This window comes from Nelumbo lutea, chromosome 1 (assembly GCF_056320005.1).
Source record: "Nelumbo lutea isolate HS-2025 chromosome 1, American lotus-T2T, whole genome shotgun sequence".
Classification (NCBI taxonomy): domain Eukaryota; kingdom Viridiplantae; phylum Streptophyta; class Magnoliopsida; order Proteales; family Nelumbonaceae; genus Nelumbo; species Nelumbo lutea.
Window position 1 is genome coordinate 185,270,275 of NC_142684.1, and position 72,089 is coordinate 185,342,363.

General features: G+C 37.4%; 5 protein-coding genes across 7 annotated transcripts in view; 2 read left to right on the top strand and 3 right to left on the bottom strand.

The window, feature by feature from the left end:
* The window catches only part of LOC148879780 (putative WRKY transcription factor 43), a 6,363-nt gene extending 4,064 nt beyond the window's left edge, over nt 1-2,299 (bottom strand). Inside the window, exon 1 of the mRNA XM_088966480.1 lies at nt 1,778-2,299. Within this exon, the coding sequence (XP_088822606.1) occupies nt 1,778-2,196 (419 nt within the window). The 5' untranslated portion in view covers nt 2,197-2,299. The remainder of the gene's footprint in view (nt 1-1,777) is intronic.
* A 4,966-nt stretch (nt 2,300-7,265) lies between these two features.
* LOC148879781 (pentatricopeptide repeat-containing protein At2g27610-like) lies at nt 7,266-12,163 on the bottom strand. 2 transcript variants are annotated; one of them, XM_088961436.1, is made up of 3 exons: nt 12,023-12,163; nt 10,541-10,707; nt 7,266-10,360 (listed from the first exon to the last, which is right to left on the bottom strand). In XM_088961436.1, exons 2-3 carry the CDS (start codon nt 10,622-10,624, stop codon nt 8,135-8,137), a joined length of 2,310 nt encoding a protein of 769 aa, XP_088817562.1. In that variant the 5' UTR covers nt 10,625-10,707; nt 12,023-12,163; the 3' UTR covers nt 7,266-8,134. The 2 variants fall into 2 exon arrangements, with proteins under 2 accessions (XP_088817562.1, XP_088817563.1); XM_088961437.1 differs by lacking the exon at nt 12,023-12,163 and adding an exon at nt 10,893-10,997.
* On the bottom strand, nt 11,779-24,766 carry LOC148879782 (alpha/beta-Hydrolases superfamily protein). 2 transcript variants are annotated; one of them, XM_088961439.1, is made up of 10 exons: nt 24,089-24,766; nt 20,578-20,714; nt 20,308-20,481; nt 19,708-19,944; nt 19,525-19,625; nt 19,339-19,411; nt 18,150-18,224; nt 17,900-18,007; nt 12,409-12,534; nt 11,779-12,267 (listed from the first exon to the last, which is right to left on the bottom strand). In XM_088961439.1, exons 1-10 carry the CDS (start codon nt 24,453-24,455, stop codon nt 12,073-12,075), a joined length of 1,593 nt encoding a protein of 530 aa, XP_088817565.1. In that variant the 5' UTR covers nt 24,456-24,766; the 3' UTR covers nt 11,779-12,072. The 2 variants fall into 2 exon arrangements, with proteins under 2 accessions (XP_088817565.1, XP_088817566.1); XM_088961440.1 differs by lacking the exon at nt 12,409-12,534 and having other exon boundaries at nt 24,089-24,762.
* A 10,686-nt stretch (nt 24,767-35,452) lies between these two features.
* LOC148879783 (3-methyl-2-oxobutanoate hydroxymethyltransferase 1, mitochondrial-like) lies at nt 35,453-50,598 on the top strand. Its single transcript, XM_088961442.1, has 5 exons — nt 35,453-36,207; nt 36,360-36,566; nt 36,653-36,799; nt 49,978-50,031; nt 50,122-50,598. The coding sequence occupies exons 1-5, from the start codon at nt 35,776-35,778 to the stop codon at nt 50,380-50,382; spliced, it is 1,101 nt and encodes a 366-aa protein (XP_088817568.1). The 5' UTR covers nt 35,453-35,775; the 3' UTR covers nt 50,383-50,598.
* Nucleotides 50,599-54,370: 3,772 nt separating this feature from the next.
* LOC148879784 (Pentatricopeptide repeat (PPR) superfamily protein) lies at nt 54,371-57,986 on the top strand. The gene has a single exon (XM_088961443.1). It carries the CDS (start codon nt 55,432-55,434, stop codon nt 57,829-57,831), a length of 2,400 nt encoding a protein of 799 aa, XP_088817569.1. The 5' UTR covers nt 54,371-55,431; the 3' UTR covers nt 57,832-57,986.
* Nucleotides 57,987-72,089: the final 14,103 nt, after the last annotated feature.

A 72,089-nucleotide genomic window follows, 5' to 3' on the forward strand; every position in this document is an offset into this window, starting at 1 on the left:
TTAAGGGTAGGGTGGGTTGGGTTTATAATAATCTAATTTCTCATTATTTCTTGTTATATATAAGTAATAAATAAATAAACAAATAATAAGTTTTTTAACTATTTAATTAACACAAAAAACACAAAGTACCAATTATCATTCACATAAAACTCAAAATATTATTAAATTCAACACCAAATACATAAATTTAATTTATATGCTTTCTAACCATATGCGGATTTAAGAGGGTCGTACTAGAATCCCAAAACCTGCCCCCGCCCCAAAACCCGCTCTTCAAGCAAAGAAAAAAGAAACACTCCATCAGGACAGGTAGGTATAGGGTAGAAATGATCTCCCCAAATTCTACATTGATAGTGGGCTAATCAATGTGATACAATCACGTATTACTGTAGAAGATTTGGAGTCGAAACAAGTAAGGTTGTCCGGGAATGAGTGTAAATGACCTGATCAAGGTCGTAAAACTCAATGAGTCAGTTGAAAACTCGTCCGACTATTGACTCAGATGGCTAGGAACCGTAGCTTGAGTCAAATATTCCGTTGGGAAGCTTCAGCAGTTCAGCTTTGGATTGAGCTCTTACCCACTTTTGAATAAGTTACTAGAACCCAACTTTATCAGAAAGTCAATTTATTGGTTGAGTGCCTTTTGGCTTTGGGAGAGCTTTTACGCAGAAGCTTCCAACGTTGCAAGATAAAGCTCCACAGGGAAAAACATGAAACCATATCTAAATAAAAACCCAAAAGTTTGCATAAATTGAAAATTTGACTTTCTGCAAAGTTATGTTTGGTAACTTCTCCGAATCAGATCAGTCAAGGCAGCTCAATTCGACACTCCCAAATTTTACCTTCCACGTATTGCTAGGTTCCACCTTAACGTTACTCATCCAAGACTAAAAGTCTAAAACCAACATGGCATAGCGGATTTTTCTTCGAACTTTTGCTGTTTCTAATTATTTTTCTGAATTTATGATCCGGTTGGACTAGATGGTCGGACCTCAAACCGGAATTACAACTTCAATTCTAAGAAATGTTGATTTGGTTAAATTTATCCCGATTATGTGTTAATAAGTGTCGTATCCTTTTATATATTCATTGTTTCCGACTTATTTAGACCTTTTCTTTTTTATATTTTATATGGGTTTTGTGGATTTATTTTGCGATCCATATCAAACAAATGGTAATGTTTATGAGGGAATTCTAAGGCGACGTGTAAATAATTAGTAGGGATGGCAAGGAGACTGTTTTAGCCAGGGATGAGGATTAATCAGATGCCTAATCAAGGACAGAAACAAGCACAGGGAGTGAAAAACAAGCACACCACCGTTTGCAATTAATTCAACACATTATCAGTTGATTTTTTATTTCAAACGGTGGCGTGTTTACAATTCACTGGGAGTCGTTGAATTGTTCTGCGAGGCTGCGACCAGGTAAAGGTTTATTCACCCTAGCATGAGCATTGATTTCTCAGTTCAGGGCATTTTAACACACGGAAGGAATTCCACACAGAACAGAGCAGGGTTCCTGAAGAAACCTCTCTAGAATGCATGGTTCCTGAAGAAACAGCTTTTATTCCACCAACAAGCTAATGAATCGAAGAATATATTAATGTAATGAGGAGATGAGTTACCTCCTCATGTTTAGAGACTGATCAGAATTATATCTTAAGCCATGATTTAATATGTTGCATTAATAGAGAGGATGATGGTGCAACAGAAGCCAGCAGTAGTAGGTCGTAAGAAACTAGCTAAAGGAATATATGCATGATATCATATGGACACACCTGGGAAAGTTACTGTTCTTCACAGCTTTCTGCCCGTATTTCCTCCAGCGGTAACCATCATCGAGAATATCTTCTGTGCTCCGCGTCTGGAACGCAAACCTCGGCCGACTTGCCTTCTTCATCCTGCTCGATTTTGCCTTATCTTTACCACTCTTTTCATCTTCGGCTTTATTTCCAGTTCTAGTTGTCACATCTGCATTCGACAAGAGTGGCTTCTGCAGATCGCCAAATCCAAATGGCGAAGAGAGGAGGCTAACCCAGTCGATGTCTGGTAGGATATTGAAACCTTGCAGCAGGTTATTAGGTTGATAAAGAGGAGGAGGGTGCAATGACGTGGATGCAAGTGAGGGTGTCAAGATGTAAAATGGGTTATTGTGGGACGACAATGGTGGCAGTAGTGGTGGGGCTTCTCCTTCCATGGACAGGGCTCCACCGTGAAAAGATGCACAAAGAGTTCTGGTCGTGAAGAAGTACTGAAGGATCCCTTAAGCTCTGAATTGGTGAAGGTTAGAGGAGGTTGGACAGACCCTAAAGAGATGAGTCGAGAGAGAGAGAGAGAGAGAGATTCTGTCATCTCTCTTATCACAACACCCCTAGCCAACTAAATACTACCTACTGTACGTTTATTTTTTCTGTTCAACTGTCTCTCAGACCGATGAACCAAATTGTTGTAGGACTACAGTTATAAAAATAAGAATATAAAATAAGAACTTAGCACTCCACCGCTCCATTCCATGCCTTCGAGTGACTTCTCTCGTGCACTCGTGCCCAAAGGCCAAAACGAATGTTCTAGCTATAAAAATTTGGTTGACCAACCCGTTGGGTCACCATCTTTTGACTAGTCACTGCTGGTCGATGCATGCAATCCTTCAAATATCAAATTATCTATTAATGAATTAGATTTTAGTTGGTTTTTTTCTGCTTGATTGCGTGGTTTTCTTTCCTTTCGTTTCCTTTTCTTCTGGTTAAACACAAAATACGATCAGCTATACCTCTTCCCTCAATCTCTACGTTTCCCAGCGATCTGGCAACAGCATGACGGCCCGGCAATCGAATTTTCATCTTCTTTTTTCCCCTAAACTGTGTCCTTGTTATAATCACTCAAAAGTCGAGAGATTTTTCGGGCCGATTATGCCATCTCTGCAGTTCTCCGGCGGTACTCTCGTCAGAGTATTGAAATGAAATGGGGATTTTCGAAGCCCGCATGGATTACGAAACATGATGTTTTTTCCTCTGTTTTTTAGGGTTAGCAAGCATTTTTAATGCTTACAAGTTTAACTGTTTAAGGATGGAAGGGGAGACGTTGCGCGCAGGAAAATCAATGGAAATTAATGAGAGAGAGAGAGAGAGAGAGAGAGAGAGAGAGAGGGTATCAGTCTCATCTGATTCGATTGTTGCTTTGCCTTAATTACTTGCTGCAAAGCAGAATGGACATGAGGGGAGATGGACCATCCCCTGGTTTCCAGTTGGATGGATTAGAATGAATAAAATTAATAATTAAATATTTAAATGCAAAGTACTCAACCGACTTCAGTTTCAGACTTTCAGCCACGGCTATTAGGCGATCGTCTAGCTAGTGAGCCCTAAATATTTATAATTTATTTGCAGCTGTTGGGGGAGGGTGACCTACCTACAAGGAGACCGGATCTGCTCCTCGCACCAACCTCAACCTCAAAGCACGCGCGTTGCAGTCGTACATTGAGAATATCTCATGTACTTCGATGTTGTCATTCGTATTGGGAGATATTCCTAATATCCGATTTGAGATGTGATGTAAGGTTGGTGTAAAAAGTTCTAAGACTCGGTTTGCAAAAAATATAAATACAAATATGTATAACACAAATATATAAAATAATACAAAATGTAAGATTTTGGCATATTTATATTTGAATTCCTTTCAACCTGAACCTAAAGAGGAACAAATCTCGTCTATTGGTCCATAAGGACCATAACCATATGGACTCAACTTATAAAAGGGATGATATCTGTTACACGATCAAGGTTTACCCAAACGATTTTGCTGTTCAGCAGGAATCAATGATAAGGTTAATGTCAGTATTAAATATATAGGGCTTGCATTATTTTTTATGGTGAGCCCATGAATTTATTAGTGGCGTGTAATCTCATCATTGGTTCCATAGCATGTTGAACAGGTAATTCGAATTCCTGCTAGATGTTTATAACAGGATATATAACCCAACTTCAAACTTGTACCCATCATATGTGTTGCATCATTTGGCTGCATTTGGTAAGAATGTAAAATGCATCGACGGAGAAAGTGCTTTATTTGGTTGTGATGGGTGCAAATAAGGGTGGATTCGAGCCAAATCGAGCCGAGCCAAATAGCACGAGGCTCGAGTTTGGTTTGAGTTAGAACCTTGAGCTTGAGCTCGACTCGAGTAAAAAACTCGTAAGTTTGAGCTCGACTTAAGAAAAATGTTTTATAAAAAAATATATATTATTTGATATTTAAAAAATTAAGAACTACAATAATTAGTTTTATTGTATATAAAAATAAAATATTATATATATTATTTTCTAAAGTTGCCAACACATGATGACACGTCGCCTACTCGGCAGTGATGACCCAGTTCCATCTGCTTCAGGAGGAACCAAATGAGGATCATCACAACACCAGTACAACGTGCCCCGAAGATATCTTGAACACGCCACTCGGACCCCAATGTCTATATAAGGAGACGTCCAAACCTTTACAAGGTATGCACAATCTCGTGCAAAACAAGCTCTCACTTTCTTTCTCTATTCTCTATTCTCTTAGCAATCTCATTCAACTCGACTAACTTAAGCATCGGAGTGTCTAGCCCATATCAACCATCCTGGACACTCTGATTGTTTATTATTTCACAGATCCAATCTATTGACCTTATCACTCTCTCCTCCCAGCTACCTTCTAGCAGGGAATGTGGGCAGGATTGTGCTCCAACAGTTTCAACAACATCAACTTCAATCCTACTCGCTACAACCAGTCTATTCAATGATCACTACCGAACTCTATAAGATTGAAACCAGCTTTAATGCTGGGGTAAACACTTTTTTTTCTCTTCTCCACTGTTGATCGGTGTTGACCAGATGCTCCGAACTCTAGGGAGTTCAGACTCTGGCAATTGAGACACATGTTCTAATGAGTTAAACTAAGCACTGATTATCAATGATTTCTGATTGCTTGGCATAGCTCACTAGGGGTGTCAATGGACCGGTTTTGGGTTTAACTCCGTCCAAATCAAAATCCATTTGGATGGATTGGACGAACCAATAAAACATATTGAATTTGGACGACCTGGAGAGACCAATATGACATATTGGATTGGACCTGGTCTGTCCATAATGAATTTATATTGGATTGAGCCAATATCTGGCCAATTGATAGAAGATAAAAACATAGGTGTCAATGGACCAGGTTTGAGACAAAACGAATCTAAATTAACAGGAATTTGAACAGATTGGACAGTCTCTGGTCCAAAATATTCATTGGACTGGATTGGACCAGGTCCATTTGTAATGGAATCACATTAAACTGGACCGGATTGGACCAAATCCAGTCCAATTGACACCTTTAGGCTCACTGTACTGCATCTCCATCTCGTCGGTTCCCTACGTGTTGTTTCAACCATTCCATTATGTGATCAACCCTCTTCACTGCTATTAATTCCACCTACCCTACCCAGTGGGGAGTTTGCAGTCTATTAGCGAGCTTCACAGTTGGATGGTTGAGCCCATCTTCCCAATGTAACTTGCTGCCTTTCGAAGTTCTGGATCGAGTGGGTGTCTCACAGTGGACCTTGCATTGTGATCCTCTCTATGTTTGTGGTCATAGAAACCGACTCCGTCATTGGTTATTTGGTTTTGTACTTTTGTATTGAAGAAGAACATATAGTTGCAACTTGCAACTATTGATGAAAGTGGGTCACCCAGTTGACTCAGTTTAGACAGGTCAAACCGATTTAACTCAATTTGCTCTTCAAATTCGGCCCACTGAAGCCCATTTCATTATAATTTCAGTCGATAATGGCTAATGATGTCTCTCACTCTCAAGACTTGGTTGTGGCCATTTCAGCAAAAGAGAAAAAGAAGAAAGAAGAAGAAAGAAAAGAAAAGCCCATTGAGACACTATTATTTTGGCCCATAGAGGCCTTGCCTACGAGGCATTTTAGCTTGACCCAATGAGGTCCCTAGGCCTATTTTGGCCTATGTTAAGTCTGGCCTCTGGCCCATGTTGGCCTGTTGTTGAATCGGCTCTAGAAGCCAGCCAATAATGGCATTTTTGTTGATCCAATGTGGCCCTTTGTTGGCTCATTGTGTTGTGGCCCACTTCGGTTAACCTATAATGGTTAAATTTTAATTACAATACGAGCCTATGTAGGCTCCTTTGTCTTTAAGTAGCAGCAGGGCTACTTACCACATCATCACCACCATAGGTTTAGAGATTTTCAGTCATCATCAAATTGCTATGTCATCTCAATAGACTACCACATCATCATCCCAACAGGCATGGAACTATCTGCACGGTGGACTAGACTAATATTTGCCACATATCATCATCTTTTGGCCACTTCAGGATTGTAAGTTTCGGGGACGTCATCACATTTTTTTACATGAGGGATATCATCATATTGCAACATATTTGTGAAAGATTATTATGATAAGATAAGCCTAGGAGAATAGTGATTAAATGATAGAGTCACTTGAGTGATTTGATCTTTTTTCTTTAATTTAATATTTGAATGTGTATAATAAGTAATGTAGAAGGTTATATTTACAAATATTAGGATGGTAGCTTGATAAATTTTGAACCATAAATTAATATATTATTGATAATATATAAATTAAATTAATTAATTTAATCAATAAAGGTGATATAAGTTTTAAACATTATTATTATTATTATTATTATTACTATTATTATTATTGAAAATCAGATTTTTAAAGAGCATGTTCCATTTTTTAGGGGGGGGGGTAAACAAAGAAACAGGTTCAACAATTAGATTCTAGAAGCACCAAGGACACAACCAACCCTAGAACTGATCTAGACAGGATAGGTCCTGCTTCCATAAACCTACCTTGGAACTAATCTGAACTAATATGGTATTGGTATCCTGTATCTGTGGTGAACCATAGTTGCAATTTATATTCTTCTTCCGGAAATTTCGCATTTCTCTTGAATTCATCATGCCTTTTGAAAATCTCTACAGAGCCCCCTATCAATGAGTTTTATTGTCCAAAAGGACCAAAACTCACTTTCCGTTAGATCATTGTTAGTGATCATTAATGGAAATTGTTCATATAAGCTTTGAAGTATTTTACATGACCAAATTACCCTGAATGGCCAGTCATCCCTATTAAATATTTTTATGATAAAATTACCCCTAATCTTTAAATGCTTATGTGATGATTAATAATCATCACTGGTGGTTCACTGAAAGGGGGCTGTCATGATAAATTAATAGAAATGTAAAAAAATCAGGATGAATTTTAGATAATATCATTTATTTTTGTAATACCAGTATGTTTGGTGTAAGATAACACTCCCTGCATTTTAAAGCCGTAAGACAGCCATTTATGTGGTTGAACTAGATGAGAGGATGAGAGAAGGTAGTGCGGCTCCTGACTTCTTCAGAACCAATTTTCTTCTCTTACCAAGAAATGGTACCAATTCTCTCGATCTCGGCGCATGGTTAGCCCATCCACCATCAATCCCTTAATCCATGCCCCATGTTGGCCAAATGATCCGCAGATTGGTTTTCCTCTTCTGTATACTTCAATTTCACCGTGTCAAATTATGCTTAACAAGTTCGATTGTCTTCGATTAGGAAGTTGTGTTTTCGCATTTGTGTAGTTGAATAACTTGGAATCCCAAATTCCCAATCAAAGATCAGTTTCCTTCCTAGCATTACAGCTAAATGGCAAGCTTCCACTGGCAGGTTGAGAAAAATCTTTCCTTTTATAAGCCACCAGACTTGAAAAGCTGTAAACAATCGACAACTCGTGTAAGTGGTCCTTGCAGGGCCCGTTTGGGAGGGCTAAGCGTTGGTTGAGCTACGTTGGCTGAGTTGCTTTGGAGAAACCACTAAAACAAGCTTCAGTGGAAATCCACCATGTTTTTGGCTTTCAGACAGTTATTTTGGCTTTTGGGTTCAGCCGGGTTTTCGCCAAACATGGCGAATAGGCTGTCTGTATGGAGCCCACCTCGCAAAGCCAGAAGCAGCTGCGTCAAAGCCCTCTAGCCCTCCCAAGTCCCAAACGGGCTCAAATTTGAGAATTGAGTATCATATTCCACGACATGCCAAATCACCATTAGAAACTAAATAAATAGGTTCAAGGGAAACTGCTTTCTGCCTCTCAGTCCAGGTCTTGCAGTACGTATCTGAAGTTTGGTACATAGCCCATGGTTTTCATCTTGCCCCTCAATTCTTCCAACTTGGCATATATATCCTCTTTCTGAGGGTGTTGCTGATCTCCTGCAAAGAATTTATGGACTCTGCCTTCCACAGAAATCCAGCTAAATCCCGGTTCTTTCCTCACCCCTCTCTCTTTCATTGCATTTCTCAGGCTAACTCCATCTTCTAAACTACCCTTCTCAATGTAAGTGTTCGACAAAAGTACGTAAGTTGCTGAAAATTCCGGCCTAACTGAGATGATTTTCTTGGCTGCTATTTCACCCAATTCAACATTTCCATGAACCCTGCAGGCTCCTAACAATGTCTGCCAAACCATGTCGGTTGGCTTAATTGGCATATTATTGATGAACTCCATTGCCTTGTCAAGGTTGCCTACACGGCCCAAGAGATCGACTACACAGGCATAATGTTCCATCTCTGGCACCAAACCATATCTCTTCTCCATTAATTGAAAATAATGCAGCCCTTTCTCTACCATGCCTCCATGACTACAAGCAAACAGAACACATAAAAGGGTAACGGAATTAACCTTGATGCCCATTTCTTCCATCCTCTGGAAGAGTTGAATTGCTTTGTTTGTGGAACCATGTTGAGCATAGCCCGATATCATTGCAGTGCATGAAACAACATCGGGGTTAATGATTTTCTCAAAAACTTTCTCTGCCTCTATTATACTACCACATTTTGCATACATGTCGATCAGAGCGCTCTCAATGCATTCATGATCATCCAAACCTGACTTACAAAGAAGGCAATGAACTTGTCGACCATATTCAAGCAAACAAAGACTAGCACATCCCACAAGGACACTAGCAAATGTGAACTCATTGGGCTTGAAGCCTTCATCTCTCATCTGCGAGAATATGTCTAATGCTTCCTTCCCTTCTGAACATTGGGCATAAGCAGTCAGCATGGTTGTCCAAGACACCAGATCTCTCTCTTCCATTCCCTCGAACACTTTTCTTGCATCCTCAAGCGAACCACACTTGGAATATGCATCTACAATTGCATTGTTCACACTTAAAACACTTGAACAGTACCCAGACTTCAGTACCATTCCATGAATTTCCCTCCCAAGCTGCAGACACTTCAAGGTGGAGATTGCATTGAAAACACTACCATAAGTAAAAAGGTCCGGTTCCACACCATTCAGGCACATTCTAATAAAGAGTTGCAAAGCCTCTTGGCTACACCCACCTTGTGAATAGCCTGAAATCATGGCATTCCATGGTGTATTCACTCCACAGTTTGAGAAGTTCTTTCCAAAAATAGATGTTGCATCAGATAGGCAACCACATTTTGAGTACATATCAATGAGTGCAGTTCCCACAAGAATATTGGACTCCATACTCAATTCAGTAACGTAGTTGTGTACTTCTCTACCCTTGTCAACATCGCCAAGCTTTGCAATTGCTTTCAAAACACCAGCAAACGTGTATGTAGTCAGTTTAAATCCTTCCCTTCTCATTGTGAGAAACTGACTGAAGGCTTCCATGTGAAGATCATTTGACACTAATCCCGATATCATTGCATTCCATGAGACTTCATTATGGTCGGTCATGGTATTGAATACCCTAACTGAGTCGTCAATTTTTCCCAACTTCGCATACATGTTAAGAAGAGAAGTACTGACAACAACGTATGCAGAAAAGCCTCTCTTAGCAATTTGAGCATGCACCATTTCACCAAATTCAACGCATCCTAGCCCAATACATGCGTGGATGACAGCGGAATAAGCAAATTTGTCCGGTAGGATTCCATTCTGCAGCATCTCACAGAAAAATCCAATTCCATCAAAGAAAAGACCATTCTCTGACGAACCCACAATCATGACTGTCCACGAAAATACGTTTCTTTCAGGCATTTCATCAAATAACCTTCGAGCGGCGTCAAAATTAGAACATTTTGAATACATATGAACCACGTGATTAAATAGTAGCACTGATTTGTCGACATCAAAGCCGGACTTCAACAGCAAGGCATGGATTGCTTTTCCTTCTCGGAGCGACCCCTTTATTGCGCAATCGCGTAAGAGATCAACCAATTCTTGGGTGTGATGTTCTTGGTTGGTTTGAGGGATGGTAGCAGCTTCGGAAAATTTTCCTCTGAGCACTCCGTAAGAATTTTGAGTAATTGGAGATGGTATACTTACAATCGAGTGCGTAACCTGCAAGATAATTCAGTATAAATGACAAACGAAAAATGAAAACCACTTGAATTTATATTTCGGGGAACTCATAGAGTCAACAACAATGGAAAGCAGAGAACTAGCGAGGGGAAAACATTGTTTCTGGAAAAAAAAAATTGGAAGATGTGGGCGTGTAAGAGAGAGAGAGAGAGAGATTACTCTGTTTTCCGATATAGGTGCTGGGGGTCGGCATTGCCGAGAAGGGTGGGAAATACCGAGTTTGAGAGGGAAGCTAGCTGCCATGACCGTAAATGAAATGAATTCGTATCTTTAGGAGTTAAGACCTTATCAGATCCGCTCCGGCGTACGATCACCTGTGAGTCATGCTGCATGCCAGAAAACGAATACCTATGCTTAGCATTGCTCAACAAAGTAAATGATCTCCCTAAAACTTGGGCTGGGCCGGGCTTTTCAAGACTTAAAAAGTTTACATCACAATTCACGACAAGAGCGTCAACAAGGGATTTGTGCAAATATATCCAAGGGGAATTGGAGAGGAGAGAGGATATACCTATATTTTATTATATATTGTCTTTTTAGGCTGTATTTGATTTGAAGGAAAGATAGGGAAAGGAAGCGAAAGTTAACAAACCCTTTACAAATCTTGTATAAATTTTCCTCTTTCCTTACTTTTTTTTTTCTTCAAACCAAACATAGCCTTAGTGATTTCAAGTCTTTCAGCAAATTTCATCCTCACAAAATCCGTCCTCATGGAGGAATATTTCCTCATAAATAAAAATATACTAGATTTTATGACAACAAAATCTAAATTCTCAAGCCAAGAGCTCCTCTTTGAGCTAAAACCATCACCTCAGCTATCATTGATTCCAAGTCCTGATTGACTGGAGACAAAATCATGCACACCGGTCTGAGCTAATTATCAGGAGGGTATGAATACTACAACTGGTGTGTTCACTCGTTATAGGTAACCCAGCTTGGTGTACATGCGCCAGTTGTGCATGATTTTGTCTCCAGCTCATCTGGTTGCCATTCTTCCAGCCCTGTTGCAGTACTCAAACCCTCGTCATACTTTACAGGTTACGGCCGATAAAATAAAACCCAGAGTTAATTGGAGACTCTTGATGTTCTATCCCTGAGCGGAGAATAGTCACAAGTGGTTCCATTTTAGAAACCAAGAGAAACGAAAAAGATGACTCCAACCTTAGCAATTCTTATCAACACCCGAATCAAAACGCCAATATGCTGTATGAGAAGTTCTTTTAAGCTGTCTGAGACGGGAATATAGAATCCACTACATTCTAGATGTCAGTGAAAAGGTGGAAATCTTGGCTCCTGGTCAATTGAAATTGGAAATTTGGAGAGAAGGGGATGGTGCAGGGCAGTTCTACCACAATCAAGTTCTTCTCTATTATACAGTTACAAATCACATATTCACATTTCAGAACGCCTCAACCATCGAACTCCATGGTTAAGCTTCTTTACTTCAGACGCTAGACATTGTCTGCGCCCATAACAGAAATTACCAAGAAATATCTTCAACAAACAAGATAAAAATTAAGATGTTAATCAAGACTACAAACATTTTTTTTTCGGTAAATATCAAGACTACCAACTGAAAACAAATTTAGTGCACCTTCAAGGAAAAAAAAAAGTGAAAGAAAGAAAGAAAAAGAAAACCACCTTGCGCAGCCAGAAAAACTAAAAGCAAAAAAACGGTAGGCAACTTTCTGTCAAAACAATGGCTTCTTTCCGTTTAGCATTCCCATCAAATGTTCCAAAACTTGTCCCCCTGCATCTCTCAGACCAGAATGCATGAATTCATTGGTTATCCATAATCTAATCCCTGCAATCTCAGAAGCAGTTGCCATAGCCAGCTTTAAGTTAACAAACATATCTTCGTAATAAACAGCGGCTGCAACAGGCACCTGTGACCAATTTGAGAAACATTAATTTTCCAAGAAAGCTATGCTCCTTGAGAAAAATAACTGGACAAAATCAACAATCAGACATCAAATTTCAGCTAGAAATTCTTTTGGCCAGAGTATACAAAAGATAAATTAACCCACCTTGTTATTATTCAAGGAAGTAATGTCATATAGTAGAGGCCAATCATTCTTCTCAGCCAATAAATGAGCAGCATCTTTGAAAGGTTTCAAGGCATGAATTTCATCAAACATCCATGGGAATATCATCTATAGCATAAAGCAATGATAAACTATCAGCTAAACAGAAAAATCATAGTTGTCAAGGCGGGCGCCTAGGCGACAAGGCGCCTTTTGAGGCTTGCCTCACCTAATCGCCAAGCAGTTTTGTACTATGCATTGTAAAACATTTTTTTATTCTTTATTTTTTGACATTATAATTATAAAATAAGCACTATTAAACTAAAATATTCATTTTTTGTGTTTATATACTAATTCGTTTTTATTATTTTCTTATTTGTTAGGATTTAATCAATACAAACATTGCTAAATGCTGTATTGAACCCTCAAAGACTGTAAAACCTGAACCAATAAGGAAGAACTTAAAATTTTGTCTAATCAACACATTTTCTTCTTCTACTACTACTACTACTTTTTCTTTTATTCTTTTCCTATAACAAAAATAATGGTTCAGCCCCTATATTTTTTGAATTTTCTTTTCCTTCTTTTTTTCTTCTCATGAATATGTTGATTTTCTATACTTTAACATGAACTCTATACTTTTCTTATGAAAATTATGAATAATTATTAAGGAAATATGGCTATGGTACCTAGGGAACTACCCTAGGATCTATGTTTTCTATATAAAAAAATCCATCGCCTAGGTGACTAGGTGACAAGGCGCCCCCCAGACGCCCAGCCTCGCTTTGGTGCCTCTAAAACTACGGCAAAAATCACCATCCTTGGAGATTTCTTTTGAATAAAAAGCCTAATATGACAGCGATACTATGGCAGAATGTGTAATTACATTTGAGTAAAGCAGAGGAGGAAGCAAAGATATGGATAAGAATCCATTTAGCATCTATGTGGATGTCCACACTGATCCCAAAAGTCAGTACCTAGCCCTAGCCCTTATGTTTCAGTATTAGCTATAGAAAAACTTTGCTTTACATAGGGTCCTCCCATGCTATGTCACCCATATACAGTAAGGGCAGCTGGATCTGGATATAAAATTTACACTAAAAACTTTAGTATCTGACACGATACAGCATCCTTGTACAGGTATCTGGGCATCACAAGTCCTATGGTGGATGCTGTTTCCTGATGATAAAAAGTTGGACCTGAGAATTGCTAAATGCAAAGCTATAACTAAATGGCATGGAGAACAATGGAGAGAATGCACAAACTGTGACCAAGCCCTGATATTGAAAATTGGTTCAAGGATTTGTAAATTGTGTGAAGGTTCTTGCCTCTGAGAGAGCAGGGGATGGTTCCCTCACCGATATGCCTAATTGGGGAAATGGTAGGGGACTAGATTGAGAAGAGAGGGAGGTTGATCAAATAGGTGTGAAGAGGTCAGTGAGAGGTTTGGTGAAAATAGGGAGCCCCTCAAATTTTAGATAGGATCTTGTATTCCTTGTGGATGAAACTGTGCGAACCATTAGCAACACACCTACTAGACCTAAAAGAACAGAGGTGGAACAGTTGGCATCTTCAAGGTTCAAACAGACCAGACTTATTCAAGTGTGGACAAAAGGAGGTACTCTTCAGAGTGAGAGGATAATAATGGGGTGGAAGGATCCAAGTGATGATTTTTACGTTGGAATTTTAGAGGTCTAGGCAGTGCAAGGAAACGTAGCCAGACATAATAATGATTCATTAAACAAAAGTGGAGGCTATAGATAGTAAATGGGTGAGAAATAAGTTTTTCACCTTCAAAATGAGCCTCGAGGAGTATGGGGTAGTATTTTCAGGATGTGAGATGATGGATCTTTGAATGAGTGGAGTTCATAGGAGCCCTCTCAGGCTAAATAGGTACTTGGTGACAAGTGAGTGGGAGGAGCATTGGGGAGGTGTCTACCTCAAGATATTGACAAGATGGATTTTGGATCATTGTCCAATTTCATGTAGGTTGGTAGATTGTAAATTTATGCCAAATCTGAAGATGATCAGAAACCAATTAAAAGCTTGGAACAAACCTGTATTTGGAACCGTTGAAAAACTAAAAGAAAAAAAAAAAAAAAACTAGAGCTCCTAATAGATAAAATTAAGTTGGAAGGTGTGGTGGGGGGGGGGGGGGAGAATCCACTTGAACAATGCGAGCAGTAGAAAAGAATGGAAGAAGGAATTGGGTCACAATGCGGAAAGAGATCTACTAAAGAAAAAAGTCCAGATGTCAATTGCTCAAAGAAGATGATAAGAATAAAAGCTTTTCCACACTCTGGAAAATGAGACAAATTTCTTTCATTTTTTCTTATTTTTTGTTGGATCTTTGGCATATGAGACTAAGAAGAAAATTTTGTTCCTAAAGATGGTGTAAGATGGGGAATGGAATGAGGGAGAAGGTTGAGATTGAAGCTTTACCAAGATCTCATTTTTGGCACTATATGGTCTGGTAGTAAGACTCGAATTCATCATTGAGGGTTTAGCACGGAATTTATCAGCTCTAAATTGAGACAAAGGTTGGAAAGGCCTTTTATGGTAGATGGGTAAAGATGGCTATTTTTTGTATGAATAGAGACAAGGTTCCAAGTCTAGAGGGTTCTACCATGGCCTTTTTTTCCAGAAAACTTGACCTTTAAAAAGGACCTCATGAGGGTATTCTTGGAGTTTTTCAAATAGATGGATGATTGGCAAAGGAATGAAAACGTGTCAAAGAATCTAGAGGGTCTCATGAGGGTATCCTTTGACACGTGTGGATCAGATCTCACTCCTTCTAAAAAGAACAACGTTTATCTATCTCTTTCTGAAAAGAACCTAGAGCTATCTCTTCAAATGAGGTTTTTCTCCAGATCAATACTTCACATGAGTTACTTTTTCATCCTTACAGCAGAAATCTTGAGTTGTCTTCTCCAAAGATAAGAGAATAGAGGGCTAATTAGAGGCTTTAAGGTGGGCAAAGAAGGCAAGGTAGTTTCTCATTTACAGTTTTCTAATAATACAATTCTTAGGTGAGTTTAGGAAGTTGAAGGACATGAGGAATCTCAATGTTGGAAACAGTGGAAAGAATGTCAAGTCTAAAGATCAATTTCAGGCTCTATGTTGGGAAAGTTTCCTCAAAAATTAAACACCTGTGACATGCTACAGAAAAAAGGCCAAATAATTGCCTCTCCTCATGTGTGTCTCCTTTGCAAGGCCAGTGGTGAGACCCTTCCTCATTTAGTACTTTCCTGTTCATTTGTAACTTGTAAGTTGTATTTGGGACTACTGCTCTCTTTTTGGTTGCAGATGGGTACCCCCTCAGGATGTGGCTAGCCTATTTAACTCCAATTTCTTAAGGCAATAGAAGAAAAGGGGAAGATATCTATGGAAAATACAAGAGCAGCCTTGGTATGGACCATTTGGGGGGAGAGAAACCAAAAAATCTTCCAAGAAAAGAGTAGGTCAATGGAGGAAGTGATTGAACCCATAAGGATCAGATCTGCACATTGGGCTAAAACTTTGGAGCTGTTTAGAGATGTTTCCACAAATGACTTATTATGGAAATGGTCTGAAGTGGTACAAACAGATACGCACAAAGAAGTAGTGATAATGGAATAGAAACCTCCAAGGCCAAACAAATTGAAATTAAATTTTGATAGGAGCTCCCTTGGTAATCCGGGGAGGGCGGGTATAGGGGGAGTTTTCAGGAACCATCTAGGTGCAGTTGTGGCTTTATTCTCTGGAGTCTGGACCAACTGGATTTGGCGACTTGGTTAAGGCTGAGACAATGGCTCTCTTACAAGGATTAAAACTGCCAACACAGATGGGTGTTAGAGAGCTTGACGTGGAAGGAGATTCTTTATTGGTTATTTCTTGGGGAAAACAAACTAGTTCAACTCCTTGGAAATATCAATTTGCTTTCAGGGAAATTGACCACCTTGCAAAATGTTGTTACACTAGCTTCTGATGGGTAAAAAGAACAGTAAATGGACTGTCAGATGTTCTTGCAAAACAGGGAGTGGACAGGTCCACTCTATTTTGGGCAATGTTGTAATCTGTATTAATAAAAGGGGGGCATGGTAATCAGGGTGGCCATTCTGGTTTCCGATGCATTTGGGCTACTGTGTAGCAAGGATCTGTAAATTTTTCAAGCATTAATAAATTACTCTTTGTGCTGATAAAAAAAAATACTAGTATTCTTTTGCATGTAGCACCTTGATCAAGTAGACTTAGAGATGTGTGTAGGGGTGCTAGGTTGTGACTTCTACATTGGCCATTGTCTTGCTTAGGCTTGCCTCTAAGAAGGACTAGGATCACTTCCTATTCGGATAGGGTCCTAGAAATTTTCTGTAAGAGACTAATCCCCTTCAGAAAAGCAACTACATTTCTTTCGGAAAGCAGTGATCTCTAACCGAGTACATCTTTGTGAACCTACTGCTTTACCACTTGTCCAGTTTTAGAGACCTTTTTAAAATGGTAAATAGAAACAAGAAAATCATGATGGACTTTTTGTGAGAACTAAATGAGAGTAAAAAGGACTTGGAAAAATCAGTGACAAAGATGGATGGGACAAACACTGCCCTCCTAGGAAATTGGCTTCAGCATTTCCCGGTTGAAACCAATTTCTTTTAGCATCCAGTTACAGAAGTATGGCTTACATATCAATGAATGGGACTTGAGTCCTGCTAATAAAGTCATTCATTGTTGCTCATGGAAAGCAATTGAGGCTATTAACCCCATTTTTCTGAGATATCAGCTATGATGTAGTTTCTAGTAATGGTGTTAGATTTTCTTTTTTTTTTTGAAGCCAATAAATGAGAGTAAAAAGGACTAGGAAGAATCAGTGACAAAGATGGATGGGACAAACACTGCCCTCTTAGGAAATTGGCTTCAGTATTTTCCGGTAAAATTTCTTTTAGCATTCAATTATAGAAGTATGGCTTACATATCAACGAATGGGACTTGAGTCCTGCTAATAAAGTCATTAATTGTTGCTCATGGAAAGCAATTGAGGCTATTAACCTCATTTTTCTGAGATATCAGCCATGATGTAGTTTTTAGTAATGGTGTTAGATTTTTTTTTTTTTAAGCCAAAAATAAGAGTTAGATTTTGGAAAATACTTGGACGGGTGCCCCTTTATGCTACTTTTCTTGAACTTTATTCCATTACCTTGCATAAGAATAGGCCTTTATCAACCATTGCCTCCTTGTCCACATTGGGGGTTTCTTTGGATCTAAGCCTAAGGAGAGGTTTAAGGGATAACGGAAATGTCAATGTCATCTTTCTCCTCATAGATCTTTTACCAAAGAATTTGGACCCCTAACACCTGTGGTTTGTTTTCTTTTTTTTTTTTTTTCTTTGTTGATGAATAACAAAAAACTCTTTTAAATTACAAGAAAACATCCACCCCAGTGGTTTGTTTCCTGATCTTTCTATAAAGCTCTTGATGTGTCTTAAACCAGTTGATGACTTAAAAAATCATATTACACCTACCTCTCCTGTGAAAAGTACAGAGCCACCTTCTTTTGTTGTCTTGATTGCATCAAATCTGTTCTCATGTTCACTCCTTATTCTATGAGAAGACCACTGTGATGAAGCTCCCTTCATTTCAATTTAATGAATTAATAAGATACTTTAAACATCATGAAATAACTCATTAATAAGCTTTATTCCCATGCAATTATACAGAAGAACTGTTTTTGAACGGTATGGTAGTAAATATAGCTCAAAGAAAGAAAATTACTTGGCCATTGCAATAAATGGACTCATGAAGAAGAGCATAGAGTGGATTTGTATCAAACGCCAGCCAATTCTCAAACTGTAGAAACAAAATGACATGCAGTTAGCAATGGGTGCATCCAGCTGCCTAATGCACCTAGAACATAAAAATGCAATCCAAAATATCTCAACTTCAAGTAACATCTCATAGTATGGAGCTGTCAACAATAATTCTGATATTCAGAATTCCTCTAGTTACTAATAAACTTAATGAAACTTGATAGGAACTTAAATTTTTACCTAGTAGGAACATCAATACTCATGATAAACAAGATATCCTTTGTCTATCCAAAAAAAAAAAGAAAAAGAATAAAAAAAAGATAAACAAGATGTAAATACAGATGTATGTAACAGGTCAGTGGTGAAACCCAAAATTTAATAATCTAAATACAGATATATCTTTTATTGGATATTTTTCTTGGTTGATAAGGGCACATAGTGATGCTCTGTGAATCAAATAATAAAAATATGCCTTGGCATCTAGAAATCATTGAACAACACTTCTCATTCTATGATTGTAGGTACCCTGTTCTCTACCCAACCACATTAACACAATGTGAGTGTACCTTGGGTCCTGCATGTGAGACATATGACATGATGATAGCCCTCTCCTTGGGGGATGGCAATGCATACATGGTTTGTGGAGGGGAAGCACATTCTCCTGGCAAACCCTATGACCTTTTAACCCTGTTGACACTCCCAATAGCCTTTTCCAGGTGCACAGAGAGCAAAGGAACCAAGAAAAATGAGGTTCCTGAACATAGGATACAATTGAATTCCACATTGAAAGTGCCATGTCAGCATGGACCTTTATATAAAAAGACTCTTTAAATATAAGCTCTATCCAGTTTGGGACATTCTTGGACCTGTTCTGTAAAAAATCTAAAAACACCATGACCTACACAAGGTGATTGTTGTTGTAGATTCTAAATTGATATTCTTACTTTCCCAAGGAAATAAAGAAGAATGAAAATGTCCTTGTGAAATTGCTAAGAAAGATAATTATCCTGAAACAGACCCTCAGGGTTATTTTAAATGCATTATCATCTTAACCTAAACTATTCGGGGGAAAGGCATATTTTTTTACTGATAAAAAACAAGGGCATATTAGCAGGGAGTGCAATGTAAAATCAAATCAAAAGAAGTTTCCTTACAGCCCTCAAGAAAAAGTAACTGATACGTTTTGGCGCTCCTGGAACTAGAATAGGATCCCAAACCCTCTCTAACCTACAGCAAGCAGTAAAAACTGGATCAATAGAAAGAATGTCAAAATACACGCACATGCGCGCACACACGCACAAAAAAATAAAAGATAGAAAGATAGAAAAATTATGCCTTACATGTAGTGCAAGCGCTCAAAACCACTACTAGATCCTAATGCTGAAAGACCAAGAGTTTGCAATCCCCGTGGGGTTAACTTGCCCCCAGAAGGAAGAAGTACCTGTAAAGCAGGAGATTGTCAAGATACAACTAAAGTTCTTCGCACTAGGAAACTACAGCATGAAGATATAATAGGCCATTACCCCTCCTCCTTCAGATTCTACCAAGAACTTTACAAGTTCACGAACAACTTCAACATCCTGAGGAAATCTCTTGTAGTACTTATCATTCTGATGAAGTATCTGTTCAATGCATGCTCTATATACAGCATCTGAGCTGCAATCTTTTCCAATCGGTGGGATACCACCAGTAATGAGGACTTGTTTCAGTCCTTGTGGTGCAAAACTCAAGTAAGTAACTGCACAAAAACCACCATAGCTCTACAAGAGAAAAAGAAAGAAATGAGTTGCTTCGTGAATTTAAAAAATTGATGTATCAAAGCTGCAACATAATACACAATAAGTGTAGGAAAAGAGTCGAAAGACAGTCTAGTGCCTTTGTTTCTTTAAGAAAAGCTACATGAAGTGGCAACAGCTATAAAAGGAATGTGCACTGTGAGGTAGATAATTCTAGGGTACCATCTCCAATAAATTCTAAAATTATCTGCCAGAGCCCAGAGGCATAGCTGTCAAAAATAAACTTTCTGGGGGAATAGAAACAGAATTCTGCAAAACAAAGATCTAGTGACACATAAAGCATGCAGAATTTGAAATATAATGTTAGTGATTCAACGGTCTTAGTACCTGCCCTAGAATTGTCCAAGGTCCAGCATCAGGTACAAGACGTACACGAATAAACTCAGCATCATTAACTATATTGTCAGCTCGAAAATGTTTCAAATAGTCAACCTGCTTCTCTGCAGATGTAAATTGTGAGAGCGATGATACAGTCAGGGGAGTTGACAAGCCTGTACCTCTCTGCAAGATACAAACTCCTTAGAGGGTCCAAAAGGAAAGTATACGTAACTACATCTTGGTCTAGGACCATATGAAGGGATTATCAAAAAAACCTACCTGATCCAGCAAAATAACACGATATTCTTCACATGCTTTTCTTATCCATCCACTGCCTTCGGTTGGTCGTGGACTCTCAAAACCAGGTCCTCCTTGTAAGTACAACAAATATGGCAGAGGTTGTTCTTCCTTCCCAACTGCAACACCTTTTAGTTAGCAAAGAAAGAAGTCGTAGATATACTGCAAATATTTCAACATTAAAGCTATGTTACACAGATACAGAAAGGACATATCTGAGCAAGATGTTGGTTATGGATGTTTTTTTTTTTTTATCAATAACAGAGTTTCATTAGAAATATTAAAAATTACAAACAAAAAAAAAACTGTTACATCTGAGCCCAAAACAACTGGTTCCTCCCCACCCCTTGCTTTGCTAAAACATCAGCAAAACCATTTGCTGCCCTTTTAACATAGCTGAACTGCACTTTCATATCTTGAATCATCCACTTGAATCTCTTTTTTTCATCCGCTTGTTGGATATGGAATTTAAACTGAAAATTGAAGTATCTTACATGATATGACACCTTTGTATGGGTATCCAGGTATCATAAATCTCCTATTTTTGACAGAAAAGAAAAATATAATATGGACACAGATGATCGAATATTAAAAGTTGCACACTAGGGAAGAATGATGTGGGATGCAAAAGATCAAATATTCAAAGCTGTAAGTGAACTACTTAGGATTCGAGTCACAATACCAAAGAGAAAATATGTCAAGTTGGTCACTCAACTTGCAGCCAAAATTTGAATTAGGTACAGCGAAAAAAAATGGAAGAAAATAAGAGAAAAACATATGTGCACAATAATTTCATGGTGGAAACTAAAAGGAGAAATCTTATTAAATTCTTAAAAACAAGCTAAGAATAGAAGGAAAATTGAATTTACATGAGAGAGAGAGAGAGAGGGTAAGGTAATCTTTGTGTTAATTTGTCAAAAAAGGGGGAGACCCCTATACAATAAGGTGCCATACAGGTAGGAGATAAGTAACTTGGAACGACCAACTAAAAAAAGCAGCAAATGAAGTTTTAGGAGAATCTAAAGGGAAATGCTAAGCTAATAAAAAAGCCTCAGTGGTTTAATTATGAGGTTCAAAATGCAATCAAAGCAAAATAATTGTTATAAAGATTGGTAAATTACTAAAATGTACGCAAGTGAAGCTAACTTTAAGATGCACGGTGGACATTATCATAAGCTAAGTACCAAAAAGGGAGGAAATGAAATTTATAAACATACAAAGATGAGTAAAAGAAAATGAAGACTTAGATCATGTTAGTTGCATTAAGGAAGAAGATCGAATAATTTTCATAAACAATGAGGAAATCAAGAAAAGTAGAGAAGTTAATTTGAAAGTTTTATTAATATAAGAATATATAGTGGATCAGGGCTAGGGAGGGTTAGTGGTTCTGATATAACTGGAAACTATATTTGATTTCACAAAATTAGAGTTTTTAAGGTGAAGGAAGTTTTAAATAAGATGAAAGCCTCATGATTAAACATTTAAACTATTTAATAAGATAATGAAAACAAAGAAAATGCTAGGTGAACGGAGAAAACTTACCATGATGGCTATATTTAAAAACAAAAGATGGCAATATAAAGTCATAATACATATGATCGATGCTATGAAACTTTAGGAGAGAGTGATCAAGCAAGGGTCTTGACACAAAACAATTAAAAAAGGCCATTACTCGACCTGGGGTCTTGACCAAGGTTCAAAATATCAATACGCCAGAAGGGGTATATTGACACTTTGAACCTTCTATTTCTTTTTTTTCAAAATTTAAATTTGGGCCTATTTTTATGTGTTCTAATTATTAAAAAGGTTTCTTCAAAACACCTTTAAATAGGTGTACCAATACCTAAAAGATACGATTTTGAACCTTGGTCTTGGAAGGGATGGACTGGATGCAAACATAACCTTTAGGCTTTAGCCTTTTTTCACAAAGTGACAGCTCTCAGACTTAAACCCATTTTCTCATTCTTGTCAGCCTGATATTTTACCACTACAACAAGCAATGGCTCCTTATGTCACAATACAAATATATCAGAAAATTAGTCTGATTTCATGCCAAGGAGATCAACAATATGAGCTATCTTTTTGTTGAGGTGATTGACAGAAGCTTTGGGACAAGAAGAGAAATCTAAACATGATATCCATTGATCTGGATAGTGATTATGATGCGTGGGTTTTGGAAAAGAAAGGAATGCATATTAGGTAAGAGGACCTAATTAAGGACATGTATAGTGGTGAAATGATCAATGTTACAAATCTATGGAGAGACATCAGACTCTTCAATTGCAATGGGACTTCATTGAGGCTCAATACTTGGTTCTCATTTGTTTACATCAATAACAGATGAACTAACTAAGCATATACAAGAGGAGGTCCCATGGTGTTGTTGTTTGTTGACGACACTATTAATTGATGGAAGTAGAATGGAATTAAATGCAAAGTCAGAACCAGATCTATGAAAAGATGCTCTAAAAACAAAAAAAAAAAAAAAAAATCAAGAAAAGTATAACAAAATCAAATATATGCAATGTAAATTTAATACTTGCAGAAGTGGGAATTACGGTACAATTAGGATTGGGGACCAAGAGATACCTCAATATAACTTCTTTCATTTCCTTGATTTGATAACTCATAACAAGAGAGAAATCAAAGACTTCACCCATAGAATTAAAGCAGGATGGACAAGTTCGTTCCGAAGTCCTGTGTGATAGGGGAATACCACTCCGGCTTAAAGGGAAGATTTTATAAAACAGCTATAAGACTAATAAGGAGGGTGTTGGATAGTCAAGAAACAATATGTCCAAAAATGTGTGATAGCAGAGATACAAATGCTTAGATGAATGAGTTGAAATCCGAAATGAACATATCTATGGGATCAAGTGGTAACCCTGAAGGTAATAAGACGAAGAAGTACACTCAGATGATTTAGTCATGTGCATGGAAGACCATCCACGGCATTAGTAAGAAGCGACCTAGCAGGCCAAAAAGTACGTTGGTTAAAGTAGTGTAAAATGATTCAAAGTTCTCATCAAAGCATCATTTAACAACGGACATGGCGTGGAATGGCAGAACAGGATTCACGTAGATTTACCCCATAAAGTTGGCTTAAGGCTTTATTGAGTTGGAGTTGAGTATGTATATTCGGTTAGGTTCTGCTTTAACGCCTTGTTGCCTTTTTCTCCCCTACCGACAAGAAAAAAGTTACCCTTATCCACACTGACTCCAAGTCCATAACTTTCCTGGGATTTCTTCCATAATAAAGAATTCGACGACAAGTCCCGCACAGAGCTGGTGAGCCTCAAACACCGTGGGAACTACTCCATTGTAAACTCTAATAAAACTGAAATCGGCATCGAATAAGTCAAACGTTCCAAAGACAGCAATTAACAGAGACGGAAGTTATGTTTTCTTTCTTAGACACAAGACAACTTGGTAACTAAAACCTAAGATAGCAAGCGGTGGAATGTTAGCGCAAGAAAACTCGATGGAAGAGTACCTGCAACGACCTCGCGAGCGAAGACGGAGATCCTCTGGTGGGCAGTGGAGTAATCAAGAGGGACGGTGAAGCGGTGGTCGCGGAGTCGAAGGTCCGGGACAGAGTACCAGCTTCCGACAATGTGCTCCGGCGAATCTTCAGCAGCGCTGAGATTGTTCTCATCCATGGCGCGGACTCCTCCTATTCTCCTTCTCCAGGAGCAAAGACAGAACAGACGATTGCTGGCTGCGTATAGTGATAATAACCGTCTATTATCGCCGTTACTCTTTGTGCTATCAACGACGAAATCGGAAGACAAAGGCAGACTCCGGCGAAGAAGAGGGACTCCCACCGACGATAGTATCCGAGTCTGACACGTTTGCATCATGACAGGGATGAATTTTATAGATTGCCAATTGCAGGTCCGAAATGAAGATGAGACCGAAATTTCGGTCTTGTAAATTGATTAAACCGAAAAAAGAAATTCTGCGCAATGACAAATGGCAAATGTCATATCCAGATTATTTTATGGAGATTGGAATAGGAATCACCACGTAAGGCATAAAAAACAATGTGGATCGTGTAAGCTTGTGCTGGAGTGGGGGTGGGCAGGTGGCAAGTTGGCAACGAGGGTGGATTGAATTGGAAATCGAATTGGGAATTGTTCTACTTCTAACAGAGTGCTCCTCACACCCATCTGAAAGTCATATCGCACCGTGTATTATATAAGTACGAAAGATGTTATTAATGTATGGTAAGACGTGCGTATGAGGTTAATGTGAGGCGCTGTGTAGGAGTAGATTCGGTTTCAAAATGGGACGGAATTTGTTCCTCAGGCATGGGCGCTCACAGGTGCATCATCATGTGTGAGATGCTGCTGGGACATGAGATCATTGTTTGGAGCGCTTTCTCATGATTCAAATTGAGAAATCAGCACTTGAAGTAGTGCTGGCCCCACTTTATGTTATTTTATCCAATTAAGCTGAGTTTATTTGTCCTATGACCTCGTTGCAGTGCAGAAAATTATGCCCTTAGCATCTAGTGGTTCCACCAAAAAATCATTTCATCTAATTCAAGATGCGGTCATGACAGCAAATCAAATCAAACTATGCGGGTAAATTCAAACTGGCCATAAAGTAATGTGATTAACAGTTTTAGCCCGATGCTACACTGGAGACAGAGATGAGTTGATTTTTATGGTGGTTTCGGGTATCGATGTGGTTGCTTCGATAATATGTTTGGAATTGTTTTTCCATAAAAAATGATACTCTAAATTATGCATTGGAAATTGAGAAGGTATAGTTTGGGAAAATATTGAATTCGACGTTTTCTCAATTTGGAATTCATTGATGTCAATGGGAACATGATGTGGCAGTGACATGAACTCCTTATAATGAGTACTAGTGCTGAAAACAGATATAAAACACTGGTATCAAATAGAAAGTGTTGTTGTTGTCCCAAGAAATGTCCTATTTAACAACAACGTTTTCAAACAGAAAAAATAAAAATAAAAAAACACCATTTTTCTCAGAAAACGGTACTTCCAATCTACACATACCCCCTCACCCTCCAATTTATGAATGGTTTTGGTCTCCGGGTGGGGGCCGGATTAAGAGAGAGAAAGTAGAGATGGACTGGTGGCAGGCTCCAATCTAATGGCAGAGTTGTTTTCTTCATTGTTGCCTAGTCAATATTCTTTTCTTTCCTACAAATATAAACCATTTTTACTGTGTCTAAGTAAACTTCATTTCTCCATTTCTCTCATTCGGTTGCCATCAAGTGCTCTGCTTTGTGCCATTGCTTGTTCTCTCTCTCTTTTGTTCAATCGATGTCAATCCTTTTGAGATCTTATTGCCCATGAAAGAAAAGTTGAAACTTTTTTTTTTTTTATCAAAACCAAGAGTTTTAATTTGATATATATTAGGACTAGAGTGTTATAATCGTTTGCTGAATGGATTTCTGCTAATCTTTACCTCATCAATGCAACTTGTTTGTATGAGGCATCGGTTTATGTTCATAGCTTTGAGTTTAATCTTATTTTCTCAATTTTACATCTCAATTCATAAATTATATAAAAGGAGATAGTGGCATGGACAACAATGTTGTTTAATGCTTTTCCACATGTGGAATCCGGGTTTATGAATGATTGAAGTGTCAAATCAAATGCACCCAGCTCAGGTGAGTGCAGGAAATCCAGACTCGAGTATTAAGGAATGTGGTGGATAGAGGCTTTGGCTATATTTTGCTTGAAGGAGACTCAACGCTTGTTACTGATACATTTTAATAGCTATGTTTATTTTTCAAAAAGTAAGCAGGATGCAGATTTTATTGCTAGCTTAACGATCTCACTCTCTTCGACATCTTTTGTAGTTCTGATATTGCGCCACTGCCGTTGCTAGTAGTTGCGGCAGTGACATCCCCTGCTCCCTCTCTTTCCTCTCTCTCGTCTTCCATTTTCCTCTACCTCCCACTCTCTTTTTCTCTCCTTTTTTCTGTTCATCTTCTAATCCCATTCCCCACGACCGAGTGTTGTAATAAATTAAAGAAAATAAGATGATTTCATAAATTAAGGAAAAATGTAAAACAAATTAGAATATGGTTGTTTGGGCACTGACCCCGTAGTAAAGGGTCCTTGTAATTTACCCTTATTATTTCTTTCCTTCTCAGTTGCCCTTCTCACTCTCATCTTATATTATACGGGTGGAGCCTTTCAACCTAAATTGTTGAATTCTTTACCTAAAAAAATGAATGGACAAATTTATGTGTAGGAATGGTTATGGGGTAGGTTCGGGGCAGGGATCATATTCCCTATATATATTTATAATATAACTAATATCGTATATATAATAATATATATAGATATATAATTAGGGTCAGGGCAGACTAGGGACTTCACTCCCCCATCCCCGACCCTGTCCCCAATTGGAGATCCCTAATTCCCTATTAATCCCCATCCCCTTCCCCACCTTGCCAAGCAATCTCCATCTCAACCCCATCAGGTCAAAGAGGCTAGGTATCCAATGGGGATGGGAAAAATTGACATTCCTAGGTATGTCTCCATCATTAGAATGCTAAGAAGAATGTGCTTTTATGTATAGACATATCTGAATTGACTAAGGACTAACCAATCCTCCCCCAACTAGGGTTGCAAATGATATCCACATTAAGAGTGATTCGAATTTGATCAAGGGGATAGGGGGTCCAACAGTACTTGGTAGATATACCCCGATATACAGTAGATAGACCTGCTCACAGGCTGGGCACAAGCCTGGCTTGGTCTCTGTATTAACAAAATACATTCAAGCCCAAGCTCGAGCTGACCAGAAATTTGAACTTTTTATTTTTTATTCAAGAAAAAACTATTTTATTTATATTAAAAGGCCTTAAAACTCAAAATAAAAACAATAATAGACCTTATTATATTACTTAAAAAAAAGGGAAGAAGAACAAAGAAAAAATATTATATATATATATATATATATATATATATATATTATAGAATACATTTTTATTATATAATATATTATCCAGTCATGCTCAGGCTCGGGCTGAGCTTTTTGAAAAAGTCAAAGTCCGACCTAAAAAAATTTTCAGGCTTGGTGTTATCGGCTTGAGCCTAAGCTTGAGCCCATAGGCCTAAAGTCATGTCCCCGAGCCCAACCCCTGAACAGGTTTAATATTAGTAGCTAACTTATGAGTCATAACATCCACCGAATAGGGAATATGGAAAAAGACCATTGACGAGAGAGAAGATGAAACCAAATGGGCAACTAGAAGGTGGCCTTGGGGATAAAGGAGCGAATACACCAGCTTGGATGGAAGACCATTCCTTTATGTTGCGTTTGGAAGAGAAGCAAATGCCTGATCGGTGCATAAATGCATTTAGGTTCAACTTTGCACTCGCTTGGTTTAAGCGAAAAAATACATCGATCGTCAACGTAAAAGTGGTAAGGTGTCAAATTTTACTTTGATTAAGAAAGAAAAGATTACTTGAATTTTTACAAAACAAAATTTTACTCCAATTTACCATCGAAGAGACAGATTTCCTTCCATCCTCTACAACTCAACACCAGAAAGATGATAATGAATACTTCCAAGAACACATTTCCTACCGTCGACGGCCTTTAGTCGGTGTGTTTCTTCTTCTTCACCAAACCCTTTAGACATTGATAACTTCAACTTAGATCCGTTTCACCACTCCTAATGCAAATCAGAGTGTTTCTTCTTCTTCTTCTTCTTCAGCAAACCCCTCCTCTAGGATAAGACTGGTTTTCATCGACGACTTCAACTCAGAACATTGTCAGATCGGTCCTCATCAAAACCCAAGGCATTGGCATCAACTCAGATTTGTTTGATCGGTGTGTTTCTTCTTCTTTAGCAAACCCCTTAAGACATCAACGGCTTATGATCTCAGAAGATTCTAACACGACTTCAACACAAATCTCATCGATCACTGTGTTGCTTCTTCCTCAACAAAACACCGCATCAATAGCTTCTGATTGTAGGAGATTCCTGCTAATGCAATGGTCAATCTTGCAATCTGCAACCTAGATCTACTCAACCAATGTGTTTATTAATCCTCGTCAAAACCCAAGTCATCGGCAACTTTTAATCTCAAGAGATCTATTCAATTATATTTTATTCTCTGTTTACAGGTCACATACCTTGTCAGAAGCAATTAAGGGCCCTGCATTTTGTCATTTCATTTGTTGACCATTATATCTGTCTGTTCAATTTGAATTTATGTCATTCAGTTTCCGAATGGCAGGAAAAGTGCATGCATGTATTCACTCTCTTGTGCCAAACGAGATGAGAACAAACCATAAATGTAAAAAGCAAACCGGTTTGCACTTTACACCTTGCAATTTTGTATTTATGTGACTTTCAAACGAAGCCTTTGGCTTAACTTGGAAAGAGTCCATGAAAATCATGGATTTCCTATAGTTCTTACACAAACAGATACTGAATTGTTGTGCAAACTACCTGAGGCCTTAGAAATCAAGAATGTTTTATTTAGTATGGGTGCTCATAAAGCACTGGGACCAGATGGTATTCCTACAGCGATCTTTCAGCATTGTTTCTCCAGTCTAGAGGCGATTTCTTCTATAAATCAAACACTCATATGTCTGATTCCTAAATCTGACCATGTAGAGTTTCCCTCAGTTTTTCGCCCCCATTGGGCTAAGTAATGTATCGTACAAGCTCATTGCCAAAATCATGGTAAATAGACTGAAACCTCTTTTACAGAAAATTATTGGCCCATACCAAAATTCCTTCTCTCCAGAGGAAGGCAAATTACTGAAATATTGTAATTGCAAAAGAAGCAGTTCATACAATGAGGAAGCAAAGAGGAAAGACTTCTTACTTTGTGCTGAAATTAGACCTTTCCAAGGCCTATGATCGTGTTGAATGGTCATTTTTATTGAAAATACTATCTTCTTTGGGGTTTCTTACTAAGTTTTGTGACATTATATTTCAATGCATTTCATCGACGAATCTGGCTGTTTTGGTAAATGGTGTTCCTGGAACTTATTTTCAACCATCTAGAGAGATTCACCAAGGATGTTCATTATCTCCGTACCTCTATATTTTATGCACTGAAGTCCTATCTCGTATGTTTACTATGAAGATGCAAGAAGGAGGTTTACAGGAAATTCATTTGGGGAGGACAAGGTACGATTAAATCATTTATCTTTTGCAGATGATATGCTAGTGTTTGGTAGGTGCTCTTTGAAGGAAATTGATTGTCTCAAACAGCAATTAGACATTTTCTGTCAATGGTCGGGACAAGTCAAATTTTCAGAAATCAGCAATCTACAGTTCCAGTACAGAACGCCGAGTTAGAAATCTTATTTCAAATGCTTTGAATGTACAACACATGAATAATGATGACATGTACTTAGGAGTTCCCCTTCTGAAAGGTGGGAGGAATGTTGGTGGATGGTCTTATGTTTTAGAACGGATGAAAGCTAGATTGGCAGGATGGAAGATCCCTTTATTATCTCAGGCAGGAAGGACTGTTTTAATCAAATCTACTTTAGAGGCTATCCCTTTATACCAGATGCAATCTCAGCTCATGCTTAAAGAAATTTGTCATCATCTTGATGTTTATGTAGAAATTTCTAGTGGGGTGATTTGGAAGAAAAAAAAAAAAAAGAACTCATGTATCCAAATGGGAGCACATGTTGAAACCTAAATTTGAAGGTGGATTGGGTTTAGTTGTAGCGGAGCATAGAAAAAAAGCTTTGCTATCTAAACTGGGCTGGCGTTTTTTAACGCACCAATTTTATTTGTGGGCCTGAGAGCAAAATACTTACATGGTAAATGATGGAGGATGATTTGGCCCAACCTCATAGCCCGGGTACACGTGGGTATGACCTTGCTCAAACGATGACTCAGCGTGACAGCACAACAGGTGTAGCCCCAACTCGGACGGAAGGTCCCACCGAGTTCAGCCCGGAAACTCGACATGATAGACTACTCGCCGGGAGCCGCCTAGCCTGCACCTCCTTCCCGGGGCTAAAGCACCCCGAGCTGCCCCCGAGCTCGGGGTCCCCTGACCTTTTCTCATACTCGAGCTCCTCCTAGTGAAGCTCGGGCCACTCCCAGACAGGAACACACCAATTCGCCTATAAATACCCTGAGGTGAAGACACCTTGGGTCAGACAGCTCGGTTTAGCTTGCCACGAACAGCTCGCCGCTTACGGGATAGTCTGGCATAGAGTAACTCATGGAAGGGGAGTTCGGCATATTGTAGGAAGATCTCCTACCCGACCACTGTACCCGGAAAATCTGAGGACAACAGTCATATCTCTTGTCAGACAGCACCGTGCCTGCCACCTTAGAGGGTGTCTTACACCTGACAGGTACGTACCCTGCAATGACGGCCCCGCGCGTGTCACCTCAACCCCGCCTGCAACAGCTGCAACAGATTGACAGTGGCGGTTATACCTGCCCTGTCAGAGGTCAGTGGGCCAGATGCAATGGAATTCTGTTTTAAGGAGCCTATTCTCAAGGAACGAGGTATCATCTTCTATACTCACGCCATCTGCACTCTTAGCCTTCGTCTTCTCCTTGCTTCTCCTACAAAGTACTAACTTAAGCATCAGAGTGTTCTCGCCGGGTAACCCCCCGGGGATTCTTCTTCTTCCACATCTCTAGGAGCCACGTGAGTGCCGGCTAGGAGTGACCGGATTGCGCTACATCAGTAAACATTTCTGGAAAGAGAAGGTTTCTCACAAATGGCGAAGCTTGAACTCTATAAAAGATATTCTTAAACAAGGGGTTTTATGGGTAATTGGAGATGGCTAGTGATGCTGCGCAATCTGGCTGCTCCTAGCTGGTGGTGGCTTAGCTTCCAGTAGATGACGGACATAGAGAATTTGCACAGAAAGAATTAGAGAACCCGGGGGTGCTTACCGAGCGAGGTCGCTCTGATGCTTAAGTCAGTATGTGCGAGCTAACTTCAACCCAACCCAACCTGACCCGCAAACCTGTTAATCACCCATTTATGAAAAATTAAATGGGTCAGGTTCAAACCAAATCCCACCATAACCCAATCCCATTAAATTTTCATTCATTAAATGAGATAAAAAAATAGAAAATGCAAAGAATATCATAAAATACAAAACGCTAGAAGTTGTAAAAAAGAAATATAGAAAAAACACAAAAAATTGAAGAAAATTGCAAAAAACCAAAGAAATACATAGAATAATAACAAAATTTACAAAAAAATATAAAAACAACAAATTACAGAAAAAAAACTGAAATTGCATAATGATATAATAAAAGTTATAGAAAAACATAAAAAATGAAGAAAATAATAGAAATTACAAAAAATAAAGAAAAACTAGAAATTGCATAAAAAAATAATAAAAATTGTTGAATAATATAAAAAATTATAGAAAAACATAGAAAATGAAGAAAATAATAGAAATTACAAAAAATAAAGAAAAACTAGAAATTGCATAAAAAAGAATAAAAATTGTTGAATAATATAAAAAAATTATAGATAAACATAGAAAATGAAGAAATATAATAGAAATTATAGAAATATAAAAAGCCACTAGAAAAATTACAAAAACAAAAATTGTAACATGGGCAAAATACCTCTCATCGTATTTAAGGATATTTTCCATTTAGATATCAAGGGGTGGAATCGAGCCGAGTCGAATACTTAGTTATTTGAGCTTGGCTCGCTGGAACTATGTTAGGCTTGAGCTTGAGCTCGACTCGACTCAATCTCAACTACAAGCCAAGTTTTTTTTTTTCTAAAAAATAAAAATTATACATATAAAATATTTTTTATTTTACACACAAAATTTAAGAATTATAAAAATTATTTATTATTATACATATAAAAATGTTTTATTTTACATACAAAAATAAGAATTATCAAAATTATTTACTATTATATATAAAAAATAAAAATATTATATATAACATATTATTATATATAATAAAATTTATTTATTATATATATTTATATATTTATATGTATGTATGTATGTATAATAAAAAGTTAATTATTTATTATACTAGGCTTGCGAGCCTCACAAGCCGAGTTTCACTTGGCTCGAGCTCGGCTCGATTAGCAAACAAGCTTATATATTAGGTTCAAGCTCGGCTCGAAGCTCAATTTAAACCGAGTCGAGCTTGAATAGCTGGTGAGAAGCTCGGCTCGTGGCCACCCCTATTGCACACATACCTTGATTCACGATTCCAATGAACCTCGCCCTTGTCGGATCTCAGCATTGTAAAGGAGATTTTTCGCCCTCGATCTTAGAGTTGTAGAGTATATATATATTGTGTTATTCCTGTCGTGAGTTCAAGTTTCATACCAAAGCCACTTTAAATTAAAAAAAATGATTGCAACCTTTATTTTATTCGAGTCCTGTTGGAATTCAAATAATATGAATCAATTTCGGATTTAGTTCATTCCAATTTCATCTGTGTGTAGCCCTATTTCCAAGAAAAAGTCTCGAACAATGGATCCTATATTTTGAAAATGAGTCCAGATATGCTCTTTACAGAATACTCCTCACACCAACCTTACAATGCATCTCATTTGCACATAAACATCTCTTATATTTTATATTGTTATTCATGGGGAGATGTTCCCAATACACGGTGGGATGAGGTTGCACCATTGGTGTGAGGTGCACTTTGTGAGGAACAAATCCCAATTCTTTGAAATAAGATTCATTGGATGTCCTATCGAATTAAAATTTGTGCTCAATTATTTTATAATATATATTGATTTAATATATAAATAATACATAACCATTTTTATATTAATTTATTGGGTTTGACTATGGTGTTAGAAAGACATGATACCAAATGAACTTACAACCAATCAACCGGCATTACGAAAATAGGAACCAATCAGGTGGGTTTTCACCAAAATTCATGGGGGTTATGATTGGTCGAACCCTTTCTAGTATGATGTCTTTCTGGCATCATGGATTTTCTCTAATTTATTATTTATGCTAAAAAAGTATTTATTTTTAATTTTATTTATTTAAAAAATATGAATAATAGTTGGATTAAATATGATTCCAATTAGGGATGCAAACGGATTGGATTGGATTCGAACCCGGGTATATACAAATCTAGTCCGACATTTTTCATGCTAGATCTGATTCGATTGATCTAAAGATCCGATTAGATATGATAAGACTCGATTTGAATTCGAATCCTATCGGTAAGTCAGATCTTCAGATTTGATATGATCTGACTTTTTTTCTTTCAAAATTAATAAATTATTAAAAGAAAAATAAAATATACTAATTTAAGTAAAGTAAAAACAAAAAATACAAGTATTTTTTTAATTATTTTCATTATATATACATATTTTTTTATAAAAAATAAATAATATAACAAATTTATAAATAAATAAATAAATAAATAACATATATATATATATATATATATATATGCATATTATATAAAAAGATAAATATATAATATATATTGGATCGAATAGAGGTGATCTGAATCCGATCCAATCAAGAGATCCAAACAGGGGTGACCCAAACTCGACCAAATATGATCTCATCGCCCTAAATCCAATCTAATATCCATAAATCTAATCAGATCCTGGATTCTGATTTCCATTAGTTGGATTGGATGAAGATGTCATTGAATCCAATCTAAATCCGACCCGAGTACAACCCTAATTGAAACTTGAAATAGATAATCCGATAATTCGGTAGGGTTGCAAGTGGCAGCCAATTGCAAGGTTTTAAAAAAAGGAAGCGTAATGGTGCAAAAAGGTAAGGCAAAAGTATTAGAGAGCTGCAAGGCGTAAGTCTTAAAAATTAAGAAAAACAAATTAATTAAAGTTTATAAATGATAAAAATAACGTATAATATTTTAAATTAAAATGACAGAAGGTACAAATATCCATACAATAAAAGATTATAAGTAATAAGTTTTAACTTTTAAGCATTAAATAAAATAATAATCAATCATCTAACAATTATAAACATTTTACATTTCAAGTTTCAAAATGCAACTTTTTGAAACCATTCAACTGATCAATTTAAAGAAAGAAAACAAATGTAGAATTATCCATATGATAGATATTAGATTTATGATCATCTAACAATTAAGAAAGTAATTCCATTAGCAAAATAAGTGAGGAAAACAACAAACTTGGAATATTAAAATTAGAATAATATGAAAATAATTCTACCTAATTTATTCAAAAGAAACTAAGAAATTGATTGACCCTTTTTATTTGCATTGAGCTCTCCTAAAACACTAAGATAAACTAAATGGAACTTGATTTATTCATTGGTTTTTCATGTTACGCCTCATGCCTTACGCCTCGAGGCTTGAAGCTTGTGCCTCATTCTAATAAAGACTTAAAGTATTGAGGCGGAAAAATTTATGCACCTCACCTCACGTGTGGGTCTCATGCTTCGAAACTGAAAGTCTTTTAAAGCAACGGCGAATTATCTATTCGATCCATTTATAAGTCGGTCGAATGTAGATCTACCCCTACCCAATCCTATATAATCCGATTCAACATAATATAAATATATACTTGAAATTTATTGGATCTGTTAATAAAGTTGATTTGAATGCTGTGTTTTAACTATATTTTGATATAGGTTCGTATAAGTAATTTTCGATTACTTTTATTCATAAAATGCAATATCAATTTCATTTTATTAATGCTAGAGAAAACTTTATCATTTTATACTATATTCAATGTCGGATAGCAATCCGAATTCGATATAAATCCCGATGTATAGATCCGATTCGAATTCGAATATAAACGAATCAATATATCCGATCCGTTTCGGCTGCGGATCACATCGTATTCAAGACTCAACTGAAACATGATCGTATTCATTGTTTGCTCAGTTGCGCTCAACAATCCACTAAAAGTTGATAACTGAAACATAATTTTCCCTTCCATTTCCATAGCGCACTCTATTCGACAAATGTCAACTGAAACGTTATCTCATTCATTGCTTGCGCTCAAACAACCTAATTCAACCAACTTGCAGTTGCAGGTGTCACAGACTCACAGCCCAGACGTCCTTCTCTCGGTAAATAAATGGAGCTAAAACAAAATGAAAGAAAGCTGAGAACCAGCGAACTTAACAGACCATTTCCATCTTCAGTTCACAAACTGAACAGCAGCCTTCTTTGTTGTTTTCAATCTACCTCTTATCAGGCTCCTGTGTTCAAAGAAGATGGTGGTGCCCACCTTCCTCCTACCCAAAGCCGCTGCTGCTGCTTCTTCCATAATCTCCAGAGTTGCTTCTCTTTCCCAGCTGAGATGTATGAGCAATGTCCCCGAGAACTCAGTCTACGGTGGACCCAAGCCTCAGAACCCCAACAACCGAATCACCCTATCCCACCTTAAACAGAAGCACCGTAGGGGCGAACCCATAACCGTCGTAACTGCTTATGACTATCCATCAGCCGTTCACCTTGACGAGGTCGGCATAGATGTCTGTCTCGTGGGCGACTCTGCTTCCATGGTCGTTCATGGCCACGATACCACCCTCCCCATCACCCTCGACGAGATGCTCGTCCACTGTCGTGCCGTTTCTCGCGGTGCCAAACGTCCCCTCCTCGTCGGCGACCTCCCCTTCGGCACCTACGAATCCAGTCCTCAGCAGGTAAATCTAATCCAAATAATTAGATGACGCTAGCACAAGAATACAGCATTTCTTCTCTTCTGTATATATTCTCTCTATGAATTAAAGTTTTTTTTTTTTTTTTAATCTTAATTCCGTAGGGTTTTCGTTTTATGGTTTGGTGATATGTCCAGGCAGTAAACACGGCTGTTAGAGTGCTCAAGGAAGGCGGCATGGATACAATTAAATTGGAAGGAGGAGCCCCTTCCAGAATTACGGCGGCGAAGGCCATTGTCGAAGCCGGGATTGCTGTTGTGGGCCACGTCGGGCTCACCCCACAAGCAATTAGTGTTCTTGGGGGATTTAGGCCTCAAGGGAAAAATGTTGCTAGCGCTGTCAAGGTCTCTTTGTTCGCTATCTGGTCTAGTGGTTTGCCTCCTCTTTCCATGATTTCCCAGAACGATAACAAGCTAGTATCTCTATTCAGGTTGTGGAAACGGCACTTGCTTTGCAGGAGGCCGGGTGCTTCTCGGTTGTTCTGGAATGTGTTCCTGCACCTGTTGCCGCGGCGACAACATCTGCCCTCCGAATTCCCACGATTGGCATTGGGGCTGGACCATTCTGCAGTGGGCAGGTCAGTTGGTTCTCTACTAAATTCTTTTCCTTCCAGTTGGTACTTCCAGCCATAAACCATAAAGGAGAAATGTTTTATGACTGCTCTTCTTTGCTGTTGGTCTGTTTGTAAAAAGATACTAGAACCATTGTATTATCGTATATAAAGTTATAAACTGGGATTGGCTGTAAAAACTGATGGGTTTCTGTAGTTGATTAACTAGGGACCAGCATACAGACAAGTATTTCATCTAATGCTTAAGCACTCTTACTTGTCTGATCTCCTAAAATCTATAAACTAAAACAAGGACAAGCATAATTGGTAGAAGTATGGTTCTTGGTCCACAGACATGGGATTGACTTCTATCCCTACCTTCGTGTGTGCTATTTTGAGGGTGTGGAAGGGGGGGGGGGGTATCCCCTCTATACTCTATAGCATTTCTGTTAGCACCGGTCCGTCACCAGCTAAAGCCATGTTGTATAACTATAATCCAGAGAAAGGCATAAAGCATAAACAATTAAAAGGGGCAGCGATTTGGGTACACCAGTTTTTGAAACCGAGGGTCCATTCAAAAAAAATGGAAGCCTTTAACTAGATCTTAATTATAATATAAAACTTGTGTATATCTTATCCAACACCAGATGCTTAAGATATCCTTTCTATGCCAGTATGTCCAATAGCCATTGGTTGGTGCAATGACCTCTGATGCCTTAGAGAAACAAAATCTCAATAGCTATGGATTAATGATTGCTACTACTGGGGTAAACTACTATAATGATTTTTCAGCCACATTCTGAATTTTGCTAACTTTATATAACCACAAGAGAGGAGGAATTTCATTAATTGTTATCATACATTGTCAGAAAGGAAGTGACATTGCTGTGGATATATGTTATTTTATTTTATTTTTATTTCTTTTGAAGGGCTACACAATGGGGGGTAGCCCATCCCCCAACCCATAACCCCCAACCTAGGTGCAAGTGGGATTCAACCCCAAGTCTCCGCTACGACCAGCAGGAGACCTTACCAACCAGCTGGTTTGCACCTTGCAGTATATATGTTATTTTATTTGTTCAGTTAAAATATTTTGAGATGGAAAGAAGAAGGAAAAAAGGTTTTGTCGAGAGTAATTGATGTGTTACTGTTCACACCAAGAAACCTTTCATTTAACATATTGAATAGGTGCCCAAATACAAAAGAACATAAAAGGACATAAATGCCCTTACACTCTCAACACTCCCCTCCAAGCTAAGCATAGACATTTGTCATGCTAGTTTATTCAAATTGTTGTCAAGCTTTTGATTTAGGGACACCTTTAATAAGACAATCAGCCAACTGATCTTCAGATCGTACAAAAGGAAAACAAATCTCTCCACTGGCAACTCTTTCTCTGACGAAATGTCGATCAACCTCTATATGCTTTGTACGATCATGTTGAGCAGGATTGTGGGTTATGTTTATGGTAGTTTGGTTGTCACAATATAATATCATTGGAGTAATATCAATCTGCACTTCAGCCACAACAATTCAGAAACTCCATGAGGCATAGCTTTGTACTTGCCTCTACACTAGATCGAGCCATGATTGATTGTTTTTTACTTCTCCAAGATACAACATTACCACCCACCAAGGTACAAATAGCCAGAAGTAGACTCCTATCACCAATAGAACTTGCCTAATCAGTGTCAGAATAGGCCTTTACCTTTAGATGCCCATGATTAGAATACAACATCCCTTTTCATGGACACCCCTTCAAATAGGCAAGTATTCTATTCACTGCTTGCGTATGAGATGATCTAGGATTATGCATATATTGGCTCCACACTCACAGTATATGATATATCAGGTCTAGTGATAAGACCCGCTGCTATTCTGTCACCGGTGAGCTGGTTCGAGGGAGCTCGCCCTCCTGAAATGAATGAGAGGTAGAAGACGAGAGAGAGAGAGAGAGAGAGAGAGAGAGAGAGAGAGAAATTTCAATGATTCATTCACTACCCTTCAAGCATTCGTTCGTTGGCCTATATAATAAATGGCCAGCTACAACTGTAACCACTTCTGAGCATTTTCACAGTCTATGATTACTTTTCAATATGTGGGTGTCGGTTATATACGAACGTAATGGGTGGTGCCACCTGCGTGATTCATGTGGTGTTCTGGATTGACGCATGGGCTTCTGGGCCTGACTTGCTGTGTGTCTTGGGCCTGAGTCTCCTGTTGTGGACCCGAGTGGGTAGTTGAGGGCCTATCAGTCCCACCTTCTTCAAGAAACACCTTGTCCTCAAGGTTGATGTGGGGATACTGATCTTGTAGTTTGTCATAGTCCTCCCGAGTGGCATTTTCTGGTGGCAAGTTTTTCTAGATGACTAAGGCTTGCTTGTGTAACTTCTTGCCTATCTTGACCCCTCTTACATTTCTGATTTGTCATGGTTCAATCAGTATATCCCCGTCTTCTGTGAATTGCAGAAGGGTCGGGCTGGCCTTAGTTGTAGGGCTTAGGCAAGGCTTCAGCATACTAACATGGAAAATCGGGTGTAATTTCGAGCAAGTAGGAAGCTCCAATTTGTAAGCCACCTGCCCCACATGTTCAATGACTTCAATCACCATGAATGGGCCAAAATACTTAGGAGCTAGCTTCTGCCAAACTCGTCAGGCTACTGAAGCTTGCCGGTAAGGCTGGAGCTTCAAATAGACCCAATCCCCAACTACCAATTCAAGCTCCCAGTGATTGCGGTCGTAGGCCAACTCCATGTGCTGTTGTGCTCTCTGCAAATGCAATTTAAGGAATCTCAATATCTCATCTCTTACGTCCTCAATGTGCAGCTCGTAGTTCCCTCCCTCGATCCAGTTTTGGTGTACATCTCTGAAAAGTGTGTGGATATCAGCTGTTGTAAGGTACCCTCTTCCATGGAGATCAAGACACCGAAGGAAATATGTCAATCCTCTCGGTGTATCTTTGTTTTCTAGGGCCAAAACAAAGTCAAGAAAACTTTCAAAATCCATCTCCCGTGCATTATCACCACCACCACCATTTTTGCCACACCGAGCATGTTTATCAAATGCCCGCTCTGTTGAAGATTAATCAGTTTTATGATGTTTTTCTGAGTAGATGTTTTATGTTAATTGCTAGATAGGAGGTGGGGACCATAGTAGTTATGTGAGTCCAAATTTTATTATGTTTTTGAGTGTTATATATGCTGTTTTATGTTTTGCTGCCCTATAAGGGCATAATTGTCTTTGTACTGTTCTATTATTTTTAGTATAAATAATAAGTGAAGGGGGCGGTCAGTTTTTTGCTCTCTTTTCTTTTCAAATTATCTTATTCTCTTATTCTCCTTCTTTCTTCCTTCTCTCTTCAAGAAAATACTTTTCTTTCATATTTTTTAATTCAACAGATTTCTTGAAGTATTCTCATGCAGTCCTAGATCAGCTAACTGCATGAAGCAATAAAGGGCTGATCGATCTTCTATAGATTGCCTAGTTCTTGGATTTTTTGGTGGGATCTAGTCATCAGGAAGGTAATCTACTGTTCGGCATCAAAATCAGGAAGAATTGGAGTACGGGGAAGAGTCCCAAAAAAGTTGGACTCTTTGTTTTTGACCTGATCTTGGGCGCCCGGGTATTGTTAGTTTTCTTTTGATTTTCTAAAGAGGGCGGTTTGATTTCTGGAATTTTCTAAGCCTCCTGGAATGATCGATTCATTCTTCTCTTTGTTGGGAAGCATGGGGAGGAGAGAGATTTCTCTCCAAATAAGATTTTCTTCTTCCGAAAGGGTTGGTTTCTGTGTGTGTGATATTAAATTAGTGTTGGAAGGTCTCCATTCTATTTTTTCTTACTGTTGAACTGTTTGAAGTAAGATGGAGAGTTGGAATACCGAGATGAAATCTATTGGTACTGTGGGGCTGGGTGTTGGAGGTAGTAGTGATATTTTTGGGTCTGTGATCATTACTACAGTAAAACTTGATGGTACAAATTATTTGGAGTGGGCACAATCAGCTAAGATGGCTATTGGTGCCCGTGGAAAGTTAGGGTATTTCACTGGGGAGGAGAAGAAACCTGATACAGACTCGTCCCGATGGGTGCAAGAGAATTACATGGTAATGTCCTGGCTGTGTAATTCTATGTTACCTCATATTGCAAAAAAATTTCCTATGGGCTAATATTGCTAAGGAGATTTGGGATGGAGTGACTGAAACCTACTCTCAGAAGCAAAATGAAGCCAGAGCCTATCAATTAAGAATTCAGGTGATGAGTATGAAACAGGGAGAAAAACCTCTTGCTGTGTATTTCTCCATGCTGAAAACCCTATTGCAGGAAACAGATCACTTAGAAACTGTAGTATGGGAAAGTGTAAATGATGCAACAACCTATCACAGACTAGTAGAGAGGAATAGCTTTTTTGAGTTCTTGGCAAGGTTGAACCCTGAATTTTACATTGCTAGGCAGCATATTCTTTCTAGGGAGGGTGTGACACTCTCTCAAGCCTATGCCTTTGTCTCTGGAGAAGAGAGTGGGGGGAATGTAATGCTGAGACAGCTTGGGATTGACCAATCGGCTATGATTGGTATAACAAAACCTAAGCCGAATGGAGACAGGGGAGTAGTGAAACTAGAAGGGGACTCAGGAGCATTTGAGCACATGATTAATGCCCCTACCCTTTTCAGTTCTTATCAATTGTGCTCTAGTAGAGACAGTCTCTACAGCAGATGGTTTACATATTCCCATTGTTGGGAAGGGGACAGTTAGAGTGACCAATGATCTAACTCTGTCTTCTGTTTTAAATGTCCCTAGACTTCATACTAACCTACTGTCTGTTAGTTCTTTGACAAAAAATTTGAATTGTCTCGTGACTTTTCTTCCTGGTAATTGTGTTTTGCAGGATCTGGAGTCAAAGAAGATGATTAGGAGTGGTCGTGAGGTGAATGGAGTCTACCTTCTGGATGAGATTCCGAGACATTAGGGCCATCATGTTAGCAACAGTAGTAGTAGTGGGTCAGAGTCAGTGAACTAGATTATTCTTTAGAATAACCACTTGAGACATCTTTCTTTTAGTTCTTTGAAATGTCTTTTCCCAAAGTTGTTTGAGTCTGTTCAGTTATCTACTTTGGAGTGTGAGAGTTGTCAGTTAGGAAAGCACTGTAGACAGTCTTTTAAACCATGTAATAAAAGAAGTACTTTTGCCTTTAATATTGTTCACATTGATGTATGGGGGCCATATCATATCCCGTCCATGGGAGGATTCCGTTATTTCTCTTGTTTGTGGATGATTATTCACGATATTCTTGGATATATTTGATGAGATCACGTGATGAGGTTCCTAACTTGGTATAACAGTTCCACCAGATGGTTCTCACACAATTTGGAGTGAGAATTAAGTCTTTTAGATCAGATAATGCTAGAGAGTACTTTGAGAAGGACCTGACCATATCTCTTAGAACATGGTGTAATTCATCAGAGCAGTTGTGCATATACACCGCAACAGAATGGAGTTACTGAGAGGAAAAACAGACACATTGTGGAGGTGGCAAGGAGTCTTATGGTGTGTGCTTTAGTTTCTGTGCAGTTCTGGGGAGATGCAGTTCTTACAGTCGTGCATTTGATTAATCGTGTTCCTTCACGGGCTTTGGGGTTTAAGGTGCCATTTAGTCTTCTTTTTCCAGATGGGGAGATATTTCATATACGTCTGAGGGTTTCTAGTTGTGTTTCCTTTGTTCACATTCTTGACCCTCATCGCAAGAAATTGGATCATAAGGCCAAGAAATGTGTTTTTCTTGGGTATGCTTAGAACCAAAAGGGGTATTGCTGTTATGACCCAGTGTCGAGGAGAAGATTTGTCACTATGGATGTTATCTTCTTTGAATCCACCTTCTTCTTCTTGAGTGGTTCTCCTTAGGGAGAAGAGTTTTGGGAAGGAGAACTCACAATCTGTTCCTCTTCCTATTTCTTTGGTGCCTCCATCAGTTCAACCAACACCTGCACCTCCAGTTTCATTACCTGAACCACTACGGGCAGCTTCACAGAAATATCAGCGCTGACAAATGATGGTTGACTCCACACATCCTCAACCCACACCATTTTCTATCAGTCATTCTGAAACTCCAGATTCGGCAGTTACAGTTCCAGATATTCCTCTTAAGCCTAAGCTTGTTATATTTTCTGATGATAATGTTCCTGTCCCTAACACCATTATTGCAGCTGATCCCACTGACCTTGATCTTCCCATTGCACTTCATAAGGGGAAGAGAAAGTGTATAGCTCATTGCATTTCACATCATCTTTCCTACAATGCCTTATCACCCTCTTACTGTGCTTTTATTTATTCCCTGGATTTTGTGTCTATACTAGGAATGTTATTGAGGTTCTCTTCAAACCTGAGTGGAAAACAACCATGCAAGATGAGATGGATGCTTTGGTCAAAAACCAAACTTGGGAAATAGTCGATCTCTCACCAAGCAAGGAGACAATCGGATGTAGATGGGTATTCACAGTGAAGTATAAGGCCGATGGCAAGATAGAGAGGTATAAGGAAATGTTGGTAGCAAAAGGGTATACTCAGACCTATGGTGTTGATTATCTAGAAACCTTTGCACCAGTAGCTAAGATGAGTTAGTTCATATCCTTTTATCTCTAGCAGCCACCTATTCATGGCCCTTATTCCAGCTTAATGTCAAATATGCCTTCCTCAATGGTGATTTATATGAGGAGGTATATATGGACGTTCCAGTAGGCTTTTATGAAAATGTTGGTAAAGGAAAGGTGTGCAGACTCAGAAAATCTCTGTATGGACTGAAACAGTCACCTAGGGCTTGGTTTGACAGGTTCAAAGGGGCACTCATCCGTTTTGGATACACACAGACACAGTCTGACCACACCCTCTTTATGAAGAGGAGAGGTGCTCTGGTGTCAATTTTGATTGTGTATGTGGATGATATGGTAGTGTAGGAAATGATTTGGAGGAGATTGATGATCTCAAAAAATCATTGCAGCAAGAATTTGATATCAAAGATCTTGGTCAGCTCAAATACTTCTTAGGGATTGAAGTTGCAAGATCCAAGCATGGGATCTTCATTTCACAGAGAAAGTATGTATTTGACCTACTATGGGAGACTGGGAAGCTGGGGACCAAACTAGTAGACACTCATATTAATCCAAATCATAGAATTAATGGTGTGGATGGTGAGTTGGTAAAGGATGTGGGGAGATACCAAAGAATGGTAGGCCGACTGCTGTATTTGTGTATGACACGACCAGATATTTCTTATGCTATCAGTGTTGTGAGTTAGTACATGCATTCACCTCGAGTTCAGCACTGGGAAGCTATTGAGAGAATACTTGCATATCTAAAAAAGCACCTTGGCAGAGGCATTCTTTTCTCAAATCATGAGAATCTAAAGCTAGAACCCTATACAGATGCAGATTAGGCAGGATGCTTAGATGACAGGATGTCTACATCAGGAGTTCGTACTTTTGTAGGTGGAAACTTGATCTCCTGGAAGAGTAAGAAGCAAGCGGTTGTAACAAGGTCAAGTGCAGAGGTTGAGTATAGATCCATGGCTCATGGTGTCTCAGAACTTCTTTGGATTAGATTTCTTTTGAGTGGGATTGGGGTGAAAGCAGAGGAACTTATGATGTTATACTGTGACAATCAGGCTGCAATCAATATTGCCCACAATCCAATTCAGCATGATAGGACAAAACACATTGAAGTTGATAGACACTTTATAAGTTGATAGACGCTTCTGAGCATTTTCACAGTCTATGATTACTTTTCAATACGTGGGTGTTGGTTATATATGAACGTAATGGGTGGTGCCACCCATGTGATTCATGTGGTGTTCTGGACTGACGCGTGGGCCTTTTGGGCCTGACTTGCTGTGTGTCTTGGGTCTGGGTCTCCTGTTGTGGGCCCGAGTGGGTAGTTGAGGGCCTATCATCTAGTTAGACACAAGTAGAGAAGGCGACTGACAAGTCTTTGATACACACCTTTGTCAGGAAGGACATCTCCATCATTAACTCCCAACTTGTGATTGGGATCATTTGGAGTTTCAGCTGGTTTATAGTCCAATTTTCCTATCTCCTAAAGCAGATCAATGACATATTTCATCTAAGAAATATAAATGCCCCTCTTTGACCTTGCAACCTCAATCCCTAGGAAATATCGAAGATTTCCAAAGTCCTTAATTTTGAATTCAATAGCACAAGAAAAGACTTCAGATTAGCAATTCCAGAGATATCGCCCCCTGTGATAACAATATCATCAACATATACTATCAACATAGTCACTTTTCCATTTGCTCTCCTGATAAATAAGGTATGGTCAGCTTGAGATTGTGAGAAACCAATTTTCAAGACAACTTTTCTGATTTTTTCAAACCAAGCTCTAGGGGACTATTTAAGGCTATAAAGGGATTTCTTCAAACAACAAACCTTTCCTTCACTCTCATGGATGTTCACTCTTAGAGGAAGTTCTATGTAAACTTCTTCTTGAAGGTCGCCATTAAAGAAAACATTCTTAACATCCATTTGATACAAGGGCCAAGAATAGTGGGCAGCAAGAGACAATGATAACTTTGACTGAATTCATCTTGGCTACCAGAGCAAAGGTTTTTTAGTAATCAATGTTGTAAGACTGAGTGTGCCCTTTTGCTACAAGTTCCACGTCTTCTTTTGAAGTGCCTCTATTTCTTAGTTCATAGCATCCTTCCAATGAGGGAACTGCACTGCCTCAGTAATAGTGTGAGGGATAAAAACAGAAGCAATGAAAGGGGTATAAGCACAATAAGAGGGAGATAAGGTATCATAAAAGACAATTTGAGATAGGATATTTAGTAAATGTCATTTTTTGCTTTATGAACTGCAATAGGAAGGTTAAGCTCATAATCCACACTAGGAAGCTCAGTAACAGATTCAGCACAAGCATAAAAAACAGGAAGAGGTTCAGAATCCAAAATACATGAGTCTAGGAAGTCAGATTGTAATGATGGACATTCAATCTTTAGAGTCATCTTCTTTTTCTGTCTAACAAACCATTGGTGCCAAGACCAAGGAATAGGAGGAACAAAGGAGGAGGCACAGGAGGAGTACTATTGCCACCACAGGGAGGAAGAGGAGAAGAAGGATTGACAACATTAGTTGCAAACGGAACAGGAATCGACATACAAAAAGGTTAAACACGGGCCTTTTAAATCACTGGTAAGGATAGGTGTTGGAAACTAAATCCCCACCCAAAGCCTAAGAAGTTAATATCCCAACACTACCTGAACACCCAAACACCTTTCCCACAAGGTTAAACACGGGCTACAACAATAAAACAAGGAAAAATAGGTGCTTATAGCAAAACAGGGGAAGAAAAAGTTCCCAAAAAAAGTTTTAGGCCTCCAAAAAATCTGGGACTACTTCCTGTAGTCTCAAATATTTATCATGATTCAAACACAAGAGGTTTTAGCAGCAACCAACCCACCATGCGAGCATGCAAGCCCTAAACTCCAGATCTGAATTTTTTTACCAATTTTCATTCAAAAAATAAAAAAAGTCAAACTACCATGAAGGCTATATCAAAATCCCTCTAAAAATGAGATGCATCAATGTGCATCAGAACACATATGGACACCGTTGACTGTACAGACTGCTGATGTCAACTGACGGTGTGCTGGCATCAGCAGTTTTCTCTGTGAGCCATGACCAGCAGCTGATGCTCCCCTTGATCTTACGATGCTTTGATACCAAGAAGGAAAAGAGGTTTTGTTGAGAGTAGTCAGTGTGTTACTGTTCACACCAAGAAACCTTTCATTTAATAAAGTGTGGAAATTCTCGATCCCTTCCTAAGATTTTGATTATGCAAAATATTGATGTTATTCAATTACAATTAAATAATTTTACTCTTTTTCACCATTCATCCATGGTGGTGAAGTTCTTTGGAAACACAAAATAGATTATGCCAGCCACAGTTCATAAATAATGTGAATAGTATTTTCCACATTTTTATATATCAGCTCAGTTATATGGTATTATGGTTGTCATGGTGGCAATTCCACATTTATTAATACAAGGAGTAAGCTATTATATAACTATATTCTATAGAAGCATATGCGTTTTTTTTTGGTAAAATTGATAAAAATTCTTTGGGAAGCCTGTTGTTTGAAGCAATACAATCAAATACAAAACTGTAGATAAAGATACTAAACTCGGTAGTTCCAACAATGCAAGTAACAGAACCGTCAAGGTCCTAACTATGATATGTTTGTTTGTTTTTTTTTTTTTATCAATAACAGTAACTTTTATTAATAAAAGAAGATACAACAGGAGGGGGGTAATAACAGAAGCTATGATCTGTTTGTTACCAGAACATGTAATCTTTCGACCCGCATTCTTTAATAAGATTAAAAAAAGGTTCTTTATTAAATTTCTTTGAATACAAGAGTTCTAAAACACTTTACCAATTGATAATATAATTATTTCAATTCCATCACTTTTCATAGCCCAATTGGTTTCTAGATTATGGATGTCATTATCAAAGACATGGATTCAACTTGACTCAAAATAGCAATTTATCTGGTTTCTACTTTACTAATCTCAACATAGTTATTGTAAATATTAATCATTATATTTACCAATCCAAAGAAAATACCGATCATTATATTTGATGCAGCTGATAGGTCATTACAAATATTGATTCCCATAAGAATCAATATGCCTTATTCTGTAAGCCAATGATAAAGGATATCTTGAGGTTTCATGTTATTTAATAAACAGCTGAAAGGGGATAAAAAAGAAAGAAAATATGGTGCAGCAAAGTAGTAGAAGAACTGTGAAACAATGCCTTGAACATGACAAAGATGAAAGAACCTTGATTCACTGTTACATTAGGTAACAATTGCACATCTGTAAAACAGAAAAGCCTAGTCAGGATAAGGGATGAATCATGAAATTCAAATTTTAAAAGAAAAAAGAAAAAATAGAGTTGCATACCAAAAATAACAATTCCAAGCTATCCCTTAATATTTACTTGCAACAAAAAAAGTTTGGTCAATCTCAATGCCTTGGTTTTTGCTTTGATACCTTCTTATCGGCCCTTTTTCCAGAGATGGAAAACAGAGGAAATAAACCAATTCAATGAAATTCTTTGGTTCTAAAAATTGGATAGCTGTCCCCAATGCCATCAAATATCTACCTAGTAATGAGAGACAAAATTGTTTCTTTTGTACAAAAATGTAATTAAATAGAAATGCTTTCAGTTATTTGGAGAGTTAAATTTTGGACTAAGAAGATGGAAGCTTTTAGATCAAGTTCTGAAGTAGAGTACAAGGCTATGGCTCATGGAGTTTCTGAGTTACCATGACTTCAGATCTTTTTTAAATGAATTGCAAATGGATGTCATTGGACCTTTAAAGCTCTATTGTGACAATCAAGTATCAATTAACATTATGAATAACATATTGAAATTGACAGACATTTTGTAAGAGAGGATTGTCTCTTGAGATCCTTGCATTCCTCATATGCCCCCTACAAGAAAGGCAGCCGGTGTTTTCACCAAGGATCTCACTAAAGCAAGATTTTCCAAATTATTGTGCAAGCTAGGCATGATAGACATTTATGCTCAGCGTGAGGGGGAGTGTTGTGGGACTTAAATCTGTGGGCTTAAGTTATAATGTTTCTCTTTTTTCTCTTATTTAGTCTAAGTGGGCTTGGGCCTGAAAGTCTTTTTATGTTTTATTATTGCTGCCACCTAACTAGGTGCAGATATGTCATTTTATCTCTATTAGCTCTTCATATAAAAGATAAAATTAGGGCTGGGCAGAACACCAAGCTGCCACCCTTTCTTCCGCTTCTCTTCATCTTCTTCTTCTTGCTTTTTTATTATTCTCAAATCTGAATGTGAACACTTGTAATGTGAGTACATCAGTCAATTTGTTGTTCAAAGAAATTGAATTTGCAAAAAAACATTGCTTGTTTTTGTATATTGATTCTTAATCTTGGTAATGCCGGCATTGTTATATTCTTGAGATTCGAATTTAAATATGCTAGGTATTGGTTATCTTAAAGAGGCTAGAGCTTGTAATTTTTTTATTTAATGTTTCTAGGGGATCTTCAGCTTGAACAAGATCAAGTACTAAGCCTTTTAGCCAACCTTAAAGATATAAATTTTGTAGATTTTTTTCCTAGTTCTTAAAATCTCGATTCTCTCTAGTAGTTTCCCAGTTTTGGGATTCAAGTTTCGTTTTGGTATCTATTGCTTGTTACATAACAGGGCTGGCTGCAAACATACAGATTCCTTTATTGAATATCGTTACTTAAGTTGGAAAATTTTAATTCAAATAAGAGCAAAAAAGAAAGTTTATTTAATACTACAATAGGTTCTCAAATATTTAAGTTTGAATTCTTACTGATTCTTGAACTATAACCCCTTAACCATAAGGAATTTAGCAGAAAAGGAAACCAAGAAGTATTAATATTATAATTATGGGGTAACCTTTTCTTCAAGTACCCATTGAAAGTGGTAACTATCAGATTAGTGCTCAGAATTTGCATGGTTAAGGTGCAGGGGTCATCTACCTATCAGATTAGTGCTAGGTATTGATTGTCTTGATTAGATAACCTTAAGTATGTTTGCTTATTTGAATTTGCATGGTTAATTCAAATCTAAATATATGCAAACATACATATATTTTAGTTACCCTCCACTGCTTCAATCATTAGAATCCTTTTTTTTTTTCTGGATTTTGGCCTTCAAACATTATCTGTTTAGGCTAAAAACCATGTACCCAAGGAGATAATTTCCTTGAGCTATATACAATAAAACAATGTTCTCTGCAAATTGTGCTGATTACATAATCCACATTTTACCCCATTAATCTTATTCCCAAAGATTTGTTCTTGGTAAGGGAGAAATTTGCAACTTACAAAGCCTGATTTGGGTGCTATTGGCACTGAAATTCCAATAGCACTTGACATCTTGGGGAAGATGTCCAGTTTTGTGTCACTTGACATCTTGGGGATTGATAACAACTTACCAATGAGAAGATAAATTAACTATGTGACATCTTTAATGTGATTGGTTGACATTAAGATTTAATGTGTCACAAATATTCATTTCTGCTCTGCAGCCTCTCCAACTTCTTTGGTATGTATGAAAAATAAATGACTTCTTTGGTCACACTAATGAGTTCCATTTCATTTAAAATGGGATGTAAATGTTGATGCAGGTGCTAGTTTATCATGATCTTCTGGGAATGCTACAGCACCCTCACCATGCCAAAGTCGGTAGATGGATTTATCTTCTGGTTTGAATTCCTTTACTGATACCTTCACAGGCCATTTTCTCAAGGTAGTCACTCAGATCTTTGCAGGTCACCCCGAAGTTCTGTAAGCAGTATGGGCAGGTGGGTGCTGCTATCAACAAAGCTCTTTTGCAGTACAAGGAAGAAGTGACCAGTCGATCTTTCCCTGGTGCTGCCCACACCCCATATAAAATAAGTGCCACTGATATTAATGGATTCTTGAATGAATTACAAAAGATGGGGCTGGATGAGGCAGCATCTGCAGCAGCAGCGGTGGCAAAGAAGACTCAGACAGATGGGACATTGGAAGGGGTGAACCCAGCTGACTGAGCATAGCATATGTGGATTCATTACAACAGTCTTCAATTCACAGTTTCCCACCCTCCCCAACCCAATCTTTATTTATTTATTTATTTATTTATTTCTGCTATTGAAATCATATCGTTGGGCTCTTGATCTGAGTAACAGGGGAAGGCATCACAGCAGCATTTTCCGGCAAAATTACATTGTTTTTTATATTAAATTGAAAAGAAAAAGTCTTCCCAATGTGCGACTGTAGTGTCTTGTTGCTACTGGCTAGGATGTGGTCGGCAGTTCGGGCTCAAGCTGAATTCCCTGGACGTAAGGTGGTCACAAACCCAAACAAACACCGATTCCCATCAAATTCAAATCTCAGCAGAATTGGTGTTTTTTCTTCCTGTACTCTTTGGGTAAAGGGGCTACACAAACACAACGGAGGGAGTCCATCCCTCAAATTCCATAATCATAACAAGTAGGGGTGAGTGGGGTGACCATTTTTAGCCCAACCAGAAAAAGCCTGGCTCGGCCGTGGGAACTTTGGGCTTGGGCCTAGGTTTTGTTTTCAGGCCTGTTAAATATCAGAGATTTCTGGGCTGGGCCTGGAAAATTTTGCAGTGATTATTCAAATACTTGGATTTTTTTTTTAAATCTAATATTTCACTTTGAATAAAGGATTAAAAATAATATAATATTAAAAATCTAATTGTCTTTTTATATTTTTATTTTTGTAAAATAACTGAAACCATAGCAGTCTTTTCACTGAACTAAAGCCCTTAACACAGGTTTGCTAAGGCCGGCCCTTGATCGCCCACAACCTCCCAAGTCTAGCAGTCCTTCAATTTGTTTTTGTTTTTTTGTTTTTCTGGTAAAAGACTTAAATTTTCCCTGAGTTTTCACCTAAATACTGAAACATCCCCTAATTTTTTAAGTTGGACTTGGCAAGGCCTAAAATATCGATACTGTATTGGCTCATATCGGCCATTATGTATTGTGTTGGGAGCTTTTCAATACACCCTTAAAAGGGTCGTATCAGGTCCCATGGTTCAGAGGGCAGTTGGGAGTTAAACTGATCTTTTCCCCTGTGGTGATTTCAGAAGACAAAAGCCTCCCATCTGACATCTGTTAATTCTCCATCCATATATATATATATATATATATATGTGTGTGGTTTAAGTTTTTCCAAAGTCTCAATATTGCCCTTATTTATCTCTTTGACGAAACAGATTCTTCAAATTTTGTAAGAGAATAACAGGTTGTACACAAGTTCAGTCATACGTTCATAACCCCCCCTCTCTCTCTCTCTCTCTTCGTGCATATGGAGTCATCCTCTTCCTCTCTCATCTCCTAAACTAGCATGGCAAAGGCAAACCATGATACTTCATCAAAGGCAAGATTGCAAAAATAGTAGAGGGGATAATACCAATTCGCATTGGTCCCTGAACCACACAGACTCTCCATTCTAAAGAAACCCAATAGAAAATAAACTTTCAAGTACTAAAATTTTGAACTTTTGAGAACTTCCAAAATACTCGATTTTTCCAAAACCCCAAGACTATAGAGGAAGATACATTTTAACAATTTTGAACCGATGCGTATCGGTTCATATCGGTTGATACGTATCATGTTGAGAGTTTTCCGATATATCTTTACAGGTGTTGTATCAGGTTAGATCATGGTTCAGATGGTATCTGAGACTTAAACTGACCCATCTGAAATGATTAAAAAAAAATAATAAAACATAAAATAAGGACCAACACAGGTCGATACACCCTACCAACGTATTAACCTGTATCGATACTTTGAACCTTGCTGACATACAATCAAACCTAAAAACATCCATTCCATTTTTAAATTCACCATCCTCTATTTCTGCCAAAAAAACAAAAAAAACGTCTCTTAATCCAAAATATGATTTAAGAAAGAATGTTCAAGATTTTGATGGATTTGAAAATACATCTCAAACATTTTTTTCCCTTACTGCCTATTAATTATTAAAGGGTAAGAGCAAAACTTAAAATGGAGAAAGAAATAAAAAAGGATTGACACAGAACAACGACCGCTCCAGATGCCATAATCGCTGAGACAGGAGGATCACCACGGTGTGTGGATTTGGGTGCTTCTGTGTGCTGTATGAGAGAGAGATTCTTTTTTATAAAGGAGAGAGAATAGAAGTTAGTGAGAGTGGAAGGGAGACTAGACTCAAGCGGGTATAAGGAGAACACCTTTGGTGAGAATAGGAAAAAAATCATTTGTTTATTTACAGTTGAAATCTCTCTCTTTCTCCTTTTTTTTTTTTTTTCTTTTTTTCTCTTTTCTTTTTCCTCTTTGCAACAGAACCAAACTATAAAGCATAACCGCAAGAAAATAATCTAAAGTTATGCACCTGTATGGCGTTACCAGAACCTGTCAGCAGCAACTAATTACAACGGTGATGTATTTGATGATCAAGGCCGTGTTTGATATCGGTGCTATTTTCTGAGAAAATGGAGCCATGTAAGCGTTATGTCAGAGAAAACGGTGTTGGGAATAAAAGATGGATGTTTGATTCCGTTTTTCCAAAAAAGAGGGATAAAGCGGCTCTATCTTAGAAATCGGGAAGATTTGGTTGGAAGCAACAACGAAATTGATGTTTTCCAAATTATTTATCGTTGTTGTCAACAGTATAATGATGCGGCAATTACGTGGCATCCAATGTGCCACAACTTTGAACTGATATGGTGCATCTCAATGTATCACAATATTTGTTTCTCACCTGTTAAACAAACCCTAACACGGTTTGTTTTCTTCCCACTTTTATTGCTCTCTCAGTCGGCATCAGACGTCAGACTCATTGTTGGAGGCCTGACTTTTTGTTGTTTTCAGCTGCTGTTGGAGGCTAGACTTATTCGTTTTCGGCTGCCAGAGGTCAGGCTGTTGTGTTCAGACTATTTGTATTTTCTCTGGAACCGCCAAGGTCAGGCTGTTGTTATTGCTCTCCCAGTCAGTAACAGACGTTGAGCCGTCGGAGGCCGGACTTCTTCCCACTACTGTTTTCAGCCGTCAGAGTTTCTGTTATAGTTATTTCTTTATCATAAATTAACGTTGCTCCTGGTCATTGATAGAGAAGTAGGATAACATATACACAAGATAAGCACTAGATAATGGGTACCACTGCAGAAAACGGACATGAAGTGTTGATACCAAACAGAAAGTGGTGCTGTTTTCTGGAAAAATGTCTTATCTGGCAGCACCGTTTACAAACACCTATCAAGTCTTCCCTGTTTCAAGGTTAAAGACATGGGTTTATTTTTTAAATTAATTACAACCCAATCTGATCCTAGATTTAACCCAAAGTTATTTTTTCCTTCCTCTGTTAAAATAAAGTTTAAAAATCTTAAAGGGGAGGTTTAAGTCCAATAAAAAATGTGAAGGGATATTTCAGTATTTAGATGAAATCTTAGGGGAAGTTTAGGTTTTTTACTTTTTTTTCGAAGATAATATGGGAATAGGATTCGATAACCACAACTCCACAAGGTCCACAGCACAACCCAACTGTTCTGATAAGTGATAACGTGTGATTCGATCCCAGATCTCCACTAGAAGCAGGAAACAGGAAACTTCACCAGACCACCCGGAACCTTCAGGATTGGGATTATGATGGGCCCATAGCCCATAGGGATCGGGGTCCTAAATTCCTAATTGGTATTTGGGTGGGTCGAATAAACAGTAAGGCCCAAGTAACACGATTAAAAATCAAAGATAAATTTTTTAAATTACCTTTATGATTTAGCTAATTTACATCCTTGTTCTTTGAAAATTGATTAATGCTATTTTTATTATTTGTGACAATTGATTAATATTCTCCTTCAATTTTTCAAAATAAAACCTTCAAACCTATTTACAAGGGTTAACTCAAAATTTACAACAGTAGCTAGAAAAACAAATACCATCTAAAGACGAATTCGGAGCGCTTTCTCTCGCTCTCTCTCTTGTGCAATGTGTATTAAATTTTGAGTTACTCAAAAGAATGGTTTAAAGACGGTTGTAAAATCGGAGCGCTCTCTCAGAAACCTGTAAACCTTATGGTATAGCTTTGGCTTCCCTCGCGTCCCCTTGAGCTGCTAAATCCAAATCACTATCATTACATCTGCAAGTCAGCAATTCCCACTGCCTTCGCGCTCCAATGAGGTGATTCGATATCACTGTCTTCCTCGGTTCGTTTGAGTTTTAGAACAGAGAAGGCCTCTCCTTTTCTCTTCGACATCACTGTCATTACAGCAGCAACTGACGTTGGCCGGACCTCACAGTAGCTTATTCCCATCGAACAATGGCACCCCTCTTGTTCTCTTCTCCGGAACCGCCGCAACTGCACGGGTCTATCATGTGGCGATAGTTCCTAGGAACTGAATTCCAACTTTGTTTTTCCAGAAAGAGAGAGTGTGCTCTGAATACTGTGTTTTTTCCAGCTAAAGGTTTACAGGGTTCTGCGACTTAACCTACTAACAACTTTTCGGTTAATCTCACCAAGCAAGAGGATTCGGAGTTGAGTTTTATTTTGAAAATTTTTTTCAAACCAAGATGGTGTCGGTGCCGAAGATGTTGTTCCGAACCAACAAATCAGCCGTTATGTGAATGTTCGTTTCAAACCTCCGGAGATGCTGGCCATTCATTTCCAACTGCGAGCAATAGATGTTGGTGCCGGTGCGTCAGAGCCAGTGCGAGAGGGAACCATGAGATATTTTGTCAGAGCTGTGCCGGCGTTAGAAGTTATAATAAAGATAAATTAGGTATTTTTAGAAATTATAAGAGTCACGTAATATACATTTGAATGATTTATGAGGGAAAATTAACGATAAGAAAGTATTAGTCGATTGTCCGAAACAATAAGAATAGCGTTATTCAATTTACAAACAGGTACATAAGGGTAGTTTAAGAAATTTACCCAAAATCGAACCATCACCCCGACCATAATAGGATTTACTCGTATGCTAACCTAACTCCAGCCAAGAGTAAACAGGAAAGAGGTTGTTCTGAGTTCTGACTGATTTTGGTTTGAGAGCTAAAACTAAAAGGGAAGCCAAGATCCTTTGCTCGTAGTAGATGCTTTCGTTTTTCCAGATGAGACCAACAAGGGTATTATCCAAACAAGCAAAGCTGCTTCTGCTGTCTAAACACGGAACGGCGACGAGATTTCCTCCATTTTTTCGCTTTCTAACCGTTGAAGCTGACGCTTCACAACTACCACCGCCGCCGACAACGACGACGACAGACGGTGCAGCAAATGTGAACCAGGTAGTGGAGTTGCTACGAAGTAAGGATGAAAACTGGGACGACGAAGAACTCCGGCGACTTCTCTCCTCCGCCGCCTCAGTTTTCACCCCTCCTCGTCTACTCCAAGTCATTCGACGCCTAGGCGACAGTGCCAAAGCCCTCAAATTCTTCGAATGGTTACAAAAAGACCAATTGTCATCGTTGTTGTCTCTTCCATCGGCGTCGTACGCCTACGAGGCTATATTCGATCTCGCCAGCAAAGAACCCAACCATCTCCTGAAGCTCTCTGAGCTCCTAATTACATCCAATGCCCATGGCGTTCCTCTCACTTCTGGGTCCGCATCCATAGTGATTTATCATTTCGGAAGAGCCCAGATGGTCACAGAATTGTTACGAGTCTACGACGTACTCGACCCCTCACTCCGCAAGACCCGTCTTTGCAATTCCATTGTCGATGCCCTCCTCAAATCTAATCGTGTTGAAGATGCTCTGCGCATTCTCGATGATATGCTTAAACCGGATTCACAGTGCCCTCCCAATGACTTTACTGGTTCTATCGTTTTCATTACGTTCTTGAAGAGTCTCATACCTGGAAGGATTTTGAATGAAGAACAAGTAATTCGGTTGATCTCTAAATTAGGCGAACATGGGGTCTTCCCTGACGTAATGCGGCTCACCCAATTGATTACGAAGTTATGCAGAGGAGGTAACACCGATCTGGCTTGGGATTCTCTACACGCTGTGATGAAAATGGGCGGTCCCGTGGAGGCTCCTTCATGCAATGCCCTGTTGACTTGGTTGGGCCGGGGCCGGGATTTTGAGAGAATGAACTTGGTTTTGGCCGAGATGAAGGAGATGGGTATTCAACCCAATGTTGTAACTTTTGGAATTCTTATTAATTATCTATGCAAGTCTCGCAGGGTTGACGAGGCCTTGCAGGTGCTCGAGAAAATGTCTCATGAAGATGGAAGCGGTGGTGTTGCTATTCAACCAGATGTAATCACTTTCAATACCCTGATAGATGGACTCTGCAAGGTTGGGAGGCAAGAAGAAGCGCTGGATTTGGCAAACAGGATGAAATTGCAACATGGATGTTCTCCCAATACCGTTACCTACAACACCCTGATTGACGGATTCTGCAAGGCAGGAGAGATTGATAGATCCCGTGAGCTGTTTGATCAAATGCAAGAAGAGGGCGTTGCCCCCAACGTTATCACGCTTAACTCCCTGGTTGATGGGATGTGCAAGCATGGCAGGATTAGCAGCGCTCTTGAATTCTTCCATGACGTGCAAAGTAAGGGTCTGCAAGGGAACACTGTTACTTACACCTCCCTGATCAGTGCTTTCTGCAACGTGAATAACATTGTGAAGGCAATGGAGTTGTTCGATGAGATGATAAGCGTTGGGTGTTCCCCCGATTCAGTCGTTTACTACACATTGATTTCTGGCTTCAGCCGTGCCGGGAGGTTGGATGATGCCTACTCTGTCGCCTTGAAGATGCAAGAAGCTGGGTTCTGCCTTGACACGCTGAGCTACAATGCTCTGCTAAGTGGGTTCTGCAAGAAAAAGAAATTGGATAAGGCCTATGAATTACTCAGAGAGATGGAGAAGAAGGGAATTAGACCTGATGAAGTCACATACAACATACTCATCTCCACTTTGTCCACAGCTGAAGATTTCTCCAATGCTCGCATGGTATTGGAAAAAATGATTTCAGATGGATTTGTGCCTACTGTAGTTACCTATGGAGCATTGATAAGAGGGTACTGCAGAGCTGGTAACCTAGATGAAGCTATGAACATTCTAAGAGACATGGATTCAATTTCAAAGGTCCCACCCAATACTGTGATATACAATACTCTGATCGACTCCTTGTGCAAGGAAAAAGAGATTGAAGCAGCCCTCTCTTTGATGGACGATATGCAAGCCAAGGGGGTGCTTCCAAACACCACTACCTACAATTCCATATTCAAGGGCCTTCAGGAGAAGAACTGGCTGGACAAGGCATTTGAACTTATGGATCGCATGAATGAACAGGCTTGTAATCCTGATTACATAACCATGGAGGTTCTCACTGAATGGCTGTCGGCCATTGGCGAGACAGCTAGGTTGAGAAATTTCGTTCATGGCTATGAGGTTTCTTCTTCTCCGAGCGTTAGACAACAAAAGGGAGATCCTTGGAATAACTCTTCCGCTTGTCACAATGCTCATAAAATTACCTCCATTTAAGCTATTAAAAGGATTTTGGTAGACAAAATTTAGATGTTTTGCTTGTCAGTTGTCTCCTAGATCAATTTTTCCTTTATTGTTATTTGTTTTGTTTTTGGACAGACGTAAGGTCTAGGGCTGCAAATGATATCCATTTATCTGAAGTTAACCATCAAGTCCGAACGCTATTCCATTCAACTAAAATCAGGCAAATCTTTGGTAATAACATTCAAGAGGAAATTAGGAAAATTTATATTCTATCAATTAGTAAAGTTGGTTTTAATTTTGTATTTTCACTAAAAAATTGTTCAAGGTTCAATGTATCATGAAAATCCAATAAAAAATATCAATAATGCTAAATTTGAATCTTATATGCACACATAAGAAATACATAGTTTAATAGTTCCTACCGAAAAAAAAAAAACATAATTTGATAGTTTATGTGAAATGTGAACAATCAAAACAACATTCAAGAAACATTAGCATCTATGCCCCTTTACCACTTGGTGTCCTATAACATTCCTGCCTCTATTTGTAAAGAGTTGAGTGCAGTTTATAGGGATTTTTGGTGGGGTCAATCAGAGTAAAAGGCCTGTGTATCTTAAAGCGTGGAGTTATTGACCCCTTGATAAGGGTGGGCTGGGCTTTAAGCATCCACAGTTAATGAACAAATCTCTATTACTAAAACTTGCTTGGAGATTTTTACAGGAGGATGGTGCCATTTGGAAGAGGATTCTAAACTCTAAATATATGTCAGACATAATTCCTTCTGGCGGTCCAAAGAAGAATTCTAATGATTCTCCTTTTTAGGTGAAAGTCTTTTGGAGTGTATCAGTGTAGAGGTGACTTAATTAAGGGCTGCGATGCTGTCTTCTGCTGATGACCATTAATGCCCATATATCGAATCTCGCTGGATGTTTGGAGAATCATGGGGAGCCTTGCCTTACTCAGCCACCCTCGCCGGCTTTCCTTGCTAGGAGATGGCTTAAACCTTCGGAGTACTATCTTAAACACTGATGGTGCATGGACTCCATCCATTGCAGCTATCAGAATTGTCATCAGAGATCAGGAGGGTCATTTCTTAGTTGGAAGAGCCATGGTGATCAAATACTCATCTCCTGAAAAATCAGAAGCCCTAGCTATTATAGAGGGTTTGAAGCTTGCCAAGAACATGTTTATGACCCATATTTACTTAGAAAGCAACGCCAAGCTGGCCATCCTCGCCCTGTCAGCAAATCACGACCCTCCGTGGAAAACCCATACGCTTATCTTGGACTGCAAGAGAGTTGCATCCATCTTTTCTTCTCTTGTTTTCTATCATACATCTCGTTCATGTAATGGGGTTGCCCACGGGCTATCCCACTATGCCATGCAGCATAATTGCTTCAATATTTTGGTCCTCCATCCCTGAATTTGTGAGGGCTATCATTTTGAATGAAATACAATCAAGTTGATTATTGAATGGATTATGCCCTCTTAAGCTTAAAAAAACAAAAAAGTTACTATACATGATCGATCGATGCCGAACCAATGAACTAACCAGCACCGACCATACCATCTTTGTGCTGCACCATTCTCTTGTGATAAAACGATATCAATTTCAAAATCAATTGGTGGTACTTGAAATTGTTAGAGAATATCAACCTATTCAAGGACCTCACAAAGCTGTTAGGTTGAATGGTTCTTTGAAATGGTTTCAGAGTCATTCTGACCAAGTGGTCTAGTATTCGATCCTCATTACCCCCATTTTAGTTAAATAAGTTTCAGCGCAAGGTATGGGTGGGCCTGTGCTTGTTCTCAAGAATGAGCCAATATCTTTATTTCACTTCCTCCTAAATGTTATTAGTCATAGCAATTGGACCTGTTCAAATTAGGCCCACAGGATTGGGCCTGAAATATCGGGCCTGATTTGATAATGTATTATATCAATAAAAATATATTTTATATAATAAAAAGTATATATATATATATATATATATATATATATATATATATATATATATATATAATATTTTTCTTCTCTTTTTTCAAGTAATAATGAGACTTTTCATTATTTTTTTAGGTTTTGAGGTCTTTTAGTATAAATAAAACAGCTTTTAATTGAATCAAAAAGAATTTTTTTTTTCAAATTCCTAATCGGGCTCAGGCTTTGGGCTTTATGGTCAGGCCGGACTCAGGCTCGGGCCTAAACATTTTCTATTAATGTAGAAGCAAAATCCAACCCAAACCCAGCCCGGCCCGGCCTGTGAACAGGTCTAATAGCAATACAAAAACTAAAGAGAGGCGTTATCATGATTTCATTAATGAAGTCCAATCAAATATGTTCATGGAGCCTGCCATACTGGGTGCTCGGGATGCTCTATTAAACATCCATGGATATTGCAAGAAATACATGAACTTGATTAAAAAACAGAAAGAAAGAGGGAAACACGAAGCTCCTTCAAGAACTACTTATCTTCAGGTTATTCTTTAACAGGTTCAAGGCTTCAATCTTTGGTCCCATGAATAGAGGTTTCTTCTTCCACTACTTGCCAGAAAGACATATTGTAAGAAGCATGAATGAATTTCAACACGGAACAGTTTTGTTTCTTCCAGAACATAAAAAAGCAAGCGCTTGGTGTGGGTTATTCCTTCCATTGTGACTCATCAGAGGTTGCTTTTTCATCGCTATTTGGGCGACAAGTTACTGCCTCCAATGTCTTGTAAAACTCTTCTGTAAGTGGACCGGCTGGGTCGATGCTGAGGGAAGTGCTTTGGAATTGGGGCGTCATTCTCAATTATCTCACATTCATAGCCTTCAGGAATACCCCATGGATCCCACTCTGCAATGCAGGATCGACATGATACACAACATTATTTACCGGGGTTCTTGTTACTCCAACCAAAGTCGCTGCTTTTGACTTTTGAGAGAATTCATTAGAAATCTGAGAGCAGTTGGAAAAAACAAATGAATGCGATACTAGTTCACTGATTGATGATATGGAGTGAACAATAAAATACCATAATCTAATCATCATCATGCCAGTTTAATATTTAATACATCTGTGGTATGTCAGGTTCACTTGTGTATACAAATATGTTACCTTTTAGATATTGTATACCTAAGGTTGGGGTCGAGGGCAACAAGGTAACTTCGCTTCTATCCGAGGTTGATGAATCTAACCTGAGAGTAAGAAGAGAGTACACGTCAGAGGCCTCGAGTGTTATCCCAGGGGCAGAGATTCTGACGGTCAAGTTAGTCAAGTGCTTAAATGGGTCGGATCAGGCTTGAAACGAGGGCTCAGACAAGGTCTCTCGGAAACAAGATTGCAAGAGAGCAAGAGTGAATAAGATAAATTTATCTCGAGTTGGGCACCCCCTTTTATATTTGATCATGCCATAGAGTGGTTGGAGGCAGTTAGAGGTGGACGGACAGGATCTCATCCGGTCGATGCCACATGGCACTATCCTGAGCCTTGCCATGCCCATCTACATCAATTATCTTCAATTATCGTTTATTAGATAATAAAATTGTAATATAGAAAGAATAATAGAAAGGGAAGATCCGAGAGGGGAGTTGCATATATTATCCAATTAATTGTCATACAAAATTTTCTCTACATCCAATAATACATATAGTTAATTGTTTGTAAAATATCCTAGAGGGGGTTCTTCATCCAAGTTAGTCTCCACGTATAGGTGTTTGCTTACATCAGTTACCATCAGGGTTCAAAGTATTGATACATATCGGCCCTACAGAGGGTGTATTGATACATATGGCTGATATGCATCGGGCTAGTGGCTTCCTAGTACGCCCCTACAGAGGGTGTATCAGGGTTCTGACCAGTTCAGGGGGGTGGAGGGGCCTTAAACCGCTCTCTTGAACCGGTTTTAAATAAAAAAGGGCAAAAAAACACTATCGATATCACCTGATATGTCGGGTGTATCGATATTTTGAACCTTGATTACCACAACCTCAAAGATCGAGACTCATACGACAACTAGAACCTGATGAAGTCCATTTTATAATTCTATGGAAACCTTCAACATGCTCAAGTCCTAACAAAGTTTTCAGTTATGATGCTTGGGCAGGGAGTTAATTGTAGAGTTGGTGCAAAGATGGCTTCAAGCTTTCTAATTCTTAAATATAGGCTTTTATGGAAATCATGATATTACAGAATGCAATTTTGCAATAGTTTTCTCCACAAAGATTTTTCAACCTATGTCCCATAGGCATGAAATCCTCAGAAAAATTCCTTGCTTCTTGCATTGTTAGCGGCATTTGGTCCCACCACATGGCTCTCCCATGCAAAGTTCAAAATATCGATACGTCCAATACATCAGTAGAGGCGTATTGGCGATATCAATAGTGTTTTTTTTACCTTATTTTTATTATTTTTTTTCAAAACCAATTCAAAGGGGCCGGTTTAAGGCTCCTCCACCCCCTGAACCAGTCAGAACTCCAATACACCCACTATAGAGATGTATCGGAAAGCCATCGGCACAATACATATCGACCGATATATATTGATACTTTGAACCTTGTTATCATTAAACACCCCCCTCCCCCCCACCCACCCAATCCCAGTTTTTTAAGCAAAGCCAAGTAACAATCATCTTGAAATAGATCAATTCATAGGAACAAAACATAAATCTTTATCAATAGTTCATTTATTCAGTATTAGGAAAGGCGAGTAGGTTAACTGATGTAGAGATCACCATCAGTCCCAATTTCAGGAGTCAGGACTGAGTTATTAAAACTCAGGATTCACCATAAAGATGGCATTACCAAAAATTTTATTGAAAAAAGACGGGTAAAGAGTATAGAATATAATACAAATGATGGTCTAATATAACCACTAAACTAACAGATCTTTCAAGATCCCCACAAAATAAATTTCTAATGGAAACCAATTTTGAGTAAACTAACTAAGGAGTCGGTGATCAAACTTCAAAGAACCCAGGAAAATGAGATCTTCATCCTGAAAGCCAAATCCTTAATGTTACCAATACAAATAGAAGCCAGTGACTTCTTGAATTGGTTACAGGGTCCTAAATGTGTTCTCTATCCTACCTTCTCATTAGAGTTGTTCTAGAGAAAAGTGATAGATCTGTAGTTTATATTCCTTGAAGTGGGGTAGCTTCACCAAAGAGTAATACTTGATTCACCTTAACTATCAAAAGTTGCCATTTCAATGAGTGAGTCTCTACCTCTGAACAAAACATAGGCCTCTGTTGTATAACTTCCCTACATGAAGAAGGGATAGACAGACTATGCTACCTATGTTACCCTCAAAGCCACCTACAGTACCAGATGGGCTGACATTCCCAAATAGCAACCATCAAAATTAAGCTTGAAAAAAAAATCTACATAAATAAGCATGTCTCAAAATCCTCACTATAATGATGCACTCTACAATTAAATCCTATTTGATGGAAACAGATACATGTTTTAAAGATGCTTGATGTAGATGCACAAAAAAGCTAACAACTTTAATGGCCATATATCTATAGTTGCAAAGACTAAAGAATTAGTTCAGTTAAAAAAAGTTCAATAACCTTAGAATCTTATCTATATTTGTACTATATATAAAAATATGGATCCAGAGTGGAAGAGTTTTTGGATTAAAATTATCCTCTATTTCTTTGTTTGGGAAAGGGTATAAAAGTCATTTTATTACAGTTTAATGCCATCTTTAGTGGTTACTAAAATGCCCATATTTTTCTATTTAGTCCATTTATAATTGTAAGGGTTCAAAATGTAACTTCAATTACTACTTTCCACCTCATTTAATCCCCTCCCATTAAGTCTTATACTTAAGGTATTAGCTCCATTTTTCTCTTATTAAATCCTATATTTAAGTCATTTTTTACTAATAAATGCTACTAATTAGATCTATGCCAATATTTTTAATAATATAAACCATATATTTTAAAACTAACTAAAAAAACACTCTTTATTTTTAAGTGGTGGATAAGCAATTCAATCATTCAAATCAAATTGATTAACCAATGAAGTTATACCTAGGTAATAAAGTTTTTAAAATAGAAATGAATATATAAAATTACAAAATTATAAAAAAAATTAGACACATTTATGATATTTTTGTTAATCAAATTAAAAAATAAGTGTAATAAACAAGAATTATTTTTATTGATAATGAAAATGAAATACATAATTTAGAACTGACCAAAAATGAAATTATTTCTGTTTGGCAAAGATCAATAGTTCAACTTTTTTGTTAAATGTGTTAACATTTAATGTCATAAATAAATAATAAATTTAATAAAATATAAAAAATGAAAAAAATACACAAATTTTGCAAAAAAAAAATATTTAGGAGCATGTATAATAATATATAATTATCATATTAAACAAAAAGTAAGTGTGACATATCAGAATTATTTTTACACAAAAATACAAAAATTATAGAAAAAATTGGACACATCTATAATTCTATATTTACACTACAATTAAAAATATGAATAATATTGTAGAACTTTCTTTTGACCAAAACACTCATTTTTGAATTTAGTTCCTATTTAATTGTGAGATTTAAATTGTAAATTGAACTACTACTTTTCCAGGTTTTAAATTTTGCAATGTATAGTGCTGATATGTATCATTTTAGAAGAGTTACAATATACGGAAAATATACAATTAATTATACAGTTTCATAATTTTTTGTTTATCATTTGAGTTACCTATAATTAAGGCATTTAATACATCATTAAATGTTATTTAAGTCAAATAAATTGTTAAAAATCATAAACAAAAGGTAATAAGTTTCGAATTCTAGTCATTTACTTACAACAACAATTAATTAACCACTATGCCGACCTTAATTGCTTATCATAACAACTTGTTATTTTTTTATGTCTAAAGCAATCTTTCTTGACTTAGTGGATGTTTCCCAACAAATGATAAAATTTGATTATTATAATTTATATAATAATAAGATGAATACAAATTAATGTATATATTAACTTTCATAAATAATAAATATTATCTAAATCTATATATAATAAATATTAACGAATAAACAGCTTCAAAAAAATTAACTAATAAATATTAGTATATATACACACACATACATTTTAGGTCTTTTATTATTTTTCAATGGTTACTAATTATATCCCAATACTTTATATAAATCATTAAATAATGGTTTTTATGTTTAAATAAATTAGTTATAATCACATAAAACTCATTTTTATTGTTGTTCATATTTTTTAAGGATTTTTTAGATTTTTCTAGCATATCTTGATTTTTCGTTTGTATCTATGCATTTACAAAGTGTATCTCGATACGTCTATTAAAATTACCTTTCTGATACACATTGTGTTTCCGATACTTTGAACCTTGCTACTTTTCATCTCATTCAATTCACTTCATTTAAAACATTAGAAAAAAAAACACCAAAAATGATAAAATATTACAAAAAAAAGAATCTAGCTAAATAGGTAGGCATATCAATGATACGAAACTTCACAACTTGATTTAATTATCACATATTTGGATGAGGTGTTTATGTAATCAGATTTAGATTCTGCAATGTATCCAAATAATAATAATAAATTAAAAAAATATATAAAAAACAAAAAATAAAAAATATATATTTATAGAAATTTTTAGATATATTATCACTATCATTATAATCATATAGAATTATCACATCCAAATCACATACTTTGCATGTGCACACTTACTAATTACACAAAATACCAAAAACCACATTTTAGTGTGGCATTTCTTGTTTGGCCAAAAGAAGCATAAGCATGATTGGTAATTAAGTAATAGCTACTATTCTATTATTCTATTATGTTTACAAGCATGTATGCCAGTTCATGGACAGCAGAATTAGCAGTTCTACTAATATCCTTTATACATATAGATTTAAACTTCCTTTTCATCATATATACTATCAACAAATTCTGCTGACTCACAAAAAGCCAAAAGAGCTTTAATCCCCAGGGAGCTAGCCTTTCTAATTAAACCATCGATGAGGATCCACTATTCTGATTGGACGGCAGCTGTAGCTTAAACTCTTTGCTTTTTGCATGCACAAGCACAACACACAGATCTTTAGCCAGAATAACTAAGCCTGTAGTACTAGCTTCTGTATTTGGCATGTAAGCACCATCCACATAGAGGAGATACTCTGGTTGTGCTGTTTATCAATGCCCAAGTAAAATTCATTCATCTCCATTAGTTGAACTGGGTTTGGAATAGGTTGGCTGTGAGCTTTTAGGTTTCTGGAATCCCATATGAGTATGCTGTTTTTAAGTCAAGAGTCAAGATGGGATTCCTCTTTAGTTCATTAAAAAAAGAGAAAAAGAAAAGGTGGGTAATGCAGCAATGATCTTCTGAGTTTCTCATGTGTCATGTGTTCTTAATGTCTGTATTGAGAAGAAACATCCAATGGCTATGAGCAAGAGAGTACGTGATTTGTTTGAGACGATTAAGACAAAGTAACAACTTTTTAAACTAAACCACTACCACTGAAATAAAAAAGTCCCAAGGTACCGGCTTGATCAGCTGATAAACTCAATGAAGCTTTGGAAATAGCATCCAACTACCCACCGACTTATCATCCTCAACTAGTGGCGTAGCAGAAATTTATTCTGGTAGAGTCATGTAATTTAAAAAAGTGGTTAATCCCTGATACTGATAGCGCAATGCAAAGCATGAACCGTTGGGCCCCAAAATTCCAATCCATACCTATATAGACTGTAGTCGCTGAGAATGGTCTAAGGTGAGCACTCTCTTGTATTTTTATTCAACTTTACCAAGGCCAATAATAATAATAATAATAATAATAATAATAATTTTGACTGCATAGTTGTAATCATCAAATTCTACGTAATAGAGTATTATTTTCTTGATTGTTCAAGAAATTCAAAAAATTTTTAATCGTGTAATTGGTAAACAAAATAGAAAAATTACCCACAAGGGCATGGTGACATTAAAATTTAATTTTAAAACACTCACGCTATGAGTACCAAATCCGAATTCGCTTTGAAGGGTTAATATTCTCCCATTAATTACCTGAAGTAGTGGTAAAACAGAGTACAGACCACCACCATATGTATTTTTGCAAAACAAACAAATTTACACTTCCGTTGCCTTGTGAGCCTCACATGTTTCAGTTAAAAATCCATTGCCATATATAGATAGTATCATGTGGATTGTTGAATAGGGCCCCACATACTTCAGTCTCTCCATGAGTGAAATTTGTGATTCTTGTCAGGACTGTGTGAACACAAATTTTGTGATGAGGCTCAGTTTGGAAGGAGTATAAATATAAGCATGTACAGTGCAAAATCTTGTAATGTGAATTATTTAGTATGCATTTGTACTGTACATATTTGTATTTATATTCTTAGGCTCAGTTTGAAGGAATACAAATATAAATATGTAGAATGCAAAACTTTATATTTTGTATTATTTTGTATATATTTGTATTGTACATATTTGTATTTGTACTCTTACCAAACTGAATCTTATAAAATCTGTATTCCAAATCCCTTACCAAACCTAAGCAGAATTTCCTCCTACTTAAAGGCGAATTAAAGTTAAATTTAAGACCTATATGGGTTTTACTACCTTCCCCCTTCTTTTTCCTTCCCTTTCTTTCAAATCAAATACAGCCTAAATGTGAAAAAAGGGTAAAAGTTTTTTAAAAGTAGCAAGACTGGTTTGTAATTTGTTTATCCCCGCAAGTAATTATTTTAAGGCCAATAGCCCCAATAACATAAATCTATGTCCTCATACGCAATTCAAATGTAATCATAACTCTTTCAATAATTTTTCCTAAGGTTGTGTTTGACTGCAATACAAATAGATTTGCATTGATGCAAAACTATGGTAGTGCAAATAAATTTGCATTTTTTACATTTGCACTCCTATATATTTGTATTAGTACAAATAAATTTGCACTACAACCAAATTCAGCCTAAGTGTCGATTTGGAAAAAGTACAAATGCAAATATGTACAATCAAATACATACAAAATAATACAAAATGCAATAATTTGCACTATATATTTGTACTCTTTCCAAAATGAGCCTAAAATGCCCAAGACCTTTTTCTTATTGGCTAAAAGAAATAAACGAGAGCTATTTCATCATTATCATATTCATCAAAGCCTTGTAAGGTTATCCCAATACTGTTTTGCCATTGCCAAAACAATGAAAACTAGTTGAATTTAGTAAAATAAAAGTATTAAACTAAACACAGATTTTATATAAATGACCATTGAAGCACAATAGTACGTACAAGGGTTATGGGGAGATGTTCCCAATACACAGCAGCGATGTGCTGTGGGATATGGGGCGGAGATGTGAACTCCCCAATGCAATTTCCTTATTTTAATCCATGCTAACTGTTATTATTAAAAGTGGAATGAGGTTTAAAGTCTACACTTTTTTTGCTAAAATATCTCTACTTTTCAATTTAGTTTATAGTAGTATATTTCTGATGGTAAAGGGCAAAAATGTAATTTAAATGAGTAGTACTTGTCACCTCATTCAATTCCAATGAGATGTTAAACTGTTAATTCCCATTCTTGCCTTATATCCTTTATTTGAGTTATTTTTTTTTCTCACCAAAATATTCTACTAATTAACTATATCAAATAATTTTAATTATACAAAACCTATGTATTCAAAACCAACATAAAAACTAAACCACCTTTGTGTCTAGGTGCTAGGTATGTAATTCAATCATCTGCCTCCAATGGGTTAACCAATGATTTCATAGTTAAATAGTAAAGCTTAAAAAAAACACAAAAAATGTAAAAAATAGACACATCTCTAATACTATATATTTATCATATTAAAAAATAAGTTTAATAAATAAAAAATATTTTTATTAATGATGAAAATAAAATGCAAATTTTAAAATTGACCTAAAAACAAAACCATTTTTTTATTCAAGTGGCGGGTCAATGGTTCAACCTTTTAGGCCAAATGGTGAACCCATGATGTCACAATTATATAATGAAAATTTTTGAAAGATACATAAACAAAAAATTATAAAAAAATATAGATATTTTGTAGAAAACATTTGGATACAGCTCTAATGCCATGTATTCATCATATTATACAAAATTAAGTGTGATAAATAAGAGTTATTTTTATTAATGATGGAATAAAAAATAAAACCAACTTGAGAAAAATGTTTTTGCATATAATTGATGGTCAATGGCTTATAGGGGTGCAACTTGGAAAAACTTAACTCTAGCCTGAACCAACCCAATTTGCAATTTTAAATAAGCTGGCTTGGATTTTTGATCCTTGAGTTGGGCCTAAGCCTATACCCAAGTTTGGGCTTTTATATTTTTTGGGTTGGATTCAAGCCTACCCTTGGGTACCAAAGCCTATACTCAAGTTTAGGTTGAGCATACACATATATGCATATATAGATAAATATTAGCTTACATGAATGCATATACACATACATTTATGTTAAATTTTATAATGGGGCCGGTTAATAAATCCAAGTCCAAACCAAACAGTGCATCAAATTTCAATGTAGGTTGGGCCCAAGGTGGATAAATTAGGCTTGACTTTGGGTTTGAGCCTTTGGCCCAATGCATAAGGCTAGGCTTAGGTTGATCTTAAACTCAACCCAACCTACTTAACTTGCACCATAATGGTTCAATCTTTTGGGTAAAATGGAACAACCAATGATGTCATAATTAAATAATAAAAATAAAAACAATTAAAAATACAAAAAATATAAAATACATGAAAGTTAATTTTGAGATATCTAAAATATTGTAAATTTAACATATTAAACGATAATTCAAATTAGCTGAATGCGATGGATGTTCTGTGGGTTGTGCAATCAATGATAATGCTCCATGCCAATAATAAAATACATGAGACCTGCACCTTTTCATAGTGGGGCCCGTGAATTTATTATTAACACGAGACATTACCATTGGTTCCATAGCTTGTTGAACAAGCATCACATGTTCACCTAATCCTTGTTCATTAAACAAAGACAAGTGTGATAAGTAGACTTGTTTATGAGTTGGACTTTGCCTCTACATTAACAAAATATGCTCAGGGATGAGCCTAACCATCGAGCCTAAGTCTTGAGCCCAAGCATAACCCTCATATAAAGACCGAAGCCCAAGCCTGACCAAAAATTTAGAAAAAAGATTTTTTTTCCTATTTCGTTCAATTAAAAACTATTTTATTTATATTAAAAGACCTCAAAACCTAAAAAATAATGAAATTTCTCACTATTACTTAAAAAAGAAGAATAATAAAGAAAAAATATTATATATGTTTTTATTATATAATACATTATCAAGTCAGGCTCGGGCTCGGGCTCAGGTTGAGCTTCTTTGAGAAAGCCAAAGCCCAACCCAAAAAAGGTCGGCCCCAATGTTTTAGGCTCGGGCCCAAGCCCGTAAGCCTGAAATCCTGTCCAAGCCCGACTTAGGTTGGGTTAGGCCGGGCCAACCTGTAGAGCTACCTGGCCCATGAACAGGTCTAGTGATAAGCAAAAATTGTTTTTAAAATTAATTATGAAAATTGAATAGAATATTTGAACTTACCCAAAAATGAAATTGTTTTTACTAAGTCAAATAGGTATTTCATAATTATATAATAAAACATAAAAAATAAAGAGAATAAAAATATAAAAAAAAGAAAAAAATATACACATCTATAATATTATATATTTATCAAATTAAACAAAAAATAAATAAGATAAATAAAATATATTTTTTAATAATAAAAATAAAGTTTAAAATTTAAATCGACAAACACTAGTATGATTGCTTATATTATTAATGTATTTTGATAAAAACATTAAAATTAGTATTGTGATATGAAATTATCACGCATGTACTTTAATAGTGTCAATAAATGTGCAAATCCAAGAAAAACATGGATGAAATCATGGAATGGAATTGCTAGGGATATCTTTTTAAAGAGCTAGATGATTCGGCAATCAACCAATGTGCTCCCTCTCGGCATCAACTGTTCATGCTGTCCGTAACCTTCACGGCTTCACCTTATAACTTTTCGGCAACGCTAAGCATCCAGAGGCGATCCGTACAGGTGGGTTCCATACAAAATATTTCAAATTTATATTTCTAAATTTTATTATACTGAAAATTTCACTGACGTTATCCTGAGCTTTGGAGGTAGTGTCAAGTTAGTATGCCAAATTTTAAATGTCACTGTAGTATTTAAATTTTTAAATAGTGTCAAGTTGGTCCCTACAATTATCTGTTGAAAATATTAAAATTAAGATATTGTTCATTGTCTTCTACCTTGAGACTGAATCAATTATCAAGAAAATACATAATATATGATAAAGAGAAGCAATAATTGAAAGCAAAGGTAGAAGACAATGACTTTATTAGCTTAGAATCTCAAGCACCTCAACCGGTTGGGTTTTAAGGTAGAAGACAATGAACCATGTCTTCTTTCAAAGGATAATTTTAACATTTTCAACAGATAATTGTCGGTAAAGACCAATTTAACACTTTTTAAAAGTTTAGGTACTATAGTCATAAATTTGAAAGTGCAGATAGTAAGTTGATATTACCCTCAAAGTTTAGGATACTAAAGTTGAACTTTCCCTAATATTAATTTAGAGAAGCTTTTTCTAAGAAAAAAACATTAATTTGGAAAGAAAACCAGGGCGACCGGCACAGATGCAGTTGCAGTCGGTGTGCAGAGTAGAACTAAAAACTCCGTTAAACTGGCATTTATGGCCTTTACATGCTTTTGACACCTGTCAGTTTCTTTTGCTGTGTACAGTGGTTATGTACTACAATGAAGACACACGGTCACACGGACTGGGATTCGTCCTAGTTCCGACTTAAACCGCTGGGAAAGAATCGGTAATTCTGTTTTTAGGTAACGAGACGAGACACGATTTGCTAGGTCAACATCTAGCCCCTCTTCGATCCAGACCGGAGGAGATGGGACCAGGACATTGAACTAACTACTAAAAAGGAGCTACCATTGTAATGCCGAAAACTGCATTAGAAGAAGACTTTGGAAGTTGGAATAAACAAAATACTCAATTAGACTAATTTGCTTGGAAGCAGGAGCCAAATATCCTCGACAATGGCTCTTAATTTTGATGGGGAAGGGCCTCTGACTCGTTGATCACGTCAATAACCACTCACGGCGACACACACTCTCTCTTTCTCTCTCGCCTCGAGTGTCGAGTGCGACAGACAGGGAAAAACTTTGTTCGAAAGATCGAAGAAAATCGATTTTTTTATTTAATAATCGAAAGCTGGAAAGATGAGAAGATATATGTA

What these genes read in the sequence shown, in the direction of transcription:
- LOC148879782 (XM_088961439.1), bottom strand. Translation starts at nt 24,455, where the DNA reads ATGATGCAAACGTGTCAGACTCGGATACTATCGTCGGTGGGAGTCCCT. An exon ending in CGCTCGCGAGGTCGTTGCAG is followed by an intron (nt 20,715 to 24,088) that starts GTACTCTTCCAT and finishes AAGGTGTTGCAG; the next exon opens with TTGGGAAGGAAGAACAACCT. An exon ending in CTTCCTTGAATAATAACAAG is followed by an intron (nt 12,268 to 12,408) that starts GTGGGTTAATTT and finishes AATTGGTCACAG; the next exon opens with GTGCCTGTTGCAGCCGCTGT.
- LOC148879783 (XM_088961442.1), top strand. Translation starts at nt 35,776, where the DNA reads ATGGTGGTGCCCACCTTCCTCCTACCCAAAGCCGCTGCTGCTGCTTCT. An exon ending in GACCATTCTGCAGTGGGCAG is followed by an intron (nt 36,800 to 49,977) that starts GTCAGTTGGTTC and finishes ATGTTGATGCAG; the next exon opens with GTGCTAGTTTATCATGATCT. An exon ending in AGCACCCTCACCATGCCAAA is followed by an intron (nt 50,032 to 50,121) that starts GTCGGTAGATGG and finishes AGATCTTTGCAG; the next exon opens with GTCACCCCGAAGTTCTGTAA.
- LOC148879784 (XM_088961443.1), top strand. Translation starts at nt 55,432, where the DNA reads ATGCTTTCGTTTTTCCAGATGAGACCAACAAGGGTATTATCCAAACAA.
- LOC148879781 (XM_088961436.1), bottom strand. Translation starts at nt 10,624, where the DNA reads ATGGCAGCTAGCTTCCCTCTCAAACTCGGTATTTCCCACCCTTCTCGG. An exon ending in CACCTATATCGGAAAACAGA is followed by an intron (nt 10,361 to 10,540) that starts GTAATCTCTCTC and finishes ATTATCTTGCAG; the next exon opens with GTTACGCACTCGATTGTAAG.